Source organism: Pelmatolapia mariae, linkage group LG9, assembly GCF_036321145.2.
Source record: "Pelmatolapia mariae isolate MD_Pm_ZW linkage group LG9, Pm_UMD_F_2, whole genome shotgun sequence".
NCBI classification, from domain to species: domain Eukaryota; kingdom Metazoa; phylum Chordata; class Actinopteri; order Cichliformes; family Cichlidae; genus Pelmatolapia; species Pelmatolapia mariae.
In genome coordinates this window covers 5,243,877-5,315,965 of record NC_086235.1, presented here as the reverse complement: position 1 = coordinate 5,315,965, position 72,089 = coordinate 5,243,877, and the positions used below count along the sequence as shown (strand labels likewise).

The 72,089-nt window shown below is 38.3% G+C and overlaps 7 protein-coding genes across 7 annotated transcripts; 4 read left to right on the top strand and 3 right to left on the bottom strand.

The window, feature by feature from the left end:
• Nucleotides 1-16,991: 16,991 nt before the first annotated feature.
• Nucleotides 16,992-18,494, top strand: LOC134635072 (NACHT, LRR and PYD domains-containing protein 1-like). Its single transcript, XM_063484586.1, has one exon. The coding sequence runs from the start codon at nt 16,992-16,994 to the stop codon at nt 18,492-18,494; it is 1,503 nt and encodes a 500-aa protein (XP_063340656.1).
• An 8,379-nt stretch (nt 18,495-26,873) lies between these two features.
• On the bottom strand, nt 26,874-29,461 carry LOC134635071 (GTPase IMAP family member 7-like). Its single transcript, XM_063484585.1, has 3 exons — nt 29,384-29,461; nt 28,998-29,019; nt 26,874-27,571 (listed from the first exon to the last, which is right to left on the bottom strand). The coding sequence occupies exons 1-3, from the start codon at nt 29,459-29,461 to the stop codon at nt 26,874-26,876; spliced, it is 798 nt and encodes a 265-aa protein (XP_063340655.1).
• Nucleotides 29,462-46,227: 16,766 nt separating this feature from the next.
• Nucleotides 46,228-47,059, bottom strand: LOC134635070 (GTPase IMAP family member 7-like). Its single transcript, XM_063484584.1, has 2 exons — nt 47,041-47,059; nt 46,228-46,925 (listed from the first exon to the last, which is right to left on the bottom strand). Exons 1-2 carry the CDS (start codon nt 47,057-47,059, stop codon nt 46,228-46,230), a joined length of 717 nt encoding a protein of 238 aa, XP_063340654.1.
• A 467-nt stretch (nt 47,060-47,526) lies between these two features.
• LOC134635069 (GTPase IMAP family member 7-like) lies at nt 47,527-48,700 on the top strand. The gene is made up of 3 exons (XM_063484582.1): nt 47,527-47,594; nt 47,833-47,882; nt 48,108-48,700. The coding sequence occupies exons 1-3, from the start codon at nt 47,527-47,529 to the stop codon at nt 48,698-48,700; spliced, it is 711 nt and encodes a 236-aa protein (XP_063340652.1).
• Nucleotides 48,701-58,127: 9,427 nt separating this feature from the next.
• Nucleotides 58,128-58,929, bottom strand: LOC134635068 (GTPase IMAP family member 9-like). Its single transcript, XM_063484581.1, has 2 exons — nt 58,911-58,929; nt 58,128-58,825 (listed from the first exon to the last, which is right to left on the bottom strand). The coding sequence occupies exons 1-2, from the start codon at nt 58,927-58,929 to the stop codon at nt 58,128-58,130; spliced, it is 717 nt and encodes a 238-aa protein (XP_063340651.1).
• A 194-nt stretch (nt 58,930-59,123) lies between these two features.
• Nucleotides 59,124-61,020, top strand: LOC134635067 (uncharacterized). Its single transcript, XM_063484580.1, has 2 exons — nt 59,124-59,133; nt 60,437-61,020. The coding sequence occupies exons 1-2, from the start codon at nt 59,124-59,126 to the stop codon at nt 61,018-61,020; spliced, it is 594 nt and encodes a 197-aa protein (XP_063340650.1).
• A 4,422-nt stretch (nt 61,021-65,442) lies between these two features.
• LOC134635065 (GTPase IMAP family member 8-like) lies at nt 65,443-67,233 on the top strand. Its single transcript, XM_063484579.1, has 2 exons — nt 65,443-65,452; nt 66,662-67,233. The coding sequence occupies exons 1-2, from the start codon at nt 65,443-65,445 to the stop codon at nt 67,231-67,233; spliced, it is 582 nt and encodes a 193-aa protein (XP_063340649.1).
• Nucleotides 67,234-72,089: the final 4,856 nt, after the last annotated feature.

Below are 72,089 nucleotides of genomic sequence, written 5' to 3'. Positions count from 1 at the left end.
ATAAAAAGCACCCAGCTTGGAGTGGAAGAGCCTCGGGGAGGGGGAGGACAGAGAAAGCAACATTGTTCCTGCCCTGGAGAGCCTGCTGCCTCATCAGAAAACTACTGATCAGTGGGGTCCAATGTTTCCAGATTTAACACAGCTGTGCTGTTTTCATAAACTAATTTATAGATTTGAAATTTCATGGATTCCCGTGTCGGCGGCGGCATGCTCTCCAGGGCAGGAGCAAGGCTGAGGAGGAAATGTTCTGTTGGAGACTGGCGTGGCCTCTTTAGGGACTCCAGGATAGCCAGCTCCACCGCCGATGGACCATCCTGGGACCGGTCCGTCGAGCGCCTTCGAGCTGTCCTCCTCTGTGGGCCTGTACAACATAGCACAAAACAACACAAAGGAATGAGAGGGCTGCTACTCGTTTCCATTTCCACATTTGAAGAAGGAGATAACAGGATATAGACAGATTGGTTGTACATATTTGGTAAAGGTGATCACAGGGGCATCCAAGCGAGTGGAATGCTATCAGTGCTTGATGTACATACCTGTGGGTGCAGCAGCAGGGGTGGAGGGACCAGGGACTGGGGAGCCAGAGGGAGCAACAGGTGTTTGCTCTGCTGCATCATCAGTTGTCTCTATCAGGACAATATTACACGTTACCAGGTTGAAACCAATAGTCAGAGAGGGATTATTTGCAGTGGTTTCTCATTTATTGCAGCACATGGACAGTAGTCGCAGTTCACACAAGTTGATTCTCAAAGTGCAAACCGATTTTACACGTGAACGTATTGTTATGGCGTGCTTTTCCTCCGTCTGTGCGCCATGTTCGTGCGCCTTTTCCCCTCATGGTGCAGGTGTGCATTTCCGAATGAGGGTCATAGTTTATGCTTGTTTTTGTGCTCATTTTCCTGTTGGACGTGATGATTATCACAACCAAACATGCTAGGTTTGGCAAACGCAGGGGACACGACACGGAGGGGATTTGTCAATTGGGCTGCAGAATGCAATGCGCATTGTTGATAGCTGTCCGGTGCAATGGCGAGAAATCTGCGGAAAGGCGAGGCAGCGACGGATGGACAGCTGGACAGCTGGACCACTGTGTGCTGTTTATTAGTAAACAAAACTGTATTCCTATATGACGACACGCGTAAATTTACTGCCTACATTAATTCATTGTTAACATACCTTCTGCCTGACACTCCCCTGCTGCCTCTCCGGGCTGTCCCTGGTCCTCGGGGGGGGAGTTCTCCACGGTCCGCACCATATTACCGCTGGTCTCCCGCGGGGTGAGGAAAGGGTCCAGGAACCCCATGACCGTGAAGAACTTCCATCTCCTCCCCGATCCTGCTGCAGACCCGCTCCTCTTCTCCTTCTCCGTCCTCTTCTCCTTATTATAGGTGTCCCTGAGGCTCTTCCACTTTTTCCTGCACATGTCCTCTGCATAAACACATTATCTTGTTAATGGAAAGGTATTTGTACATTAGTGGGGAAATAGCGGGATGTCGGCGGGCTTGCTAGGTTTTGCGCGGCTTCATTGGGTCAGTATGACAATTACAAAGGAGAATGAATGAACTTACCAGGTTGCCCGATCTCCTCACTTATGTGCCTCCAAGCTAGGTCCTTTTTATTCCTGTCTCGATAAAAGTAGCTGCTGGCATCATATAGCTCGGGATGGTTGGCCACGGCATTGATAAGCTTTTCCTCCATATTGATTGGCGTATGACGGGCTCTGGCTGGGTCTGCCCTTTTGACCTAGGTCAGGGCCACGTCACCGGCCTCCTGATTGGTTGTTGGGGCGTGATTTGACACCGGAGTTCATATTTTCCAACTCGAGCGTGTGCACAAAATGCAACACACAATCTGACGCGCGTGGTTTTCTTTCGCGAGTCACACGCGCCCCACGCGGTACACTGACGCGCGTTTCACGGGTTTTGGTGTTTTCCCGACGCAAATCTGCCTCCGCATTTTCGCCGGATGCGCAATCGCATGTCATCGTGCTCTTTCCATTGACTTTACATGTGAACCTGATGCTCTGGCCGCCTCTTTCGCGTTCGGTGTGTGCGCACCGTTTCCTTTTGCTTTAGCAAAAAGGAAAGTTTTAAGCCTAATCTTGAAAGTAGAGATAGTGTCTGTCTCCCAAATCCAAACTGGAAGCTGGTTCCACAGAAGAGGGGCCTGAAAACTGAAGGCTCTCCCTCCCATTCTACTTTTAAATACTCTAGGAACAACAAGTAGGCCTGCAGAGCGAGAGCGAAGTGCTCTAATAGGGTGATATGGTACTACAAGGTCATTAAGATAAGATGGGGCCTGATTATTTAAGACCTTGTATGTGAGGAGCAGGATTTTGAATTCAATTCTGGATTTAACAGGAAGCCAATGAAGGGAAGCCAAAACAGGAGAAATATGCTCTCTCTTTCTAGTCCCTGTCAGGACTCTTGCTGCAGCATTTTGGATTAACTGAAGACTTTTCAGTGAGTTTTCTGGACATCCTGATAATAATGAATTACAGTGGTCCAGCCTGGAAGTAATAAATGCATGAACTAGTTTTTCAGCGTCACTCTGAGACAGGATATTTCTAATTTTAGAGATGTTGCGCAAATGGAAGAAAGCAGTCTTACATATTTGTTTAATATGTGCGTTGAAGGACATGTCCTGGCAGGGCTGGACTGGGACAAAAAATCGGCCCGGGCATTTTGACTAGAGACCGGCCCACCAGGATAGAGATTGAAAATGTGACGTCATTCAGGGGTAAAACCGCAAAGGATTCTGGGAACTTGAGGCAAGAGGTACTAGCGCACGCAGGCTTTCAATTGAACTCAGTTACACAGCGATAAAAAGAAACGCAAAAAATGGCAAGAAGCTGTTGTATTATTAACTGCAATAGCCAGTTGCATGACAGCCACGGGAAGCCGACGGGTAAAGAGATCATTTTTTTTATTGGATTACGTCGTTGAAGAGAAAATTTTTAAGCCATGTTTCCAAAGTAAGAGCCGACGGATGGTCTGGAAATACCAAATATAACGTCTCAGAACACTCCAGTTCACATGTTAGTCTGCTCCAAGCATTCCCACAAAGGTCAGTGTTTTGTAGGAGTTAATACCTCATTTTTCTTAACATAATTGGTGATATAGGTTACAAGCAAGTCTGGCGCTGAACAGAAATTGTCGCGCTATGCTCCTTTGTTTATTGTGCATAAATAGTGAATTGTCCTGACAGAATATTGCGTTTCGCTTCTGTTATTACCACGGTACATTGACAAAAACATATACTTTTATTCACAGGGTAAAACAGTTGTTTTGTATCACTAATTGTCCAGTGCGATTACAACATACAATATTATTGTCACTGCTACATTTCTGTAATGCGTACCAGAAATTATTTCCACTACTAATTAATTACCGTTGAGCTCAAAGGTCCTATTAATAAACGGTTAACGAATGTGTATTTATGAAGACAATATGTGAGACTGGTAAACTTACCCTTGTTTGTACGATGGTCTTTCGTTCTACACGGTGCATTTCAAGGTCCTGTACCCATCCGTCGGTAAACTGTACCCGGGCTTGTTGCAGTGACCTGAAGTTACTAAAAACTTCATGAGTGTATGCACTCACTCCAAGAACGTATAATTATATATCTGAGCGTGGTGAAAGTTGGGCAGCACGCTGACGTCTTTTGTCCACTCTGTGTGCTCGTAAGGGTCTGACCCTTTCACTCCTTTGATTTTTTCCTTGTATCTTTTCTTTGCCTTTTCGTCGAGTCTGTCTTTGTACGGTCCGGCATTGTTCTCCTTCGTTTTGTACATTCCTTTTTTGTGCGGCAAAGAAAAACCAAGAAGGTATTGGAACCGGAGAATGAACGTTTTGCGGTGCTGCAAATGCTTGCATTTGATGCTGTACTTGGATTGTTTTGCCACCAGTTCCCGGCATGCAATGCGCGAAAGTCACGTGATCTGTCAATCGCTATAGGAAAAACCATAAAGCCTTTGCATGAAAACAACTGCTTTGATGTACACTGCCTTGTTGGTATATATGTATCAGTCTAATAAACTTAAACCTACACCATCCTCCCTATTCTGGATTTTAAACAGTACATAGCGGAAACAAAAAGACTGCTTGGTCGAGTTAACCTCCTGAACTATCTACAACACATGGTAGAAACCTTAAATTAAGACCAAGAACACTAGAGGTGAGACATGATCATTAATTAATATTAAAATTAATAAATGACAGATTTAGTGATATTTTCATAAACACCTCCTTTCCTTTTTTTGTTCTCCATTTTCTTTAGTTAGTCTATAAGATTGCTAAGCAAGGGGGAGGGTGCATCCGGCCTCCTCAGCTGTAATTGGTCCAGCCCAGAGTCGATCATGGCCAATTGGCCAATCCAACACCTTTCATTATATATACCGTTCCTAAAAAAAAAAAAAAAATCCATCGGCCCATAAAAACAAAAAATCGCCAGCGGCCCACCGGGCAAATGCCCGGTATGCCCGATGGCCAGTCCAGCTATGTCTCCTGGTCAAAAATGACTCCAAGGTTCCTCACAGTGTTACTGGAGGCCAAGGTAATGCCATCCAGAGTAAGAATCTGGTTAGATACCATATTTCTAAGATTTTCAGGGCCGAGTACAATAACCTCAGTTTTATCTGAATTAAGAAGCAGAAAGTTAGCGGCCATCCAGGTCTTTATGTCTTTAAGACATTCCTGCAGTTTAACTAATTGGTGTGTGTTACCTGGCTTCATGGACAGATAGAGCTGCGTGTCATCTGCATAGCAGTGAAAATGTATGCTATGTCTTCTAATGATGCTGCCTAGGGGAAGCATGTATAATGTAAACAGAATTGGTCCTAGCACTGAACCCTGTGGAACACCATAATTGACCTTAGTGGGTGAAGAGGACTCTCCATTTACATGTACAAATTGGAGTCTATTAGATAGATATGATACAAACCACTGCAGTGCAGCACCTGTAATACCTACAGCGTGCTCTAATCGCTCTAATAGGATATTATGATCAACAGTAATGAACGCTGCACTGAGGTCTAGCAGGACAAGCACAGAGATGAGTCCACTGTCAGAGGCCATAAGAAGATCATTTGTAACCTTCACTAAAGCTGTTTCTGTGCTGTGATGAGCTCTGAAACCTGACTGAAACTCTTCAAATAAGCCATTCCTCTGCAGATGATCTGTTAGCTGTTTGACAAATACTCTTTCAAGGATTTTTGATATGAAAGGAAGGTTGGAGATTGGCCTATAATTAGCTAAGACAGCTGGGTCTAGAGATGCTTTTTAAGTAAAGGTTTAACTACAGCCAGCTTGAAGGCCTGTGGTACATAGCTGATTATTAGAGATAGGTTGATCATATTTAAGATTGAAGCATTAATTAATGGCAGGACTTCTTTGAGCAGTTTTGTAGGAATGGGGTCTAAAAGACACGTTGATGGTTTGGAGGAACTAATTATTGAAGTTAACTCAGAAAGATCAATTGGAGAAAAAGAGTCTAACTTAACATCAATGGTACTAAGAGTAGCTGTAGATAATATTACATCTGTGGGATGATTATTGGTAATTTTTTCTCTAATGATAAAAATTTTATTTGTGAAGAAGTTCATGAAGTCATTACTAGTTAACGTTAAAGGGATGGTTGGCTCAGTAGAGCTCTGACTGTTTGTCAGCCTGGCTACAGTGCTGAAGAGAAACCTGGGGTTGTTCTTGTTTTCTTCAATCAGTGACGAATAGTAAGATGTTCTGGCTTTGCGGAGGGCTTTCTTATAAAGCAACAAACTATTTCTCCAGGCTAAATGATGATCCTCTAAATCTGTGACACGCCATTTCCTCTCCAGCTTACGAGTCATCTGCTTTAGGCTACGTGTTTGAGAATTATACCACGGAGTCAGGTACTTCTGATTTGAGGCCTTAGTTTTCACAGGAGCTACAGTATCCAGAGTCGTACGTAGTGAGGAGGTAAAATTTTTAACAAGATAATCGACCTCTGTTGGAGTAGCGTTCAGATAGCTGCTCTGCTCTATGTTGGTACAGGGCATTGAAGATGATAACAGTGGGTGGATTATATTCTTAAACTTAGTCACAGCACTTTCATCATCTACTGTGATGAAGTCTACTCTCCACTGCTGTGTAATCAATTATTGTAAATGTAAATGTTATCAGGAAAGGATCAGACAGCAGAGGGTTTTCAGGAAACACTGTTAAATGTTCAGTTTCTATGCCATATGTTAAAACAAGATCTAGAGTGTGATTAAAGTGGTGGGTGGGTTCTTTTACATTTTGAGAGAAGCCAATTGAGTCTAATAACAGATTAAATGCCATGTTGAGGCTGTCATTTTTAGCATCTACATGGATGTTAAAATCACCCACAATAATTATTTTATCTGAGCTGAGCACTAAATCAGATAAAAAGTCTGAGAAATCAGAGAGAAACTCTGTGTAAGGCCCAGGTGGACGATAGATGATAACAAGTAAGACTGGTTTCTGAGTTTTACAGCTGGGGTGGACAAGGCTAAGCATCAGGCTTTCAAATGAATTAAAAGTCTGTCTTGGTCTTTCGTTAATTAATAGACTGGTGTGAAAAATTGCTGCCACACCGCCCCCTCGTCCTGTGCTTCGAGGTTTCTGGTAGTTAGAATGACTCGGGGGTGTTGATTCATTTAAACTAACATAATCATCCGGCTGAAACAAGGTTTCTGTAAGGCAGAGTAAATCGATTTGTTGATCAATTATTAAGTCATGTACTAACAGAGACTTGGAGGAGAGAGACCTAATATTTAATAATCCACATTTCACTGTTTTACTCTTTGGTTCAGATGTGGATTCTGTATTGTTCTTTCTCTGTGATTTTTTATGTTTAAGTTGTTTGTTCCTGGTTTTTAGTTTGTTTTTTGTCCGTTTGGGAGCTGACACAGTCTCAATGGAGATGGTTTTTTGGGGGGGTAGCAGGAGGAGAGAAGCTGCAGAGAGGCGTGTAAGACTGCAACTCTGCTTCCTGGTCCCAACTCTGGATAGTCATATTTTGGGGGGTTTAATAAATTTGTCCATATTTCTAGAAATGAGAGCTGCTCCATCCAAAGTGGGATGGATGCCGTCTCTCCTAACAAGACCAGGTTTCCTCCAGAAGGTTTGCCAATTATCTATGAAGCCCACATCGTTTCTGGGACACCACTCAGACAGACAGCAATTTAAGGAGAACATGCGGCTAAACATGTCACTCCTGGTCTGATGAAACTCAGTTTTGTTTCCTCTGTTTATTACAGACTGCATGGACCCACCCACACCTTTGTGACGCATCTTTAGACAGATACTGACAATATCTTAAAGAATGAGCAGGGCTGCAGTGAGTCACACTGAAGACCTACAGACACCATGGAATGAAGCCCGGCTGTGATCTGTAAGAGTCACATTGTAACTTCAGTGTCTGTAGTCTATAGGTCAGCACCTTGAATCACGTCTTAAAACCCACTTTTATTCTTTGGCGTTTAACCTCAGTGAGACTTAGTTTTACTTTGAAATGAAATTAGTTATTTAATTAATTATTTTATTTTTTCTTTCTTTTATTTGGCTTTTTTTTTATATCTTATGTAATTTTATTTTATGGTTCCAATGTACAGCACTTTGTGTCAGCTGTGGTTGTTTTAAAGTGCTTTATAAATAAAGGTGATTGATTGATTGATTGATTGATTGATTGATTGATGTTGTGTTATCTTCTGATGGCATGTGAGGTCACTGTCCTCATCATTCAAGTAAGGACTGACCTCCACCTGTGGAGATGGCCTCACAGTGTGGTAGTAGCTGATGGATACAGATACAGATGGATCTGCTTCATCTTTAAGCTTAAAATCAAAATCTAGGCTGCTTTCTGACTTTAGAAGGAAAACACTACTAAGGGGGGGTCTGGCCAACAAAGTGAAACTGGGAGCTTATTAAGTTACCTTAAGGTTTTACCCGGGTTTCAGTGAAATGCTGGTAGCTCGCTTCATACCTGGGTACAGTGTTTTGTAACTATGTTCAAGCGATTGATAAAACCAAGACCTGCTGATCAGTCAGGCTTTGGAGCACTGCTTCATCATTACTGGAAGATTACAGAGACTGTCTTGCACAGACAGTAGGAGTGTCTGAAGTTTTTAAAGAATATTTAAAATCTCCATTTTTTATTGATTAGCAAAAAATGAATAAATATCGATTCTTAAACAAAGCATTATTCCTGACCGTCTAAAATAGTTTGTTATGTACAGTTACATATAGTATTCATATAGTATTACTTGTTGACCTTCTATTTGAGAATAGCTAACTATTTAATTCATTTAATTTACAATTATTCTAATCCCACCTTTAACTTGTATTTTTCTATTTATTGTTTACTTGGATTAAGACTGTTAACATGGTCAGGGCTACAGCTCAGTAAATAACTAGTGTGTGTTCGGCATATGTAAATATGAATTTAATGGAGCAATGCATAAGAGCAATGTCAGAACTTAATTACTGAGAGGATTTTGAGCATTTTTGGCAGCCTTCCTTTTAAATAGGCCAAACATACTATGGTCCAAATACATTTGCACTTTTGTAGACTGACCAAAGAGCTTATAAAGCACGCACACACAGATTTACAGTACATTTAACACTATAATTTCACACCCCAGGCTGACTTACAATGTTGACAAAAGCTTTGAAAGACTGCTTACCCTGACTGCTGATATATGAGATTAATGGCTTCCAGTAAGTGTATTCCTGATAAGGACAAGATGTCCTTGGTATGTTGAATTTACTTCATAGATCTTTCTACAAAGGAAAAACTCCACTAGTATCTTTTTTTTTTTCATTATCTTTTTACAGTTAATTAAAATAATCAAAACGGCTGGAAAAGCTGGATAGGCTATTAGTTCAGTTAATAAACTAACTAAGTAACCAAGTTTATACTAAACTATTGGTATTTAGCTTTGATTAGTTATTAAATAAATAACTAAATTCAAAGTTATATATTAATAGTCAGTGAGGCTGAATGTGGGAGCAAGAGAATTTATTTTAAAGGCTGATAAAAACAAACGACACGTGAAACTCTAACAGAATAACTACAGTGTGTGTGTGTGTGTGTGTGTGTGTGTGTGTGTGTGTGTGTGTGAGTCTGAAGGAATGTCACTCTTTGTTCTGTAACATGTAGTTGAACGGGTCTGATACTGAGAAGAAAGCATACTCAGCAGTAGCTTGAAATTCTTCCCCATGTGCAGTGAAGTTTAAGCCAAATAATAATAAATAATTAATAATGTAATGTAAGTAGTTTGGTTCAGTTTGAAGTAAAGAAATGGGTTCACTTTTACTGTAACATAAATTCATCAGAATTCCTCAGTTCACTATGAGACAAAAGTGAAATAATCACAAAAACAGAACAACAACAACAGCACAGCCTGCCTGAATGTTTGAACCTGGAACCTTTTTCAAAGACCCTGCCATAATATGCAGGACTCCAGAATCTGAAATAATAAATAAATTTAAACAAACAAACAAACAAACAAACAAACAAAAAAACCTCATTTAAGGTGTTGCAGGCAGTCCAAACACAGTCCATAAGTTCAAACAGAAGGACAGAAAACACACCAGGGCCCTACTGCAGGAAACGTTCAACAAACTGAGCTTAAAAATAAACTCCCCTTGCTTTCCTTAATCATCCTCTTTATTCACAAAAGAAAACATGGAAATAAGAAAACCTGTAAATAAAAGTAAAAGAAAGAGTAAAGTTGGATTTTATCCAATTTTGCCTATAATGTGTTCATTGCAGTTTATGCACCGTCTGAAACACTTTGCTTAGAGCCAACTTTCTTCTCATTGGCTGCCCTTAATGAACAGATGGTTTGAATAGCAGGTTGGTGGGACTTCTAGTCTCACAGCCAGAACCTGGTGGCTCACAGGCTTTACTTGTACACACACTAATCTCATTATTTAGATCCTTGGTTCTGCTTACTATGAACATCTGCCTGATTTCTATGACTGAATACAGTCATGAAGTCCATCACACACACACACACACACACACACACACACACACACACACACACACACACACACTGCAGATCTGATAAAGCCCATGTTGACAACAAAGTTGACAACAAACTTTTTATGACTGCTGATGTCATTTATCAGGAAAATGAAATGGCTTATGTGTCTACAAAGGTGTCCTTGGTATGTTCAATTTATTTCATAGTACCGGCTTTGCATTCTATGTTTGTGTGTGTCTCCATGTGTGTGTGTCAGAGCGAGACAGAGAGAGAAAGAGCTTCTTGGATGATGACTCTTTATTCTGTAACATGTAGTTGAACGGGTCTGATACTAAAAACAAAGTATGCTTACAAGGAGCTTTGAAATTCTTCCCCATGTGCAGTGACATTTACCTAAATAACAATAAATAATTATGAATAATGGTGATTACTAAAAGTAGCTTGTATCACATTACAGTACACAAATGAGTTCATCTTAGGTCTATATAGAAGACTAAAGATCCAAGCTTATTTTTTGACACAAATTCATCATTATTCATTCGTTCAGTGTCAAAAAAATGTGAAATAATCCCAAAAAGGATCAGTCAGTGGATGTCCATGTACCTGAAGAAGAAGCTCCTCATCAGCACACCACAACTTTTCACAGAGGTCTTGACTGGAAGTAGTTGACTGCTGTGTTTTTGTTCTTTTTTTTTTTTTTACCCCTAGTTAGTTATTCGTTTCCCCAACTTTTTTTATTTGGTATTTTCAGTAAAAACAGAAAAAACCCAAACTCTGACTGGGGGCACATCAATCGGTATATCTATGATTCAGTCTACCACTTCCCTAATAGAACGAAGAATTTGAGAAAGTGCTGGAAAATACTACAACTACTACTAATAATAATAATAATGCAGTTTGTCTTGGGTTTTAAAATCTTTTGTAATCATTTAATGTGAACTTACATTCATGTTTGTCGACATTATAAACGTTGACAAACCTTCAAGTTTCTGCATTTATATGACTGAAATTCACACGAACAAATATCTGTATCAGACTCCTACAGTTACACCTCACAGCTAAAACTTGGAAAACCATATTTAAAGTCTCTGGACATTTTTTTCTCTCCATGGCTCACATCCACCTGTTTTCCCTTCAGACGTGCTGATGGGTTTCAAGATTGTGCTTTAGTAAGAATCCTAGTTTGTGGTGTGATGCACATGTAGTAATGTGTTATGTTGTAAACTGTCTGGATCTTTTTGGGAAAACAGAGACTACTTTATTGCATAAAATAGCGCTGATAAGCCGATTGTGGCACTCTCGCCAGATGAGGAAAAATCAAGGTTTCTGGCTCCAGCTTGTTGGTCCTGTGAACCACCTGTCACCTGACTCAAACGAGCTCTTCTCCACACAGTCCTCGTTTATAAAGTGTTTTACAAACCCAAACATTTACAGCTCACAGGCGGATTTTCCCATTTCAGTGCATGTAGCCAAACAATGAAGAACCATTTTCTGCTTAAAAACAGAGCGTGAAAGTGGGCAGCACATCCTTGGTTTCTGAACTTAAAACTCTTTTTTGCAGCCAGTCACAGCACCACAATTGACTGATTTTTAGTTATAGTCTCCTTGTACTCCACTGAGTTATTGGTGCTGTTACTAGTTAGCTAACAAAAAACAAAAGGCAGGGCAGCTTTCTTATCTCCAAAATTCCAACTATGACAGCTTTCCATTAGAACAAAGACAGTCATTCCACCGATTACAAGACAACAACTGATGAAGCTTTATCTATTAGATAAGCTTGATTTGAACTGTGATTGCTAAAGTCGTCTACAGTAAATGTTTGCAGTTCAAAGAAACTTGCAGTCTGGCACGTGCTTTACTGTCAACAGAGTCACAGAGATGTAGACAGATTTTAATCTGACCTGAAAATAAATCTGTAAGTGGTCTGTTTTATATTGACCACAGGATGACAGTAAAAGAGGTTAAGAACACAAAATAGCAAACTAACATCTAACTGTGATTTCATTTTTTGAATAAACATATACTTCAAGTACTACTAGGGCGATTGTGCCTCAATAGTTGGCAGTTTGTCTTGTAATCAGAAGGTTGCCGGTTCGAGTCCTGGCTCGGACAGTCTCGGTCGTTGTGTCCTTGGGCAAGACACTTCACCTGTTACCTACTGGTGGTGGTCAGAGGGCCCGGTGGCGCCAGTGTCCGGCAGCCTCGCCTCTGTCAGTGCGCCCCAGGGCAGCTGTGGCTACAATGTAGTTGCCATCACCAGTGTGTGAATGTGTGGATGACTGAATGTGTAAAGCGCTTTGGGGTCCTTAGGGACTAGTAAAGCGCTATACAAATACAGGCCATTTACCATTTACCACTTCTACAAAATAAATGACTTTGCTCTGAGCTTTGACAGCGACTTTATGAATGAGGAAATGAATCAGAGCATGGGTCAGCTGGTTCAGGTGCAGCAGGAGGGGAGGAGTCAGAGAGAAACTCAGAGTTAAGTAAAGACGTGCAAGGCCGGTGTCCCTCTGCAGATCTTCCACTCCTCTGTTTGTTACAGTCAGCTTTATAGAAGTGACCCCATCATAAAACCCCCATAGTGTGCTGCAAACTCTGTGTTTGTGTGTGTATGCGCGAGCACGTGAGTGCCTGTATGTGCGCGTACCCGTATGTCTATGTGAGTGCACGTGAGTGACTGTGTGTGCGTACCTGTATGTATGTGTGAGTGCATGTGAGTGAGTGTGCGTGTAGGTGTGGGTGCGTCGTAACAGTCAAAGCACTGTGTGTGTGTCTCTGTGTATGTGACTTCCTGCTGGTCACAAAAAGTAATCTCCTCACTCAATCTACACCAAATTCCTCTAGACAACATACAAAACAGAGTTAACATATTACAAACACTGAGACCCCCACTCTGCATCCACTGGGCCATTGGCCTCTTGTTGTCTTACATTTACAGATCAGGTGGAGAGTCTCCTGCAAACCTACTTCCAAGTTATGGCAATTATGAACTTTTATTAAAGGTACAAGTATCAGCAACCCCCAACTGTAGCTTCCCGTCTCCTTTTATGACAGCAAACCCCTATTGTCAATAAATTCCTTTCTCTCTAAACAATTACATAAACTCTCAAGCCTACAGCTAAGCCAAACTAAAACACAGACAAATCCTTCCCTATTCCTCTGATCTACTGCTGGACCCTCTTATCTAAGCAAATTTAACACATTATATTCTAATAATTGTTTTCTTGTACTCACAGTAACAACAGGCACTGACAGTGAAGATAATCAAGTTAGAAACTAGATAAAAGTAAGAGAAGACGGTAGCTGAATTTTTAGCTATGGTCTGTTTTATGGATCTCTTAGAAACTCGAAACTTGGGACTCAAGTGGAGAATGAAACATAGATTATAATACTAGCAGTACTATAAACAACAGGAGAGACAATTCAGTGACAAACAGCAAAAACAGTACAGAGTAACAAAACTTTACTGTGTAAAACCTAATAGTTTTTAGGAAGCAGATATTATGAAATTAGAAGTTGAATATGTTTAAAATACCACACTTGGTTCATTAACTTCTAACAATCGGGAAAATAATTTATTGATTATGCAAGAATAATAAAATAGAACAAAACTTCATTTTAAATTAAATGAATAGTTTAAACAGAAAATCTTCTACATTTTCTGATCAGATTGAGAAGATCCAGTATTATTCTCACTTTAGAGCCATGAATTCAGTTTCCTTTTTCATACAACTCTATGTGTCCTCCAGACTCATCTCTTAATACAGCCTGAAGGTATAATAATCTCTCTGAAAGTAAAATGATGAAACATAAACCTGCTGGAGAACATCAGAGTCTTATTGTTGTAAATGATGAGAACGAATGAGGATTTTAAAAAGTTCTGAATCCTGTCTTGATACAAGACTGCCCTCTAGAGAACATATACACTACATGCACTTAATAATGAATAAACAAATAAAAAGATATACCTCAGTGGATTGAAATAAGAAACGTCTCATTGATAATTGATATAGTTTCTCTGATAGCGTCAGGTTTCGTGAGCACACCTTAACAGAAGGCGTGTCTGAAGACACTCCGGGAGCCGATCGTCACGTACACCAATAAAAATGAAAACAGACACTGAGACTGTGTCCTGATCGGGAGCGCTGAGACTGTGTGAGGAAAGCTGAAATGCAGCCATGAGGCATGTTAGTCTGTTAAACACACTCAGTCTGTTTACAGTTTACAGCCTGTTTTAACTTCCCCAAATTTTACATCCTAATGCTTGAATATAATTATCTGAGCTGTCTTAATTAACTGACGTGTATGTGTTTGACTGAGTTTTCGCAAGTTTTTACTGATGAACCAGGAGCCAGAATGTACATTCGAATATTCAGTGTTGAAACAGTTTTTCGGTACATCAGCATTAGGTAAATATTATCTATACCAGGGCTACAAATAAAATATAATTTTAAATATGCAAAAACAAAATAACTTTTCTAGAGTTATAGTTACAGACTCTCTTCAACTCCCTACACTTATTTTATTAGTCCAGACCCACAACACTCATGAAGTCTTCTCGTGTTTGAGAACTAAGGTGGTTGTTATCGAAATAAAACGAAATGGATGCATATTTGTTTTTACTAATTAAGTTTACACTACTTTTCTTGCATAATAGTAACCAATAATCAAATTAAAATACTATTAAAATAAATACTTTAATAAAATAACCAGTAAATTAAAAAATAAAATAAAAAATAAAATAATTAAATATATTAAAATGTCTGAATTGAACAACATAGGAGGTTGATTGCAGTTGAAGCTCCAGGATTAAAACACAAGTTCAACTTAAATACATGTTCATACTTTATATTTTACAGAAAGAGCAAAAGTAAAAGAGAAAGGGAAAGAACAGGACAGAGAGAAAGATGACGGGCTCAGGTGGTATTCAGTACTAGAAACAAATAGCACAGGAGTATTTCCTGTTTGTGTTATTAGGGTACTAAATAAGACGAGAGCTAAATTTAACCACAAAGTGGTTAAGTTATTAGACTCCTGTGAATTCTTTTAACTTAACAAGTGAACTGTCTGCTCATTTCTCCAGAAGTGCTTATCATTGGCATCGCTGACACTGACAATGCAACAGGAAGTTATTGACAGCTTCCTGTTTTAATGACAATAAGGAAGTTACGGACACTTTCCGTATGCAAGACGATACTAGGATATGCAAGCAGATTACTAGGAAGTAATCTGCATTATCCATGTTGTGGTCAATCAAACTTAGTCAGTAATTCACTTTAAAAACATAATAAGTTGAAGTCTGAACGTCAGCAGAGAGATCGCACTGGACAAGGAAATAATTGAGCTTTGCATATTTTTGTTATTACTGAAGTTTTATTTTCAGTCTAGTTTCAGTTGGTGAGTTTATTTTCATTTATTATTCGTTTAATATTTATTAGTTTCAGCATTTCTGATTATTTTAATATGAGTGGTATTTATTGGGACAGATTAAGGGGGCTAAGAAATAACTCATAACTGATGGAGGCGTCTCAGTCTTGGGTAACGTCCCTCTAAAGCGTTTGCATTGTGCTGTGGTGCCTTGACTTATGAGTTTAATTCGTTCCGTGATGGAGCTCATAACTCAAATTATTCATATGTCAAATTAATTTTCCCAACTGGAGATAATTGAAATGCCACTAATCCGTTCCCTAAAAAACAGCATGTTTGTTCCATGTAGATACGTGTAGAAGTGCTACCCTCACGTGAGTGAGGCAAGATATGCTGGGCGGATGTTGCGGCCATCACTGCGGTGTTTGCTGCAACAGCTGGCTTAAACACTTCTCTGAGTCATCACCCTGAATGTTTACAACTGAATCCCACATATTTCTGATAGTCAGTTATATGTTTGTTTGAACAGAGCAGGAATTAATTCAACTTTACATGTGGTGTCAAAGTGATGCGCAAGATGAAGCCAAAAAATTTTTTGATGATCACCAGTAAAAAGAGCAGTTTGAGGAATTTAGTCAGGAGCAAGTCTGCACACAGACAGCGCAGCAACACTACAAACCACTTTCTTAAAAGTTCTTATGTATTTATGTATGTACATGTAACATCATCTATCATCTGTCAGTAAGCAGCTATTACATTATTCAATCTTAAATGAGATTAAATTTGCTAGACTAATGTCTGAGTGTTACAAGACCTAATGCTCACTTTTAGAAATACCTGCAGCACCATACGGTTGGCAGTAAAAGAGAAATGTGTGGATTTATGCCTAAAAGCACAAACAAGTAATTCACACATTGAGTATAAACTATAAAACTGAGAATAAAGAGGACAAGAGTAAAGTACGTTCTAACATACAACCTACATGTAACTGAAATTAGAAATAAGTACAAGACAACCAAAAACCAAAGCAGAAAGAAAACCTAAGTTAGGTCGTAGAAAGATACCAGCCTTCTGAGAGGAGGGAGAGATCGACTCAGGGAGCTGAGGTTAATTAAGGAACTAACAAGGGAAGAGAGTGTGTTGAGAAGACAGAGAAAAATCTGAGAAGTTTGAACATTTCCCCCCACAGTCAACCTCAGCAAAACCCAGCAGCACAACTGTGGAACGAGACAGGAAACCTTTACCCTCGTTGTGTCACCGTCTCTGCACCTCACAGGATTCTGCTTGTTCCACGAATGACAGAATTGTTCTAGATCAGCTACAGTTAGCAGAGCTAAAGACTCCAGACTCCACCTCCACTACTTTTTCATCTGTTTCTCCTGTTAGGCATCTTTACACACACTTGTTTTTTTCTTCTGCTGCAGTTAAAGGCGAACACACGTCAGACTCCACCTCCACTACTTTTTCATCTGTTTCTCCTGTTAGGCATCTTTACACACACTTGTTTTTTTCTTCTGCATCAGTTAAAGACGAACAAACGCCAGACTCCACCTCCGCTACTTTTTCGTCCCCTGATTTTCGTTGCCTTAAAAGGATTTCCTCACAATCCACCTGGATGAAACCAGGCAGCATGACGATGCAGCAATACAGTGCTACTTTACTGCTGTATCACAGCCTCTCCAGCTTACAGGACTCTGCTTTGTCCACTAGTGGCAGTAAAAGATATGATTTTTCCACATGTCCTTCTTGCTCCCAGTCCAATATCCCAGCTGTTGCTGTTTCAGCTGAATGCAGCCAAGAAGAAATACTAGAAGAAGATACAAGCAGAGTTTCCCTTTCATGGACAGAAGACAAACCAGGAAAAGCAGATCCACCTGTCATAACTGAAGACATCCTACGTACCACAACTCTGCCATATAATTCTGATCTCCAGCTCTCCTCCACAGAGTCCTACAGCGTTCCTTCACTGAACAAAATACCAAAGAACAACTCAACACAAGCAGCAAGCTCAACTGACATGAAGTTAAAGGAGTTTTCACCTGCCATCGCTGCTGATGAGTGTGATGATGAAACCTACCTGTTCCAGTGCTCCTGTGCAGGTCTGTACCAGTGCAGTGTGACCGGCCTGGTGTTTGTCATGAAGGGAGAAGGAGACGTGGTTTACAGGACTGTCCCTTGGAACAGGAAGCTGCTGGCCCAACACCACAAGAAGCCTGCAGGACCCCTGTTTGACATCAAATGTCAGCAGCAGTCTGTGTGTCAGCTTCATCTCCCACACTGTGAGGTCATCTCCACAGGTGGAGGTCAGTTCTTGCAGGTCGCTCATGTGAATGACGAGGGCATCGAGTGTATTACCCCTCACCAGATAACAGAAACTCATGTTGTTATAAACATCACAGGGTTTTCTGGTTATGGTAATGTCAGGGATGAAAACTCTCCCTATGGACCATTCCGAGCTTTGGTTCTGCTCTTCTACAAACTCCCAGTTGATCCTGATCTCACATCCTTCCTCAGTGTGCTGTTGTTGCCTAAAAATGTTGCTCTGAGGGATGTGCTGCACAGCAGGAAGAAACTAGTTGGAGATGAGAGGTACATAGAGACATCTCCTCACTGTAAACTGCATCCAAAGCAGGTTTACACTCTGTCTGTAGTTCCTGAAGATGACTCTGTTCTAGTTCAGCCAATAGAGGCTGAATTTGATGAAGAGTCCTATGACAACTACTTCCCATCCTTCCAGGTGATTTTGGAAAGAAACATGAACAATATTCAGTTATTTATTAGAGACAGCATCAGCTCCACCAGCATGTGGCAAAGACAAGTTTATCTTTTGCCTTCTAGAGTAAAATCGTTCTGTGGGCAAACACCTCCCAATGAGAGGCTGTTAAATGTACGCAGCTGTTTCATCGATGGGATATCAGCACCTGTTCTCAACAGCCTGCTGGACAAACTGCTGGAGAAAAAGGTGATAACTGATGCTGAGAGGGAGGAAGCAGACGTCATGCAAAACAGAAGCAGCAGAGCTCGTTTTGTTGTCGACACTGTGAGGAAGAAAGGTGAAGCTGCCAGTTCACAGATGATTGAGTTTCTCAGTGAGCTTGACCTCTTACTCTGTGAACATCTCGGGTTGGTCTGAAGCATCCATGTAAATGTTGCTCCATTGGAGCAGACAGTAAATCACACTTCACTTCAGATTTCATCTGGTTTTCATTGATATAACGAATGATGGAAACCAGTTTAACATAAACATGTTACATTCATCTTCACCTCACAAAACATCCACAAATGCATGAGCCAGGAAAAATAAAGAGAAAATGGAAAGAAGGGTCGAAACAACTCATTAAGTTTAGCTGTCCATAGACACAGAACTATGACGTTTTCCATAATTCCTCGTAAAATTATTGGCTTTTTTGGAGAATTGATGAATTGATGAATATGTAAAAGTTTCTATACCAAAGAACCACGCAATTTAAAAAGCATAATTACAGAGATCTCATATGGATCTCTTTAGAGCTATGGATTTCTTTTAGCTTTACATTTTCACACATATTATATTGTGTAGGTGTCCTCTTGAGTGCAGGTATGCATAATTCACTTCAATTTTATTTATATAGCACCAAATCACAAGAGTTGTCTTTAAATTGTAAGGTAAATTCCCTAAAATGATAGAGAAACCTCAATAATTAGACGATCCGTGTGAGTTAGTACTTGTTAGGAAGTAGGAAGGAAAACCTTAATTTTATCAGGGAGAAACCAACAGGTGAACCAGTCTCTGGGAGGGGCAGCCACCTGCCACGATTAGCTAGAGATGGAGGAAATGAAACAGGAGAAGGAGGAAGGAAAAAACTCCCATTTTAAAAAATATTCAGAATAAGCTTGATGCTTCTGAAGATATTTATAATTTCCTTAACACTTCAGCCATGTTCAGCGTGACTCTTTGGTAGTAACACAGTAAAACACAAACTGTTTATTTTTCAGACATAATATGAAATGATTAAATTGTTAAATGTGTATTTTGTGCTATAGTTATGTTGGTTTGCTGTGAAGTCTCGTGTTTGTTAAGAGTAACTGCCAGAGGGTTGAAGGGAGAGAACATGGTGATAAAGTCAATCTTCCAAACAATGGAAAATTTACTAATTGTGGTCCTATTAGCAAGTTCCAATAGATTTCATGCATTTTCCAGTGACATGTGTAAGTGACCAAAACTGTGAGGACAGTATGTTTGTATAGTGCAACATTTGATAGTATTATGTGGTTGCATTAATCTGGTGCTTTTGAAAGAAAGGCATCATTGTTGACTTGAATTTGGCTCTATTTCTGCTCATCATTGTCATTATCATCACAGTGTTGAATTATAACTCTGAGAAAGCTTTGGACTTCCATTATTTCCCAGGTGGCTTGCAGCTTCTTGAGACTTCAGATTTTCCCTGTGGATTATAAATATAAGTAAATGTGAGATCTATCGAGGAAGCCTGCTTTCCTGATTATTTCCATTAGCACAGAGCACAGAGGTGGAACACATCTTCAGTGCTGTAAGTGTTTATGTCACCACCAACCTCTCTCCACCCAAAGATAAGAACACAATCAGCATTAGGTTAGGATGGGTTCATTAAATGAGTAGAATTGATGTGATTGTTCTTATTTTACTTTTTGCTTTGTTCCTGACAAACTGCTTTAGCAAAATCTGATAATAAAGTGTAAACTGTGGACATTCACTTGTTAACCCTTTGTGAAACAATAAAGGTATAAATCTGAGTATTAATCTTTATTAGTCCAAATTTCTCTAATTGGTTTCTCTAGCCTTTCCAAGCAGTTTCTTCCATTGGAGTCTGCACTCCTGGCTTATAAAACCATCCCTGCTTAACAAGTGACACGATCAAGAGTGGAGCTGAAATGACAGATGTGACTGATAAGATTTGACCTGCAAGACTAGTCAGGTTTCATCACATCAGAGCAGTCAGGCTGGGTGAGTCGCCTCACCTACATCGGCTCCAGATCCCTGCATTATCTACTGGATAAAACTCATAGGATCAGTGGTTAGGATGCTTCTACAAAGAGCCGAACCAGACTTCCTGTGTAGAGGTTTTGTGGCCTTCAGTGTCAGACATAACATCACTAGCTAGATAAAGTGTACAGGACGTCATATGGGCATTATGCAATTGATACATCATTACATTTACATATGCATTGGTATGGAGCTCATGTATATAATCACAGCAGGGCTGCTACACATCAAATGACCAGCAGTTGTCAATACTTCCAAATGAGCTGTTAAACGGAGCATCATGTGATCTGCCTTTTGGCGAAGCAATAGGCTGGAAAGATTCACTCACACACACACACACACACACACACACACACACACACACACACACACACACACACACACACACAGCAAGAAGAACTTTGAGAAGACAGCAAGACAGAAATGTGAGGTCAGACCAGGGAGAACGGAGGGACCATGACACTTTTTCTGATGAACTGGGACACAAATAATCTCACACCACATCCTGTTCACAATGTTGACACCTGCCAACTTTCTCATATTTATTTAAAGCACCCAAATCATCTGAGTGATTAAAAGAATAAACAAAACAGTTAATCGTCTGGTCCTATTCCCTTTTGCTTTGCAGTTATCCTCACTGGTTTATAACATTCCTTATAACATCTTATTAGACACATTAACAGAATGTTAAATATTTAAAGTTTTCCTTTGAATAAATGTTTGGTTTGCAGGTCCCTCTTGAGTTTGTTTAATGCAACATCAGTTCCTACCAATACACTATTCTGACATCACCTGATCCAGCTGTTCCCAAATGACTAACGGGCCCAAATGTGGTCCACATCTGCAGCTTTCATTTGGCCACATTTGACCTGCGATAACAACAATCCCCCGGGGCGAGTATAAATGACACAACTCAAACAAAGGTCAACTAATTATGGATGACATGTCAGGTGGATAAAATGGAGAACAGCTGGTTACCCTCTTACTTAACTGTCAGCTAACAAACTTGGTTTTCTTTTGAAGGAGGTTAATTGATTTGTGCAGAGTCTATAGTAAATAACATTTTTATTAATTCACTTTATTCCATTATTAATGTGCAACTGACTGGTTGACATAAAGTCTGTAGTTACACCTGGACTTGCTGTAGAGGGCAGTCATAAGGAAGAGCTCACTTTGTTATGATCCAGATGCAGTGTGATGTTGTTGGGAATCTTTTTAATTTTCCTAACCTTTGACTTTTAGGTATTTTCATATTTTTAGTTCCAAAACTTTAATTTCATTCACATTTCTCAGTTATTGGGAAACTGTAGAAAATACTCTATTCTGAAAATGGCTACTGAAGGGATTCAAAAATTCATCAAATAAATAAACTGGGAACACATACTCTGCCCATGTCTGAGTTAAAAAGTAAGGAAACCAAATTCAGCTTTACTGTTTACTGACCAACATTATTTGTCTGCATTCTGATAAATACAACCTCAGTACTATACTCACTGTACATACATTACATGATGATATTAGTAAGTAATGTAATAACTGAGTAACTGACATATGTCAGTTGTTTTTAAATTACGACTGCTTCAGGTTTAGTCTAAAAAGAGACTAAACCAAGAATTTAACACTCTTGTGCCCAAACCTTAAAAACAGGTTTCAGTTAGCAAACATAACCAAGTGAAATAAACTGTTGCTCAAACCACAGTTTTGCTAATCTCTGAACCCAAAAACATCATTTAGCACACTTTGTTCACCTAAAAATACTGGTCCTCAAAATGCAACACACTAATTATCAGTTAGTCTCACCCATGTTGCACATGTGAAAAATCAGGTGGAAAAAAGAGGCTTTGAGCTTCTACAGGTGTTCAGTCCAGAAGAATGAACAGCAACAATACAATAAAATCTGCTCAGCTGAGCATGTTGTGTTGTTGTAACAAATCAACATCTGTTCCCTCATCTTATTTTGTACATATAACATAATACACAACATAGGGAATATGTATATTACGTATACATGTACTATACATGCTTTTTTGTAAGTAAAAAAAAACAACACATTGCATGAAACAGGAAGAAGGCAGCTTATTTCCATATATTTGTATACATATGCATAAAATAGCCTCATTAAGAAAAAACATACATGGGCAATTTTGATGGCCATGTTTTGAATTTATCACATCTGTGTTTATTCTTGATGATCTGTGAAACGTAAGCATACATCTGTGTTAACTGGTGGAAAGAATTATTTTTGAGAGAATGTAGTTTATAGCACTAACTAGGCATTGTTTCAAAATAACTAGTTATTGCTTTATGACTTTGGGTTTCACTTTCAAGACTGTCCTCACAAGAGTGGGTAAAGCATATTTAAAGTATATAAAAATAATATTTAGACAATCCTGAAGTAAAACAGTAAATTAAAAACACAGAATATCAGTGGTGCAAAGAACAACATAAACATGAGCAAAAACCAAACAATGATGTGGATTAAAATGTTTACACACAATGACAACTATAAAAGACACATGTGACTGATTTGATTTTTATGGGCTATAAGTTAGAGTGAACAAAAGTGAAGTTAAAAAAAAGTTATAAAAAAAAAAGTTTATCTTTTTGAATTAAACAACAAAAGCGGTAGTTTAATTCAATTTATGATATTAAGACCGCTTCATGTTTTATTCTAAATTGTTACTATTTCATTAATTCAGCTGTAGACAATAAGAGTTTATTGATTTAACACTCTGTTGGCAGTTTTCACAGATTTAGCCACAATTTTCAAAACTAATCACAGTCTTTCACTGCACTGTGATTCTTTGTGATTCATAAAACATGCCACAGGGAGGCAGGCATTAAACACAACTTCAGCACAAAAGAGTTTTTAAAAGAGAAAACGTGATTTTGAGTCTTATTTTGCAAGAAATGTGTGAGGTTTTGACAAAATGGGTAACTCCTTTCACTTTGTGTTTAGAATTTTGAGAAATTTAGACACAGTTTCCATATATGTGTTTAAATATTTCAGAAATACTGTAATCACTGTTCATCACTCAGTTTAATATCCATGTGCATCAGTTATGTCCAGTGATGGGAATAACGGCGTTACAAGTAACAGCGTTACTAACGGTGTTACTATTTTCAGTAACGAGTAATCTAACTAATTACTATTTCTATCGTTACAACGCCGTTACCGTTACTAACAATAAAATGCTGTTGCGTTACTATTTTTCAGCAAACAGACGGTTCAAGCTGTGTTCAGCTTACTGCATTTTATATCAGTTTTATGGAAGTAGCCGCCTACGTAAGTAATCTGGGCGCTACAGCTTTAAGCAGCTGCGCGCTCCCACAGACAGCAATCACTTTCTAGCAGACGATCACTTTTTGGCACAACACCTGGAGCTAAGGGGGCAAAACAATCACATGAGTGCTGCTGTTTGACTGAGGAAGAATAAAGTAGTCGTGGTAAGCCAATCACATGACCACTTCAAGATGACAAGGCAACAAGGTGATATATACCAGATTTTAAATTGTGTTGATAGGCCACGTAAAACCAGAGTCATGATAAACATGATATACGCGTGTTTTTACCTGAATAGTTTCGTCACGTTTACTGTTTAAGGACAGCGCTAGCAAGCACTCTCTGCTTATGACCAAAAAATGAAAAAACAAAACAAAAAAACAGCCCGTTCGTGTTGGCGGAAAAATGCACCATGTCGACCAATCAAAAAATGATATGGCAACATGGCATCTGGTTGTTTAGGAAGAGGGGGAAGTTTTAGGAGTGACGGCGAGAGAGAAAGAGAGAGAGAGAGAGAGAGAGAGAGCAGAAAAAGAGAGAGAGCGAGTTTTGAGATGTGAGAGATTTGTGACGTTTAGCGTGTTTGGAGTGTGTAGTTAATGTGTTGTCTTGTGTAGTTAGTGTGTAGTGTTGTGGATAGATGTGTTGTGTGTCAGAACAATGAGGCGACTGCTGTCTCCAGGTAGAAACAGGAGTGATACACCTGCTGCTGTCAGACCTGCAGGTATCAGGCTGTGATGTTCTCCTTTATAGTGGACAGAAATTATTTTTTTGGAGTGGCACAAATAATTTGTGTGGCATCTTATTGAAGAACAGCTGATTGTTCTGTAAATAGTTTGAAATGGTTATTTAAAAAAGGGTAAAAGGTAAATGGCTGCAAATAACTTTGTTGTTTGCAAAACTTGTGCATAGGATTTTAAAATTCAGACACGTGAGTTTGTGCTGAAAAGAATGATACCAAACAAGGCAAAGTAAATCGTTTTTAAAGGTGAAATGTGGAGGGAAAATCAAAAGTAGTTAAAAATGGCCAATTATACCCTGGACCCCAGAGGGTTAAACAATTTTTATTAAAAGTAACGCAATAGTTACTTTTCAAGTAATTAATTACTTTTTGAATCTTGTAACTCAGTTACTAACTCAGTTACTTTTTTGAAGAATTAACTAGTAACTATAATTAATTATTTTTTCAAATAACTTGCCCAACACTGGTTACGTCTGTGAATGTTCTAACTAGGCGCAGTGTTCATAGAGAAACTTCATTACTTTGGGTTTTACTTGAGGTTTCAAAGATTGTATGTACCTTTAAATTATTTAAGGTACATAAACACAGTGTACTATAAATGATGCTGAAGTAAAACTAACTTAGACACATAACTGTCTGAGAGAACAACATAAACACCAGCTGAAACAATGGCCATTTTGCTGATTAAAAGGTCTACAAGGAACTTCCTGTTTTTGTCCTCATGGCATTTCTTTAAGAAAATTACTTCCTCACAACAAACCTTCCTGAATGTTTGTGCTTCTCAAGTGTAAGTGAAAACATTTTGGGTGGAATCCAGCAGGTGTTACAGGTTTTTCCACATCAGTTTACAACTTTCTGTCATATTTGTTCAGGTCCCACAACAACATTGTTTATAAAAAGCTGTGAACTCTAATGATGAATTTTATTACTAGAAGATAGTAGTGCTCTGTCAGGTGTTAGAAGATCACCATAGGTCTTACTGAGGAGAGTTCGCTGTTAAACTTTCATCAGTCATTTTTACTTAATTTGATTGATTGATATACCTTTATTAGTCCCACAAGGGGAAATTTCATAAGGCTGCCGACCTATTGCACGCAATGGCGGCGCCATCTTACCCTCCGACCATACATACATTACACAAAAACATCACATGGGTAAGACAGGTCAGAGAGGTATAACAATGGAAAAAGCACAACATGAGGAAAGATAAGGAGAAAAAAATAACTCCCCCCAGACTGAGCTCCAACAGGGAGATCAGTTTGAGAACAGAAAAAAAAAACCTCTGCACATAGCACATGAAAAAAACTCTTAATACACCAAAGAAACACATGACAAGCAACAGGGGTGGGTAAAGGGTGAAAGACAGCCAATGTAGACAGTACATCCGGGCCCGCAGCCTATGCGCTGGTCTCCTTGATCCACCGTCAGCATCGGAGGGGAATAAGCGTCGAAGGTGTTTGGAGGGGTTGGATGTTCAATACCTGGCCTTTCCAGTCTACATGCACATTTTTGCTTGAGCAATATACTGGACTTTGATGAACTCCTGATGTGGTCTTCGGAATGTGAATGTTAGCTAAAAGTGCTAAGATGTACAAAAAAAATGCTCGTGTGAATGATCAAATGAGGCATGTTGTGTAAACACTACTCTACTATATTCATGTCCTCTAAGCCCTGGCATATTGTTGTGAAGGTTCAAGATGATCCATTAAAAAACTGTTTAGGTAATATGCAACCTAAATTGAACAGTTACATAAATAAGTAACTAATATGATGTCAACCCGCTGAATCAGAATGATTAAGCAGGATATGAAGAGAGTGATCATTATGGAGACTGATGTATAACTACAAACCTGTCAATATCAGTTATTTCATATTCTCTCAGTTACACATGGGAGAATCTCAGCTTTAATTAAAATGAAGCATTTGAGCTGGAGAGTTGGTTGTAGAAAGCAGTGTTTTAGAATTAGAAAGAAATGATGACAGCGATGCATTGAAATTATTTATTGAGATATAACATTTAAAAGAATTACACTGAAGCAACAATAAACAATCATTGACAAAATTAAATGCTTTTCACAATATTTTCAGACAAAAATGGCAAAGAAAAGAAAATACATTTCAAACTTCATGCCGTCATTTAAAAACAAGTCATTGACTGAAAATATGCATAAAAAACACTATTTAAAATAAATTTAGCACTACATTAAAACAGCATACAATAGCATACAATTCAGTTCAGATACCATGACAAACCATCATGGTTGTAAACTCACTACAAATTGGAGCAGATCTAGTAGAGAAAAGCTCGTACTATGATTATTATTTCACTTTATAATGCTTTCCTATTGAATACCAAAAGATAAAGTTAAATAATGTAGACAGCTGTCTACACTGTAAGTCTGTGTCAGACTAGACTTCATTATTTACAAATGGGTACAGAAACTGTCCTGTTTAGACTAGATTCATCACTATTTATTACAATAATTTAATCTCCATGAAGAACAGTACGAAACATTTTGATACGCTGAAGCAGCGACTCAGTGAATTTACACTCATCCACGGCCAATCCCTTACTGTGTGCTTCCTCCACCTGTCTATACATGGTGTCTGTGTAGTGTATGCCTCCATTTGCTGCCACCATGTCATCAATCTTCTTGACCAGCTGCTCCACCTGCTTTCTGTCTTTGCTGGTGTTGTCAAAGACGTGGAACCTGTTTCCACAGCTTTCAATGATGTGCTGAAGTCCAAGATCAGCTTCATTTACATACTCCTCTATGGTCATGTCTTCAAGATCACCGCCACGGGTGAACAGCACAATCATGTGCTGGTTTACCTCTGGGCCAAACAGCTCCTGCAGGGCTTTCACTGAGTTTTTCTCCTCCTTAGCGAATCGACCGACTTGGAAGACCAACAGGAACACATGAGGACCGGGAGAGGAGTCTTCAACACATTTCTTGATTTCTTTTTTGATGAACTCATCAGAATTTCCAACGTCCATGATCCCTGGTGTGTCTACAACACTAACTGACCTGTTACCCAACTGTGCCACACCTTTTTGACAGACCTCGGTGACTGACCCCACTAAGGGACAAGAGCTGAAATGTGTTTTTCCCAGGATGGTGTTTCCAACAGCACTCTTACCCACACCAGTTTTCCCAATCATCACAATCCTCAAATCAGGACCTGAAACACAATTCACAATTCACTTCACAGGACCTCAAACACAATTCACTACTTTTATTTGATGAAAATTAACTATAAATCTTACATAGTGGAAATGAAGCCATCTTAACTTCACTGTTGTTCCTGCGCAGGTGAGAGAGATGAATGTTAAAGCCTCTGTTCAACACAGTGCTTTTATAGCTTTACAGCTGGCATGCCTCTGGCATTTGACATTGACAGAGCTGTGGATTCAAACTGGTTCCTCCAGTTTTGGATTTCTGTTTTACCTCTTGGACATTGTTTGAGGGTAAAAGGAAATAATAACTCGTCTTTCCATGGGTAAAGTGATACAGAAGAAGAGTTTATTTATGTGTGCTTTTGCTATCCATCCATCCATTCATTGCCGCTTATCCGCTTTTGCTAATACTAAATAATTTTTAATTCTTCATTAAAAATATAAATATTTATCAAAACATATTTTTGATCAACACATTCCTACATTATGTAACTGAGTGAAAAAAAATCATGTTGAAATCAATATTTGTGTGATGGAGCTGCTGATAAATCATGTTAAAGTAAAACATAGAAAAAAGAAGAAAGTGCAGCTTATCTCTTCTGCATGAAACTTTTGTACCTGGCCACCATTTCTCCCCCCTCTTTTTCTTCAACATTACATCTGAGGTGATGTATAGTCCTACCCATTGTAACATATAATGGGAAATGCCTACAATACCTCACCCAGGAGGCATCCTTGTCAGATGCCGGAACCACCCCAACTGGTTCCTTACAATGTGAAGGAGTAGCGGCTCGACTCTGAGCCATTCATGGACGGCCGAACTCTTCAACCTATCTCTAAGTTAGAGACCTGCCACCCTTTGGAGAAAGTTCATTTCTGCCACTTGTATTTGCAATCTTGTTCTTTCAGTTACTACCCAAAGCTCATGACCATAGATGAGGGTAAATTGACTGGTAAGCTGAGAGCTTTGCTTTTTTGCTCAGCTCTCTCTTCAATACGACTGACCAATAAGCCATCAGCATTACTGCAGCCACAGTCACTGCTCATCTCTCTCTTCTCTCATGAACAAGGCTCCAAGATACTTAAACTCCTCCACTTGGGGAAGCAACTTGTCTGTGACCGAGAACCTTTCCATTAAAGGACCATGGCCTCAGACTTGGAGATGCTGATTCCCATTCCCTTCGCGTCACACTTGGCTGCAAATGGCCACCACCTGATGAGGCCAACAGAACCACATTATCTGCAAAAAGCAGAGATGAGATTCTGAGAGCCTAGAAGTGTTGTCCATAAAAATTATAAACATAATCTGTGGCAAAAGGCAGTAGAACACACACTGGAATTAGTTACTGCTGGCAATGCGGACCAGGTTCTTACAATGGTTGTATAAGGATTGAATGGCTTGTAGCAATTGAGCCAGTACCGCACACTTACCAAGCACCTCCCACAGAGCACTCTGAGGGACACAGTCAAATGCCCACAAAACACAAATTCCTATACACCTTCAAGTATCCTCAAGAGGAGAAAGAGCTGGTCTAGTGTTCTGTGTCTCGGGCAAAAACCGCATTATTCCTCCTGAATCTGAGGTTTGACTAATGGATGGACTCTCCTTTACAGCACCATGGTTTTGACTTTTCTGGGAAGGCTGAGCCACCCTTTAGTTGGAGCATATCATCCGGTCCACCTTCTTGAAGACAGGAACCACCTCTCTGGTGTGCTGATCCAAAGGTGCCACCCCTGAGCTCCATACAACATTGTATAGGTGTGCCAACCAAGACAGACCTAGAACATCCAGAGCCTTTAGGAACTAAGGGGTTAACCTCATCCACCCCAGTGATCTCCCACGAGTCTGAGGGACAATTCGTCTCCTCAGACTCTGCTTCCTCTACAGAAGACATGTCATTGGAATTAGGGAGGTCCTCGAAGTACTTCTTCCACTGCCTGACAATATCCTAAGTCACAGTCAGCAGCGCTCCACCCACACTATATACAGTCTAGTTAGAGCACCGCTTAACGGTCGCCTAACGGTTTGCCAGAATCTCCTTGAGGGAGTCTGAAAGTCTTTCTACTTAGCTTCTCAGTACCTATCGGCTGCCTCTAAAGTCCCACAGGCTAACCAAACCCGACAGGACTCCTTCTATAGCCTGATGGTTCCCTTTAACTCTGGTGTCCAGCATCTGATTTCAGGGTTACCATCATGACAAGCACCAACCACTTGATGCTTGTCACTACAGTTGCACTGAGCTTACAACTCAGTGTAGCAGCTTCAGCAATGGTGGTGCTAAACATTTGGACTCAATGTTCCCAGCCTCCCTCAGAATGCTGTCAAATCTCTGTCAGAGGTGGGAGTTGAAGATCTTGCGGATGAGGCCTCAGCAGGTGTTCCCAGGATGAGTTCACTATACGTTTGTCCAGCATCTTCCCCTGCCACCATGTCCAACTCACCACCAGGTGATGATCAGTTGGCAATTCAGCACTTCTCTTCACATGAGTGTCCAGCACATACAGCCCCAGATCTGAGGATATGATTACAAAATCGACCTGCGACTAGGGTGTCCTGGTGCCATGTGTACTTATGGAGACCTTTATGTTCAAACATGGTGTTTGTTATTGAAATGATCAATCATGCTCATATCTTTATATCCCACCTTTCTCAGCAGACAATATTTACATGCCTATTCTCTCCTCAACCTCTCTCCTCTCAAAATTACTCTTAGCTCAGAGTAGGTTATTTAGATAAGAATAATTCAAGTTTGTTTATTTTGTGATTATTATCATTTGAGTTGGCTTTTGCTTTGCTCCTGCTAAATTTCTTTACTAACATTTCTGGAATTCAGAAAGTCTAAATCGACATTCCCTTTTTTTTCTTTTAACTCTTTGTAACTGTGAAGATGAAACCTTTGTATTATCATAATATCACTCAAAGGCTTGGATTTCAAGGCTACTAAATTCTAACCCAGTTATTTATCAAGTGCATTCATTGCTGGTGAATTTAAAGCACAGTGTGTGGTTGAAGAATTTGTCACTTCTAAAATATTCTTTTTGCATTTCACCTTTTGATTTCATCTCAGGCTGTGAAAGACAGAATGATCCCAGCATAATGAATCATATCTGGAATGCATCCCAACAAACTAGTCCATTGTAAATCACTATTTATCAAACTTTTTTGTATGGATAACATCAAGCCAAAACGTGAAACCTAAATTCCAGAAAAATTGCGTCGTTCTTAAAGTTTGAGCAACTAAAATACTTGAAAATCACATTATGAATCACATGAATGTTAAAACTAAGAAATTTTTATGCACAAAAATTAAATAAAATTGTATAAAAAAAGTAAAATTTCATGGTTTAAACATTTGTTGTGTCATTTACATTCTGTTATAGAGAAAATATTGGCTCATGTGATTTCAAAGTCTTTTAGTTTACATTTTGTTAAAATTCAAATGTCCCAACTTTTCTGGAATTCGTGTTTCACATGATCACATTTGATAGTCATGTTTTGAATTCATCACAGTGTTTTATTCTGTGTTTATATAATGGTCTGTAAGACACACATCTGTAGTAATCTGAATGTACATTGTATCACTAATGAGAGTTTCACAACTACAACTGTAAGAGCCAGATAAGAATTATTTGATTGTCTTTAGCTATAAGCCAAAAGCACAAAAAATAAAAACAGAAAGTAATCAAAACAGAATATATCAAAAGTTACCTTTTTTAATTAAACTACAAAAAAGTGATTTTTCATGGTAGTTTTTTATGATAGTTTCACAGACTGCCTATCTTTTATTAAGTTAAATGAAGACATTAACACATATTATATTTCAAAACAATACATCGTCTTTCTTGCAAACACACATTGCACCGTGATTCTCTTGTGAGTCATAAAGTTTTGCCACAGGGGGGCAGAAGTTCAACACAACCAGAGCACGAATGTCGGTTTTTAGAAAAGAGAACATGATTTTGAATTTTATTTGATGTAAAATTTTAACAAAAAAGTTTTAACGTTTTTTACTTTGTGTCAAGTTTTTAGAAATTTAGACACAGTTTTTGGGAATGTATTTAAATATTTCAGAAATACCCATACATTCAAAAATATATCACTCTGAAGCTGGTTCCAGTTGTAGATTGTTTAATATTCATAGGTCATGTTAATCAGTTATTTCTGTGAACGTTCAAATTGGGTGGTGTATCACATTTACTAGTTAGTAGACACGCTTCAACACATTGGATTTTTCTTCAGGTTTCTAAGATTGTCTTCATCTGAATGAGTAAAGAATATTTAGGGTACATAAAAACAGTCTACACTGCAAAAACTTAAAATCTTAACACATATATTTTTCTTATTTCTAGTCAAAATAATCTCATTACACTTAAAATAAGACGCATTCAGCTACAGAGTAACATTTTAGTGAGATATAAGCTGTGTCCAAATTCAGAGGCTGCATCCTCCTGAGGACCCGGCCTTCGCAGTCTATGTGGGCCGAGTCCTCCGAAGGCCGGGTAGGCCGGAAGTGAGCAGCTGTGAAACTGGACGGTCTAGCCTTCAGATTTGCGTCACCAGCTGTCTCGGTGGAGTTTAATAAACTTAGCCGTCTTCGCCTCGCTATCTAAAATGTAACAACACACTGGCGTGAAAATACTATAAATGATCCTGAAGTGAAACAGTAACTCAAACACAGTTTGGCTTTGATGGAGGCGGTCGCATCTTGTCTCCCTCTCCCTCATCTTATCTTTTCTGCTTTCATGTCCTTGTCTAGTCTTGTCTGACCTTAACCCTCAGAGACTCTCTCAGTCTTGTTCTCTAAAACCTAAAGAATATTGATTGATCAACTGGTCTCTCAACCCAATTGCCCCCCTTTCTTAACAAGAAGCCTGTGTTCTGGAGAGCCAGAGTGTCCTGGAGGGCACAATGGATGGATTTCGTTGTTTTTCTTTACGCAACATCTTCTGACCATTCTCCCTGATGTGATGTTTGTGTAATGTATGTATGGTCAGAAGAGGTTCAATTTCGCTGCAGGCAACTGCAAGTGACAAATAAAAGCTTCATCATCATCATAACTGCCTGAGAGAACAAGATAAACATCAGCTGAAACCAGGCAATGACAGTTTTGCTGATTAATATGTCTACAAGGAACATCCTGCTTTTCTTCCTCATGGCATTACTTTAAAGAAGTGATTTCCTCACAGCAAACCTTCCTGAATGTTTGTGTTTCATTATGAGCTTCTTCAGGTGTCAGTGAAAACACTCTGGGTGGAATCCAGCAGGTGTTACAGGTTTTTCCACATCATTATCAAACGTTCTGTCACATTTGTTCAGGTCCTGCAACAACATCCCTGTTTTTTTTTCTAAGAAGCCTTGAACTCTTACAACAATTTATTACTTGTAGATAGGCGAGTAGTTTCTTAATGAAAAGTGTAACAGCTGTGGTTTCCACTGTACTTCCTACATAGTAATCTAGCCACATTACAGATTTTATCTGAATTTCTATAAAACTAAATCCCTTTCTAAACGTAATTCTAAGTAAATAACAGTAATCATAATCAGGAGAAAAACATATATGACAAAAGGATTCATTTCATAGTTTTTTTTTTCCATTTTTCTTATTTGAAAATAACTAGACAGTTCTCTTTTTTTCCTTGTTAGATTTGTTTTGAGAAAACAAATAAAGCACATAGACATATATTTTAAGTACAGAAAGCAACTGGCCAGTCTCTGTGACTAGCATAAAGTCAGATTACATGTTAGCTAGAAAGCACTAAGATGTAGGAAAAAAAAGTGCTTATATGAATTATTGAATGAGGAATTTTTTTAAGCACTACTCAAATAGAGTACAAAAGTGCATTAAGGCAACCAGTTAATTTATCAGCACATTGGATGCAAGATGGTAGAGAGCAATAGTAATCATCTGAAGATTTAGTTCTGTCTCCTTATAAAGATGACTTGGCTGAGCACAAACCACATTTTTGTGATTACTAATGATTCTCTGTTAGAAAATCAGAAAATGTCGTCATAGTGGCTTCAACTGTAACTACTTTAAAAGACACAAATCTTTCTTCCAGCTCCTGGAGACAATAGAATAATTGCTTATTTGTTTTCTGAGTGCTGATGATTGCATTGTTTTCTTTTTGGTGCCGTTTTTATTACGTTATCTTTTGTATTCAAATAGACTAGAATGGCTAAATAATGTCTAATGTCTCTTAACAGTCATAACCAACTGTAACAAGCTGTGATTAAGCTGATTCAAGCTGTAAATAGTTAAATATTAGTCATTAATATAAGTCTGAGATTTTTCTAATGCATCACACTGAGAAGTTAGTAGAGACAGGATTTAAGAGGAAATCATAAAGTGATACCGTGACTGAGAAACACTGAACTGTCCATGAAGCAACATAAACATCAGTCGAAACCAAACGGGGAAAGTTTTGCAGATTGAAATTTACATTTTACAAGGAACTTCCTGGTTTTCTCTCTGACAACATTTCTTTAAGAAAAGTATTTCCTCACAAAAACCTTCCTGAATCTTTCTGTACGATTATGAGATTGTCTGTGGGTTTGCACCTACAGTTTACAAGTTTTTTTCACATCACCAACTTCTGTGACAATTTCCTGTCAAATTTGTTCCATCCTCTCACCAAAATCCTTGTTCCTTTTCAAGAGGCTATGAACGCTCATTAATGATTTTAATCATAGGAAAGTAGTGTTGGACCAAATGTTAAAAGATCACAGCACAACTTCGTGTTGGCTCATTGTGACCAACAAAAACATCCAGAACACCTCGGATAGATTATTCTCTGAATGAAAAGTATGACAGCGATACTTTCGACTTCAAAAAAACACTGTTCATAATAGATGATGTTCTTAAGAATCTCAGAATGGTGGCTGTAAAGAAGCCATTCTTAATGAAGGGACACTGGGAGAAAAGGCTGAGGGACAACAAGAAATTAAGGTCTTAAAGAGTAATTAACCTGAATTTGAAAATTTTGGTTCAAATCATCAACATGTACCGAGGAGCTCTGGAGAGAGGTACTATAGAGAGGACTCCTTCTATAGCCTGATGGTTCCCTTTAACTCTGGTGTCCAGCATCTGATTTCAGGGTTACCGTCATGACAAGCACCAACCACTTGATGCTTGTCACTACAGTTGCACTGAGCTTACAACTCAGTGTAGCAGCTTCAGCAATGGTGGTGCTAAACATTTGGACTCAATGTTCCCAGCCTCCCTCAGAATGCTGTCAAATCTCTGTCAGAGGTGGGAGTTGAAGATCTTGCGGATGAGGCCTCAGCAGGTGTTCCCAGGATGAGTTCACTATACGTTTGTCCAGCATCTTCCCCTGCCACCATGTCCAACTCACCACCAGGTGATGATCAGTTGGCAATTCAGCACTTCTCTTCACATGAGTGTCCAGCACATACAGCCCCAGATCTGAGGATATGATTACAAAATCGACCTGCGACTAGGGTGTCCTGGTGCCATGTGTACTTATGGAGACCTTTATGTTCAAACATGGTGTTTGTTATTGAAATGATCAATCATGCTCATATCTTTATATCCCACCTTTCTCAGCAGACAATATTTACATACCTATTCTCTCCTCAACCTCTCTCCTCTCAAAATTACTCTTAGCTCAGAGTAGGTTATTTAGATAAGAATAATTCAAGTTTGTTTATTTTGTGATTATTATCATTTGAGTTGGCTTTTGCTTTGCTCCTGCTAAATTTCTTTACCAACATTTCTGGAATTCAGAAAGTCTAAATCGACATTCCCTTTTTTTCTTTTAACTCTTTGTAACTGTGAAGATGAAACCTTTGTATTATCATAATATCACTCAAAGGCTTGGATTTCAAGGCTACTAAATTCTAACCCAGTTATTTATCAAGTGCATTCATTGCTGGTGAATTTAAAGCACAGTGTGTGGTTGAAGAATTTGTCACTTCTAAAATATTCTTTTTGCATTTCACCTTTTGATTTCATCTCAGGCTGTGAAAGACAGAATGATCCCAGCATAATGAATCATATCTGGAATGCATCCCAACAAACTAGTCCATTGTAAATCACTATTAATCAAACTTTTTTGTATGGATAACATCAAGCCAAAACGTGAAACCTAAATTCCAGAAAAATTGCGTCGTTCTTAAAGTTTGAGCAACTAAAATACTTGAAAATCACATTATGAATCACATGAATGTTTAAACTAAGAAATTTTTATGCACAAAATTAAATAAAATTGTATAAAAAAGTAAAATTTCATGGTTTAAACATTTGTTGTGTCATTTACATTCTGTTCTAGAGAAAATATTAGCTCATGTGATTTGAAAGTCTTAGTTTACATTTTGTTAAAATTCAAATGTCCCAACTTTTCTGGAATTCGTGTTTCACATGATCACATTTGATAGTCATGTTTTGAATTTATCACAGTGTTTTGTTCTGTGTTTATATAATGGTCTGTAAGACACACATCTGTAGTAATCTGAATGTACATTGTATCACTAATGAGAGTTTCACAACTACAACTGTAAGAGCCAGATAAGAATTATTTGATTGTCTTTAGCTATAAGCCAAAAGCACAAAAAATAAAAACAGAAAGTAATCAAAACAGAATATATCAAAAGTTACCTTTTTTAATTAAACTACAAAAAAGTGATTTTTCATGGTAGTTTTTTATGATAGTTTCACAGACTGCCTATCTTTTATTAAGTTAAATGAAGACATTAACACACATATTTCAAAACAATACATCGTCTTTCTTGCAAACACACATTGCACCGTGATTCTCTTGTGAGTCATAAAGTTTTGCCACAGGGGGGCAGAAGTTCAACACAACCAGAGCACGAATGTCGGTTTTTAGAAAAGAGAACATGATTTTGAATTTTATTTGATGTAAAATTTTAACAAAAAAGTTTTAACGTTTTTTACTTTGTGTCAAGTTTTTAGAAATTTAGACACAGTTTTTGGGAATGTATTTAAATATTTCAGAAATACCCATACATTCAAAAATATATCACTCTGAAGCTGGTTCCAGTTGTAGATTGTTTAATATTCATGTTAATCAGTTATTTCTGTGAACGTTCAAATTGGGTGGTGTATCACATTTACTAGTTAGTAGACACGCTTCAACACATTGGATTTTTCTTCAGGTTTCTAAGATTGTCTTCATCTGAATGAGTAAAGAATATTTAGGGTACATAAAAACAGTCTACACTGCAAAAACTTAAAATCTTAACACATATATTTTTCTTATTTCTAGTCAAAATAATCTCATTACACTTAAAATAAGACGCATTCAGCTACAGAGTAACATTTTAGTGAGATATAAGCTGTGTCCAAATTCAGAGGCTGCATCCTCCTGAGGACCCGGCCTTCGCAGTCTATGTGGGCCGAGTCCTCCGAAGGCCGGGTAGGCCGGAAGTGAGCAGCTGTGAAACTGGACGGTCTAGCCTTCAGATTTGCGTCACCAGCTGTCTCGGTGGAGTTTAATAAACTTAGCCGTCTTCGCCTCGCTATCTAAAATGTAACAACACACTGGCGTGAAAATACTATAAATGATCCTGAAGTGAAACAGTAACTCAAACACAGTTTGGCTTTGATGGAGGCGGTCGCATCTTGTCTCCCTCTCCCTCATCTTATCTTTTCTGCTTTCATGTCCTTGTCTAGTCTTGTCTGACCTTAACCCTCAGAGACTCTCTCAGTCTTGTTCTCTAAAACCTAAAGAATATTGATTGATCAACTGGTCTCTCAACCCAATTGCCCCCCTTTCTTAACAAGAAGCCTGTGTTCTGGAGAGCCAGAGTGTCCTGGAGGGCACAATGGATGGATTTCGTTGTTTTTCTTTACGCAACATCTTCTGACCATTCTCCCTGATGTGATGTTTGTGTAATGTATGTATGGTCAGAAGAGGTTCAATTTCGCTGCAGGCAACTGCAAGTGACAAATAAAAGCTTCATCATCATCATAACTGCCTGAGAGAACAAGATAAACATCAGCTGAAACCAGGCAATGACAGTTTTGCTGATTAATATGTCTACAAGGAACATCCTGCTTTTCTTCCTCATGGCATTACTTTAAAGAAGTGATTTCCTCACAGCAAACCTTCCTGAATGTTTGTGTTTCATTATGAGCTTCTTCAGGTGTCAGTGAAAACACTCTGGGTGGAATCCAGCAGGTGTTACAGGTTTTTCCACATCATTATCAAACGTTCTGTCACATTTGTTCAGGTCCTGCAACAACATCCCTGTTTTTTTTTCTAAGAAGCCTTGAACTCTTACAACAATTTATTACTTGTAGATAGGCGAGTAGTTTCTTAATGAAAAGTGTAACAGCTGTGGTTTCCACTGTACTTCCTACATAGTAATCTAGCCACATTACAGATTTTATCTGAATTTCTATAAAACTAAATCCCTTTCTAAACGTAATTCTAAGTAAATAACAGTAATCATAATCAGGAGAAAAACATATATGACAAAAGGATTCATTTCATAGTTTTTTTTTTCCATTTTTCTTATTTGAAAATAACTAGACAGTTCTCTTTTTTTCCTTGTTAGATTTGTTTTGAGAAAACAAATAAAGCACATAGACATATATTTTAAGTACAGAAAGCAACTGGCCAGTCTCTGTGACTAGCATAAAGTCAGATTACATGTTAGCTAGAAAGCACTAAGATGTAGGAAAAAAAAGTGCTTATATGAATTATTGAATGAGGAATTTTTTTAAGCACTACTCAAATAGAGTACAAAAGTGCATTAAGGCAACCAGTTAATTTATCAGCACATTGGATGCAAGATGGTAGAGAGCAATAGTAATCATCTGAAGATTTAGTTCTGTCTCCTTATAAAGATGACTTGGCTGAGCACAAACCACATTTTTGTGATTACTAATGATTCTCTGTTAGAAAATCAGAAAATGTCGTCATAGTGGCTTCAACTGTAACTACTTTAAAAGACACAAATCTTTCTTCCAGCTCCTGGAGACAATAGAATAATTGCTTATTTGTTTTCTGAGTGCTGATGATTGCATTGTTTTCTTTTTGGTGCCGTTTTTATTACGTTATCTTTTGTATTCAAATAGACTAGAATGGCTAAATAATGTCTAATGTCTCTTAACAGTCATAACCAACTGTAACAAGCTGTGATTAAGCTGATTCAAGCTGTAAATAGTTAAATATTAGTCATTAATATAAGTCTGAGATTTTTCTAATGCATCACACTGAGAAGTTAGTAGAGACAGGATTTAAGAGGAAATCATAAAGTGATACCGTGACTGAGAAACACTGAACTGTCCATGAAGCAACATAAACATCAGTCGAAACCAAACGGGGAAAGTTTTGCAGATTGAAATTTACATTTTACAAGGAACTTCCTGGTTTTCTCTCTGACAACATTTCTTTAAGAAAAGTATTTCCTCACAAAAACCTTCCTGAATCTTTCTGTACGATTATGAGATTGTCTGTGGGTTTGCACCTACAGTTTACAAGTTTTTTTCACATCACCAACTTCTGTGACAATTTCCTGTCAAATTTGTTCCATCCTCTCACCAAAATCCTTGTTCCTTTTCAAGAGGCTATGAACGCTCATTAATGATTTTAATCATAGGAAAGTAGTGTTGGACCAAATGTTAAAAGATCACAGCACAACTTCGTGTTGGCTCATTGTGACCAACAAAAACATCCAGAACACCTCGGATAGATTATTCTCTGAATGAAAAGTATGACAGCGATACTTTCGACTTCAAAAAAACACTGTTCATAATAGATGATGTTCTTAAGAATCTCAGAATGGTGGCTGTAAAGAAGCCATTCTTAATGAAGGGACACTGGGAGAAAAGGCTGAGGGACAACAAGAAATTAAGGTCTTAAAGAGTAATTAACCTGAATTTGAAAATTTTGGTTCAAATCATCAACATGTACCGAGGAGCTCTGGAGAGAGGTACTATAGAGAGGACTCCTTCTATAGCCTGATGGTTCCCTTTAACTCTGGTGTCCAGCATCTGATTTCAGGGTTACCGTCATGACAAGCACCAACCACTTGATGCTTGTCACTACAGTTGCACTGAGCTTACAACTCAGTGTAGCAGCTTCAGCAATGGTGGTGCTAAACATTTGGACTCAATGTTCCCAGCCTCCCTCAGAATGCTGTCAAATCTCTGTCAGAGGTGGGAGTTGAAGATCTTGCGGATGAGGCCTCAGCAGGTGTTCCCAGGATGAGTTCACTATACGTTTGTCCAGCATCTTCCCCTGCCACCATGTCCAACTCACCACCAGGTGATGATCAGTTGGCAATTCAGCACTTCTCTTCACATGAGTGTCCAGCACATACAGCCCCAGATCTGAGGATATGATTACAAAATCGACCTGCGACTAGGGTGTCCTGGTGCCATGTGTACTTATGGAGACCTTTATGTTCAAACATGGTGTTTGTTATTGAAATGATCAATCATGCTCATATCTTTATATCCCACCTTTCTCAGCAGACAATATTTACATACCTATTCTCTCCTCAACCTCTCTCCTCTCAAAATTACTCTTAGCTCAGAGTAGGTTATTTAGATAAGAATAATTCAAGTTTGTTTATTTTGTGATTATTATCATTTGAGTTGGCTTTTGCTTTGCTCCTGCTAAATTTCTTTACCAACATTTCTGGAATTCAGAAAGTCTAAATCGACATTCCCTTTTTTTCTTTTAACTCTTTGTAACTGTGAAGATGAAACCTTTGTATTATCATAATATCACTCAAAGGCTTGGATTTCAAGGCTACTAAATTCTAACCCAGTTATTTATCAAGTGCATTCATTGCTGGTGAATTTAAAGCACAGTGTGTGGTTGAAGAATTTGTCACTTCTAAAATATTCTTTTTGCATTTCACCTTTTGATTTCATCTCAGGCTGTGAAAGACAGAATGATCCCAGCATAATGAATCATATCTGGAATGCATCCCAACAAACTAGTCCATTGTAAATCACTATTAATCAAACTTTTTTGTATGGATAACATCAAGCCAAAACGTGAAACCTAAATTCCAGAAAAATTGCGTCGTTCTTAAAGTTTGAGCAACTAAAATACTTGAAAATCACATTATGAATCACATGAATGTTTAAACTAAGAAATTTTTATGCACAAAATTAAATAAAATTGTATAAAAAAGTAAAATTTCATGGTTTAAACATTTGTTGTGTCATTTACATTCTGTTCTAGAGAAAATATTAGCTCATGTGATTTGAAAGTCTTAGTTTACATTTTGTTAAAATTCAAATGTCCCAACTTTTCTGGAATTCGTGTTTCACATGATCACATTTGATAGTCATGTTTTGAATTTATCACAGTGTTTTGTTCTGTGTTTATATAATGGTCTGTAAGACACACATCTGTAGTAATCTGAATGTACATTGTATCACTAATGAGAGTTTCACAACTACAACTGTAAGAGCCAGATAAGAATTATTTGATTGTCTTTAGCTATAAGCCAAAAGCACAAAAAATAAAAACAGAAAGTAATCAAAACAGAATATATCAAAAGTTACCTTTTTTAATTAAACTACAAAAAAGTGATTTTTCATGGTAGTTTTTTATGATAGTTTCACAGACTGCCTATCTTTTATTAAGTTAAATGAAGACATTAACACACATATTTCAAAACAATACATCGTCTTTCTTGCAAACACACATTGCACCGTGATTCTCTTGTGAGTCATAAAGTTTTGCCACAGGGGGGCAGAAGTTCAACACAACCAGAGCACGAATGTCGGTTTTTAGAAAAGAGAACATGATTTTGAATTTTATTTGATGTAAAATTTTAACAAAAAAGTTTTAACGTTTTTTACTTTGTGTCAAGTTTTTAGAAATTTAGACACAGTTTTTGGGAATGTATTTAAATATTTCAGAAATACCCATACATTCAAAAATATATCACTCTGAAGCTGGTTCCAGTTGTAGATTGTTTAATATTCATGTTAATCAGTTATTTCTGTGAACGTTCAAATTGGGTGGTGTATCACATTTACTAGTTAGTAGACACGCTTCAACACATTGGATTTTTCTTCAGGTTTCTAAGATTGTCTTCATCTGAATGAGTAAAGAATATTTAGGGTACATAAAAACAGTCTACACTGCAAAAACTTAAAATCTTAACACATATATTTTTCTTATTTCTAGTCAAAATAATCTCATTACACTTAAAATAAGACGCATTCAGCTACAGAGTAACATTTTAGTGAGACATAAGCTGTGTCCAAATTCAGAGGCTGCATCCTCCTGAGGACCCGGCCTTCGCAGTCTATGTGGGCCGAGTCCTCCGAAGGCCGGGTAGGCCGGAAGTGAGCAGCTGTGAAACTGGACGGTCTAGCCTTCAGATTTGCGTCACCAGCTGTCTCGGTGGAGTTTAATAAACTTAGCCGTCTTCGCCTCGCTATCTAAAATATAACAACACACTGGCGTGAAAATACTATAAATGATCCTGAAGTGAAACAGTAACTCAAACACAGTTTGGCTTTGATGGAGGCGGTCGCATCTTGTCTCCCTCTCCCTCATCTTATCTTTTCTGCTTTCATGTCCTTGTCTAGTCTTGTCTGACCTTAACCCTCAGAGACTCTCTCAGTCTTGTTCTCTAAAACCTAAAGAATATTGATTGATCAACTGGTCTCTCAACCCAATTGCCCCCCTTTCTTAACAAGAAGCCTGTGTTCTGGAGAGCCAGAGTGTCCTGGAGGGCACAATGGATGGATTTCGTTGTTTTTCTTTACGCAACCTCTTCTGACCATTCTCCCTGATGTGATGTTTGTGTAATGTATGTATGGTCAGAAGAGGTTCAATTTCGCTGCAGGCAACTGCAAGTGACAAATAAAAGCTTCATCATCATCATAACTGCCTGAGAGAACAAGATAAACATCAGCTGAAACCAGGCAATGACAGTTTTGCTGATTAATATGTCTACAAGGAACATCCTGCTTTTCTTCCTCATGGCATTACTTTAAAGAAGTGATTTCCTCACAGCAAACCTTCCTGAATGTTTGTGTTTCATTATGAGCTTCTGCAGGTGTCAGTGAAAACACTCTGGGTGGAATCCAGCAGGTGTTACAGGTTTTTCCACATCATTATCAAACGTTCTGTCACATTTGTTCAGGTCCTGCAACAACATCCCTGTTTTTTTTTCTAAGAAGCCTTGAACTCTTACAACAATTTATTACTTGTAGATAGGCGAGTAGTTTCTTAATGAAAAGTGTAATAGCTGTGGTTTCCACTGTACTTCCTACATAGTAATCTAGCCACATTACAGATTTTATCTGAATTTCTATAAAACTAAGTCCCTTTCTAAACGTAATTCCAAGTAAATAACAGTAATCATACTCAGGAGAAAAACATATATGACAAAAGGATTCATTTCATAGTTTTTTTTACCATTTTTCTTATTTGAAAATAACTAGACAGTTCTCTTTTTTTCCTTGTTAGATTTGTTTTGAGAAAACAAATAAAGCACATAGACATATATTTTAAGTACAGAAAGCAACTGGCCAGTCTCTGTGACTAGCATAAAGTCAGATTACATGTTAGCTAGAAAGCACTAAGATGTAGGAAAAAAAAGTGCTTATATGAATTATTGAATGAGGAATTTTTTTAAGCACTACTCAAATAGAGTACAAAAGTGCATTAAGGCAACCAGTTAATTTATCAGCACATTGGATGCAAGATGGTAGAGAGCAATAGTAATCATCTGAAGATTTAGTTCTGTCTCCTTATAAAGATGACTTGGCTGAGCACAAACCACATTTTTGTGATTACTAATGATTCTCTGTTAGAAAATCAGAAAATGTCGTCATAGTGGCTTCAACTGTAACTACTTTAAAAGACACAAATCTTTCTTCCAGCTCCTGGAGACAATAGAATAATTGCTTATTTGTTTTCTGAGTGCTGATGATTGCATTGTTTTCTTTTTGGTGCCTTTTTATTACGTTATCTTTTGTATTCAAATAGACTAGAATGGCTAAATAATGTCTAATGTCTCTTAACAGTCATAACCAACTGTAACAAACTGTGATTAAGCTGATTCAAGCTGTAAATAGTTAAATATTAGTCATTAATATAAGTCTGAGATTTTTCTAATGCATCACACTGAGAAGTTAGTAGAGACAGGATTTAAGAGGAATTCATAAAGTGATACCGTGACTGAGAAACACTGAACTGTCCATGAAGCAACATAAACAGTCGAACGAGGAAAGTTTTGCAGATTGAAATTTACATTTTACAAGGAACTTCCTGGTTTTCTCTCTGACAACATTTCTTTAAGAAAAGTATTTCCTGACAAAAACCTTCCTGAATCTTTCTGTACGATTATGAGATTGTCTGTGGGTTTGCACCTACAGTTTACAAGTTTTTTTCACATCACCAACTTCTGTGACAATTTCCTGTCAAATTTGTTCCATCCTCTCACCAAAATCCTTGTTCCTTTTCAAGAGGCTATGAACGCTCATTAATGATTTTAATCATAGGAAAGTAGTGTTGGACCAAATGTTAAAAGATCACAGCACAACTTCGTGTTGGCTCATTGTGACCAACAAAAACATCCAGAACACCTCGGATAGATTATTCTCTGAATGAAAAGTATGACAGCGATACTTTCGACTTCAAAAAAACACTGTTCATAATAGATGATGTTCTTAAGAATCTCAGAATGGTGGCTGTAAAGAAGCCATTCTTAATGAAGGGACACTGGGAGAAAAGGCTGAGGGACAACAAGAAATTAAGGTCTTAAAGAGTAATTAACCTGAATTTGAAAATTTTGGTTCAAATCATCAACATGTACAGAGGAGCTCTGGAGAGAGGTACTATAGAGAGTTTTTACAGCCATCTGTAGAACAGGGTGTAGGCTCTGTCATGGTTTGGTGTTGGAGATCTTGTCAAAACTGATATAAAATTTGAAAACAAGAAAAGTAAGTATCTTGATGCATGCTCATTCATCCAAGGGCATCCTAAAATTCACTTCATCCGGAGGTAACGAAACGTTTCTCCTGCTGAAAACGTTACGTCCAGATATACTGAATCAGCTTTTGAGGCAGAAAAGTAAGGTTAGATTTCGATCCACAATGTGATATCATCTGGAAAGAATGTGATTGGCAGTGGCTTAATTCTCTTCATGAGAATGATCTCAAACACACTGACACTGCAATAAAATCATACCTGGCTGGAAAAACACCATGAGTCAAGGTTTGGCCTTCCCAGAGTTTTCTAAATAAAAACATGACATGCTTAGCTTCTAGATTTAATCTGTGGTAAACACAATGACGCTAATCATTAATAAGCAGAGGAAATATAATAACACCCACATACAAAAGTTACTGACGTACATTGATCCAAAGACTCACAGTCTTCCCAAAAAAAAGAAGATAACTGGGTCAATGCTGGTCAAATACGTAATTGGACAGATAAATATTATCTGTAAGAGACTTTATTCCAGACACAAGTGGATATCCCAGTATAGGTTTCAAATATTTTTTATTGATCTTATACAGTGTATGTTCTGTTTAGAGAGAAGAGGACGATACAACTTACCCACATATGTCTTCTATATATTTCTGGCATCTTCATGCAACAACTGGAAAATTATACGTTGTGAATGCAATTAAATATAATTTAACTTCTACATGACCATTACTCACAGTGAGAAAGCTTTGTGGATTTGTTAAAAGTACAATCATCAAAATCAGCATACATTCTTGTGTTGTGTTGTTCTTGTGAAAGGTGAAACTGTTTAAACATAAATGGAGTGAACTCACTTCAGTGGATATTTCATTTAAACCATTTTTTTGGTTCATACTCACATTTACTTAAAGAAATTAACACTCAAAAAAAAAAAAAAGCATTTGGACAGTATTACCGTTGGTTAGAGTAGTCTAAGGTCAGATTACATCAGTAGGATTTCCTTGAGACTATGCCAGTGCAACTTAGTTAACCAGGATCCTTTCCAACACAAAGCTACACTATCATGCCATCTGTGCGCTGTCATGAGACAAACAAAGATGACAGAAAGTTGGATATGCAATGTGACGTGGAAATACCTGGATGTTAAAACATATATTTAGCAAATAAAGCTGATTCTGATTCAGATTGTGAAAGTGGGGTTTTATACTTAGACATGACTGATGACAGTGGTGTATTTAAATTATTTATTTAGGTAAAACATCAAAATGGACAATGTTGAAGCAACAATTAACAATCATGAACCCAAAGGAAATTTTTCTTCACAATAATTTCATTTAAACAACCAACAGAAAACAGACAAAAAACAAATAAAATTCAAACTTCTCCTCTTAGAAGTCATAATTCATCATTTCAAAATCACACAAAAAATACAAAATACAGTTCAGTTCAGATATCACAAACCACCCTGATTACAAACTCACTACAAACTGGAGCAGATGAAGCAGAGACAAGAAACACTTTGAAAGCACAGCTTGTATTATGATTAGTATTTCACTTTAAAATGTTTTCCTCTATAACACCCAAATACAATGTCAGACAATCAGCAACCAATATCTTCATTATTTTTTGTGATAACTCAAATAAAATTATCCTAAACAGCTTTCTTCACTGTGTCATTCTAAACCGATTTCATGCTTTCATGTGTATGTACAAAAGCTGTCCAGTTCAGACTAGATCGTGTACTATTTATCACAATAGTTTAATCTCTCCCAAGAAGAATGCGAAAAAGTCTGACACGCTTAAGCAGCGGCTCAGTGAACCTGTACTGCTGCAGTGTCAATCCCAGTCTGTGTGCTTCCTCCACCTCCTTGTACATGGCGTCTGTGTAGTGTGTGCCCCCATTTGCTGCCATCATGTTATCAATCTTCTTGACCAGCTCCACCACCTGCTTTTTGTCTTTGCTGATGTTGTCAAAGACGTGGAACCTGTTTCCACAGCTTTCGATGATGCGCTTTAGCCCTTCCTCAGCGTCACGTACATACTGCTCTATGGTCATGCTTCCAAGATCACCACCTCGGGTGAAGAGCACAATCATGTACTTGTTTGCCTCGGGGCCAAACAGCTCCTGCAGGGCTTCCACTGAGTTTTTCTCTTCTTTGGTGAATCGACCCACTTGGATGACCAACAGGAACACATGAGGACCGGGACAGGAGACTTCAACACATTTGACGATTTCTCTTTTGATGAGCTCATCTGATTTTGCAGTGTCCAGGATCCCTGGTGTGTCTACAACACTAACTACTCTATTACCCCACTGAGTCACACCTTTTTTACAGACCTCAGTCACCGACCCAGATAAAGGGCAAGATTTGAATTCTCTGTTTCCCAGGATGGTGTTTCCAACAGCGCTCTTGCCCACACCAGTTTTTCCAATCATCACAATCCTCAAATCAGGACCTGAAACACAATTGACTAATTTGATTTAACTCATATACACAAGGGTGTAATAAGAACCTCAGTGAAAACTTTCCAAGGTAACAAACCATACCTAAAGATTAACTTTAGGTCTTACCTGCTGGAAATAAAGCCATCTTAATGTCACTGTTGTCACTGCACAGGTGAGAGAGATGAATGTTAAAGCTTCTGTTCAACACATACTTTATTTATAGCTCCACAGAGGACACACCTCCTCCTGTAGCTGACAGGCATAGAGGGCAGCACAGTCTGCACTCACTGCACAGACTGTGCTGCACCTGATTGAAGAGCCACCACTCACAGTGAGTTTTGCTTGTAAACTTTTCTTTGCTTTGTAGCAATAAAATAAAAAGACAGTTATTAAAGGTATTGCAGATAAAGTAAAGAAAGAAAAATTTTCTGATTTCATATCAGAGAATTTTTTTTAATTTTTTATTTTCACAATCTCTCAAGTCCTGCAATCTATGATTTATAATTTAAAATGTAAAATACTTAATGAATGTACTTCAGCAAAAACGAAGAGTTCATAGTTTTGCTGCTTCTGACTTATGAACCCACAGATCACTCATTCAATTTCTGCATTATGGGTTGCCGGCAGAGCAGTAATTCAAGGAGATGTGAACCGGAACAACTTGTAACAACCAATGCCAGGTAAAGTTGAAAGTGGAGAACTGTTAAGCTAGCATTAGGGCTTACCTTATTTAAATAAAAATGAAAACCATTCTCTTTAACCATGTGCACATATGCTATGAAAAACTCTGGTAATGTATTTTACAATGGGCTCTGATTTTTTATATATTGTTAAAAACAACAAATAAGTGTTTATAAAACAAAAAAAAGAGTTTTTGAGCTGAGGTGGGTTTATTTTTTCTCTGTTATTAAATTGTAGGCCTGACTATGGATCACAAACTGGACCGTACACTACTGAGCCACAAGCAGGTGAACCCCAATGCTTCTAAGCAGCATTTTAGTAGTTCATATTAAAAAATGGGGGGTTATTAAATGGGGATTATGCAGACGGATGTTATAAGCAAAGAGTGTTAAATAAGCTCTTTTGTGTATTTTAGTGCAACTGTGGGAGTTTACTTTTTCATTATTTATAGATTTTGAATGTAATGCAATGAGGGATTTCGCTGACATTATCATCATTATAAACTTATTCAGGAAGACGCACTCCAGCCATATGGAACATTGTCCTTTTGGGAATGTCTGGGAGTGGAAAGAGTGCGAGTGGGAACACCATCCTCAGAGAGAAACGCTTCATATCTAGACCCAGCTCCAAGCCGATCACCTCAGAGTGCCAAGTGGCAGAAACTAAAGTGAATGATTTCCATGTATGTGTGATCGATACTCCTGACATCTTTGATGATGACATTCCACCGTCAGTTAGGGACAAACATGTAAAAAAGTGCAAACAGCTTTGTGAGTCAGGTCCCTGTGTGTATGTACTTGTATTACATGTGAGCAGATTTACAAATGGTGAGAGAGATATCTTTAAAAAGTTGGAAAAAACGTTTGGGAGCAAAGTTAAAGAACAAACAATCATCCTGTTCACCAGAGGAGACGACCTGTCGCAGGCAGAAATGAAGTTTGAGGATTTCTTACATACCTGTCAACCTGAGCTGAAAGCAATAATTCAGAAATGTGACAACAGGTGTGTTCTGTTTGAGAACAGCAGGCAAAATCACAGTCAGGTACAAAAGTTAATGGAGACAGTGATGAGCCTAATCCAAAAGCAGCAGAACTTCATGTATTAGGTCAGGAAATAAAGTAATTGGAAGTAATTGGAAGTGGGGGTTTTTTTGTTTGGTTTTTTTTTTGGTGTGTGCAAAGACACACATAACAGCATGAACACAGTTATAAACTGCATTTTTTTGTGTGTTTTCTTCTTGATTTCATATTAATCAGCATTCAAACAAGGAAACAAGGAATTATTTCTGAACTATGATTTAAACGGTTTTATACACTTTTATCTAACAAATCAGTGAAAGTTTGTCATCTTTTGTAAACTGCAAAATAATAATCCTAAATTCAATGAAAATAAACTTGTCAGTACATAAAGTGTCTCTGTTTTCCACCACACTGATCAGACCAACACAGAGAAAAGACAAAGCAGGTAGATGTTCAAAAAAATCTCGAAGATAACAACACAACAGCTGAATACATATTTCTGTGATGTTCTGAAAATGAATTTGTGTTCTGTCGTATAACAATATAAAGTGCAATGTGGTCTGGAGTTGCATCCAGAGGGAGGGCATGAGCTGTTCACTAAACTCTAATTTTAAATAACTTTACATAATATACATAAAAGCCAGTTCAGAGTGAAGAGCCAGTGACAGCAATTTGTTACCAAGAACTCATAGAAACAATCTGTGTAGCAGAAGTGGAAGACCAACATCAGGTAAATTCAGATGGAATTTGAGTGTGATAGACCTTGTTTTTGTACTTGAATAAAATCCCATATGTGAAAAGAAATATAAAATATATATAGTTTGGAAAAATAAAAATAATATGTCTAATGATGATTTACTAATGAAAGAGTAACATTTTGCTACATGTTTCCCTGATTCCTACATATAACATGTGTGTTGGATGACAAAAATGTTCAACTAACTAATTTCAAAAGTAAACATGAGACACATATTATAACATAAACATAATTAAAAATGTGCTACATTTTTTTTTGTTATAAAGTAAGACAAAGTAAACTGTCTTATTATCTTTAATTACTGCTGTATGCTCATGTTTCTAATGTGTTCAGATGTGTTCACTGGTATGTTTACTTTTTATTTTATTCTCTATCGAGAGAATGAGCTGGAAAGGGTGTGGAGCAGGTTAGAATGATTAAAGATGGAGACTGAAATGTACTAAAGTGAGAGTGTGTTGAGAAGATGGAAGGGCTACTTTGAGGAAATGATGAATGTATAAAAGGAGATGAGAGAAGGACAGATTAGGAAAGTTAGTTTACCAGTAAGTGCGGAGGATCAGTAAAGAGGAAGTGAACAGAATGGCAATTGGAAAGGCAGCTGGTTCAGATACCTGGAAGGGGGGCAGTAGACTGTTAAGCAGATTGTTTAATACAGCCACTTCCAGAAATGGAAGTGTAGTGATACTAATTTTCAAGAATAAGGGTGATCTGAGAAGATGTAGTAACTATAGAGGGATATAGTTGACAAGTCATATCATTAAGCTATAATGAAGGTAATGGGAAAGAGTTGTTGAAGTGGACGATCAGTGAGCAGCATTATTGTTTCATGCCAAGAAAGAGCAACTGAGATGTGATACACTGACTATTTGTTCTTCAGTCACTTTTCTCACTCATTGTGTGTCCATGGACCTCTCTGCTTTGAATCATACTTGTGATTAATCTCTGGATCGCTCCACAGCGTGTCTTTTATCTTGTCTTCCTTCTCTAACCAGTGGTGGCAGATGGCCGTTCCTCCCTGAATTGAAATTGAAAATTAAATATTTACTTTGAGGGTGTTGATGGAGAAGTATAGAGGCCAGAAGGACCTGCACTGTGCCTTTGTGGATCTAAAAACACATATGATAAGGTACCAGGAAAGGGACTGTGGTATGTATGAGGAAGTCAATAGTGACAGAGAAGTATGTGAGGGTGGAGCAGGACGTGTATGAGAACAACGCAGCAATGGTGAGGTTTAGGAATGACAGATGGGTTCAAGGTGGGGTAGGATTACATCAGAGATATGTTTTGAGCCCCATCATGTTTACAGTGGTGATACGTTGACAGATGAGGTCAGGCAGAAATCTCCAAGGACTGTGTTTGCAGATGCCCTAGTCTGGGATCAACCCTGTTCATTGGCTCCTTCACTACATCCATGACTTTTCTATGTGGTCTTCCATTTTCCTCCTGCCTGGGAGATTCACATTAAGCTCCACAGTTACCATCCTTGTCCAGAATAAACCCAATCCCTCCTCTGCACATGTCCAGTCCATCTGAGCCCTGCCTCTTCAACTTTGTCTCCAAACTGTTTAACCTGAGCTGTCCCTCTGATGTCCTCATTTCTAATCCTGTACATTCTGTTCCTCCCAATGAGAATATTAACATCTTCAGCCCTATCACCTCTAGCTTGTCCTACAGCCTATTATCAGAAACTAAAAGTCATGCCCTTAAGACACAATAACCACACGGAGAATGTCAGAGATGCATCTGACCCTTGAGTTGATTAATCTACTGGTTTGTGATGCCTCATCAGAAGTGGAAGGATTGCTTTCAAGAAACTATTCTTAAGTGAGAGAAACAGGGAGAAAGGCTGAGGTAAAACAAAGTAAACAAAAACTGAACTGAAAATCTGTGAATCAGAAAATCTCTGATTCCAGTCATCAGTATGTCAGGGGTCAGGAGCGAGGTACAACAGTGAGTATCTGCAAACAATTTGTGAAACATGATAGAGAATCATCATGTTTCAGAGCTTTATTTCAGCCAGTGGTGTTGGAGATCTTGTGGGATCATTTTGACAATGAATTGAACAAATGTCAGCAAAACAATCAGTTTTTGCATTTTACAATTATGTTCTATTTGTGTTTGCACATTTCATTACTTCCCATTTTCCCATCAAAATACAAAAATGAGGCTGGATCTGTACTCTTGCACAGTACTGTATGTGTTTTCATGCCTCTCATGGAAAAAGTACAGACATACTGCACTTAAGTAGAAGTAAAAATACTATTGTTAAAAAATAGTCCAGTAAAAGTTGAAGTACTGATTCAAATTGTGATTCCTGACTGTAGTAAAAATAAAAAAGTAAAGGCTTCATAAATGTTCTCAGAGTAAGAAAGTAAAAAGTAGGTCTTTGGAGGACTTTTCTATTTTTGTGCAAAGCTAACTGAACCTCGTACTATATTGACATAATGATAAAATAATATCAGTACATGGGAATACAAACGTTAGTTTTTACGTTACTTTTCTATTGTAATTATACTATATAAATTAGAAAAATACAAAAACAGCTGTATTTTCTGTTGCCTACACTGTAGAGGGTGACTTTGCCTCTAAACAGGAAGATGAGCAGGGAAGAGGTTAAAGTGGGATTGAGCAGCTGGGAACCCTAAAATCAGCTGTAGTGGCTCAGCGTGGGGAAAAGAATCACAGCTCACTATAATTTCTATTGAGAGCTCCAGTAGATTTTCTTAAAGTACAGGCTGTGATCAGCTGACCTGCTGCTCTCTGTGGATGTACACAACTGAATTCAACCAGATGTCAGCAGATGTTTCATGAGCTGTCCTGGCTGATTTCCATCCTCTACACTGACAGTACACTGTCTTTATATTAGACACTATACTGTTGGTATGAAGGTGGGACTCAGTGAATGAATGTCAGCATCATGAGCTTCAGTTTAAATGAATCTCTGCTACACTTGATGTAATCTAACTCTGACATGAGCACCACAGTCACTGTGCACCAGTCACACACTGTTCTTTACTTTAAATCCATCACAGTTCAGCAAACTAACCTGTTTATCCTGCACTAACCTGCAGAGGATCTTCATGCAGTCTTTAAATAACACAGTTAATCTGCCTCAGATTATTTTGCAGCATGTTTCACATTCTGAAAAAAACATGTTGTGTCCCCAAATGCACTAAAGCAAAAGTAAGGAGCCTGTTTTACAAAAGTAAGAAGTAGAACGTGCAGATGTTTGTTTAAAAATGTAGCAAAGTAAAAAGTAATCAGAAAAAAATACTCAAGTAAATTACAGATACCTACAATACAGGGGGAATTCTGTTGTATTCTACCTTTGGTTTTTATTTGACTGAGTCATGTCCTGTTGTTTTTGTTGCTTGTTTTTTCGATTGTCTTCAACTGTGTTAGTTTCATCAGCTTTTTCTCCAATCAATATTAAGTCTATTCATAGTCTTGTCTCCTCTTTACTGAGAAATCTGTTTATTTTCTCTCATGTTCTTCCCTGAGTTACTCTTTTTGAGTTCCTCAAGAAAATGAAAACACGCGTTTCCTGGAGCTTTACATTTCTGTTCCTCATGCTCTGGATTTCTCTTTTGCACTTTGTTTGGTTTTGGACCTACATCAGCAGTAAAATATTCCTTTTCATCAAGTCCTTTCCTTCTGAGAGGCCTACATTTACATCTTTGCCAGCAAACCCTGGCATCTAAAACATTCCTTTTATATTTCTGGTTTCAAGGGTGTGAGAGACAGAAAAAATTCCCCTTAAAAAGGCACATTTGGAATGCATCCAATTAAACTAGACACGGAAGATAGAGAGAATTTTGTTTTGATCTTATCAGATCCTAAAAATGCATACATCCTGTTCTCTGTTGGAACTGACAGGACTACACTTCCTTGTCATTATTTTACATATCTAATTCATGTAAAAACCGGAACCTCTTACAGAACCTGATAGAGATCTCAGAAATCTCTGGAAACTTTGGTTTCCTTGTTTACAGAAATGTGTTCAAGTGTGAAAAACCTGTTGTTTGGTTTAAAATGTGTCCCTACTTCCTTCTTGTGTGAAGGAAGTAAATACTTTTTATATAAAAGATCTCAGATTTGTCTCCTTTAAAATATATTTTAAAAAGTTTTACTGTTGGTGCTCCGTCTCCGGCTGGGGCCCTGGCTGGGCCTTGGGGTCTTGGGTCCTGGTTGGTGTGTTGCAGGGGTCGTGGGCGGGTGGGTGTATGGGGGCTCAGCCCTGGCGCAGGGTTCCGCCAGTGCATCGAGCCACCTGGGGGGCTCTTCAACTGGTGGGGGAGGCTGTTACATCTTGCAGGAGGTCTCCTCTCTCCAGGAACTCACTCTGCAGGTGGGGGAGATATAGGAGAGGTGGAGGAAGAACTCAGCCTGGGCGTCTATTGTCTTGTGTAGTCTGGAAGATGAGTGGATGATAGAGTGGGTGCAGTTTTCTCTGTGGTGGGGTCAGGTGGGCTGTCCCGGGCTCTGTGGGGCCGGGCGGCACTGCTGAACTGGGCCCGGTCCGGATGGGCCTGGGTCCCCTTTGTCTGGTGGGTTGCAGAGTATGGGGGTGCCTACTGGGGTCAGCGGGGGAGCTGGCCACATGCCCCTCCCTTCCTTCCCTCCCCATCTCCAGCTGCCTCCCTCTTCCCGCTCCACCACAATCACCCACACATGCAGGGCCTTGGGGTAGGGGTGTGTCACCAGGGTGCAGGGGAGGCATCCCCCCCCTCTGTCCCCTTCTGGCTGCCTGTGCCTCAATTTTATCCCACAACTTAGACATTCACATTACTCACACTCTCATAACACACACATATAGGACCTTGGGGGTGGGCACACTACACGGCATCCAGAAGACCATCAGGGTGTACTACCTCACCCCTGGCGTCGTTGCCCACCTCTCAATTTTAAATACACGTAGACATTGAGGGCTATCAGGAGGGTCTATGCGCTTACCTGCTGCTCTCTGGCAGGTAGCTCCATGCCTCCCTGGGTTTTAAATGCACCTTAGAACACACATGCATCAACACTACATATGAGCGGGTGGAGGGAGGTTTGGAGTCTTCACACCCCTCCGTTCTCTGTTGCCTGTTGGGGCGGGGGGCTAGGAGGATGAGTTGGAATGTGGGGCCTCCCTGCTGCTGCCGAGTCGGGGCGGTCTGCTTCTCTCCACCCCAGGGAAGAGGGTAACACCACCTGGGTCTGGGTGCAGTTTTTCCCTCTAGGGGCAGGGGTACCTAGACCTGGGGTATAGAGTACGCTTGGGGAGTGTGATTGTGTGTACAGTGTCTCTTTATGTCTGTCTCCACGTTGGGTGAGTGTTGAGTAATTGCATATGAGAGCATGAGGGTGGGAATGGATGTTTGTATCTGTGTGTGCCTGTATGTCTGTGTCTATGTGTCAGGTTGGGTATCAGACTCCACCTCTCTGGGGACATCTCAGGCCCTCCAAGGTACGGAGGCCTATCTCCCCCCACCACTCCCCCTGCCAGTGGCAGACGCCCTTAGACATCGGTGCATTGGTAGTTCTTGGTGTCCGGGGATGGGCGTCCAGGTACACACCGGCTCACTCCTGGTGGCTGCTTGTTGGGCCTGGAGCCTGGGGCTCACTCGGGCCCCTTCGGGGGTGGGGTGCCCTCGGCCTCTCGGCCTGGGGCTCGGTCACTCTGGCACTGCTGGCTGCCGGCGGAGCTCACTGCAACCCCCCCTGACTTCTGCTCCACGGCTGCAGAGTGACCCCTCATCTGGGGCTCTCCTCAGCTTTTTCCGGGAGAGTGGCGCGGCTGCCCCTCTGTTGGTCTTCCTTGGTCTCTTGTGCTCTGAGGGCCTCTGGATGTCTGGAGCCTGGATCTCCTCCATACCTGCTTCATGCTCTGAAGGACGGGGCTGTGGCTCCCCACACCCTCTAGCAGATCATTAAATGAAGGAACTTGTTAAATACAAGCGCGCTCATGCTCACAGGTGTACACACAGGTGCTCACAGACAAACTACACCCTCCTACCTCAAAGCACACTGTGCGCTGTCGATCCTACGTGCTGCACAAAAATATTCAATATTTAGCATTTACTGTTATATTCACATAGATCATCGTGATGATGTTGTTTATTATATTGCTCTTTTTTGTTGCTTGTTTTCTTTTTTTTCTTTCTCAGGAGGTGATCGATATTTGTATTTTTTTGTCTGTTTGTTTTGTTGGTTTTTGTTTTTTGCCCTTTATCACCTTTCCTCTTCCCCGCTGTTTTTCTTTCCCTCTTTCTTTCTCCCCTTTCTTTTCCTCAGTCAAGTCTGTCCCATATTTAGCAAGTGAAATAAAATAAAATAAACAATAAAAGGTGAATCAAATAGACCATTACGGCAAGGCTGGGATGGTCTATTTGGTAAAGTAAATCCATTGGACATCTTTCTTTGGGGGGAGTTTTACTGTTGGCAACGAAGGGATGAATTGTTTTTGGTAAGTTTGGAGTGATCTTTGATTTCAATCCCAAACTATACCCCTGACAAACACACACCAGGGGGTCAGTGACTAAAACATGATTGCCTGGTTGGGGTATATAATACACCATCTAAATTATTGTCAAAGTGAAACTATATCAGTACAAGCTGAATAAGCTGAGCTTCAGTGTTTGATATTTAATTCATTTATTTTTTTTAATTTTAACCCAGTAAGTAAAACAAATGTTCATTTTAGATCTTCTTTTTCCACACTGAGTAAGCTCAAGATTGACAAATGTGATCAGTCAACAAACCTCAACTGACCTTTTCAGGTCCAACACTAAAATACAGAACAAAATCGCATTTCTTCAAATAAAAATAAGCCCTCAAAAAGTGAAAACTTTGCACTGACATCATTATACTGCTAGTGCCAGCTGTTTGGTCAAGTAAGACTAGGTTTTGTATTCTTTTACACAGATCATGTTAACATATACTTAAGTAACCAAAATCCAGCTGTGCTTTTTACATTAAGCTTATTTACTGACTTTAGAATAGCTGACCTATTTTAACAGTAATATTAATTTTTGCACATCAGGTTATCTCACATATCAAACCAGCATATTAAGCTCATAACTCTTTTGCAAATGAATCTATTTAACACTTCAATTTCTTTTTTTTTGTTCCCACTTATTTATTAATCCTATTTGTATTTTATCCATTTGTACATATTAACGGGCATCTGCATGTGGACAGCAGAAAAATAATGTCATTGTACAGAGAAATGCTTTTTCTTTGCACACATGGCAATAAACGCTTTGAATCTTGAATCTTATTTCTAAACTTTTGTGTGAATGAGGAAAACGGTCCCTATTCAGTTCAATTCAATTCATTTTTATTTATACAGCACCAAATCATAACTGCACTTACCTCAAGGAGCTTTATATTTTAAGGTAGAGACTCTACAATACAAAGAAGACTGAGAAGACAGAAAAAAACTCAACAAATGACCCCAATGAACAACCACTTTGGCAACAGTGGGAATGAAGGGAAGCCAGTATAATCACTCTTCCTGAAGACTTTTCAGTGAATTTTTAGGACATCCTGATAATAAAGAATTACAGTGGTCCAGTCTAGAAATAATAAATACATGAACTAGTTTTTCAGTGTCATCAGAGCCAGGATGTTCCTAAAATTAAAAACGATGTAAGGAAATTATTTCTTAGGAGAGAAATTTTAAATGATTAAGATTCAAACACTAAATGACCAAACCATTAAATTATAAATGTCTCCTCTCTTTTATTTACATAAAATATTGAGTCATTTTGTCAGTTCAAAATAGATCAACTAAATACTGAATAATAGAAAAACATAATTCTGAACTACACTTTGAGAAATCCACATTTGACTTTTACAGTCAGTAATATCTTCTCTTTGAGTTCATTAGTTTTTTCTCCTTTTTATTAACACAGTGGTATTATCTTTTTGGCATTTAAAATATGTACATAGTCCAATGAATAATTTAAATTAAACTCTAAATAACTAAATATATAAATGTAGTAAAATAAAGAATTTTTGAGGAAAAACTCACTCATAAGTTGCACCTTATCTCTCATGGAAAATGAAATGTTGATTCTGAGCTGTTCAATTCAACATTGTTTAACTAACAGAGCTCCAGTTAAAGGAACTAAATGAATATAATTTGCAAGTATTTGTACATGTGTATATTTTCAAAAATGTGTTTGTCCATGTTGTAATGTGAAAAATAGAAAAATAGAAAAAATTATTAAGAGAAAAAGATATAAATTTGATCAATTTTGTTATTGACATAATCATGATGATGTTGTCCAAAACCTAACCCTTAACCCTATAATATTTTCATAACATTTATAAATGGTTAATTGTATAACTTAATGAAAAGTTAACATTAAATATATGCACTACATTTATAATGAAGTTTACAGTGATAATGAATACACACAATTCACATTTAATGCATAATACATTAATTAATGGATTTACATAGTGCAAAGTTTCAAATTTCAGACACAATAAACTGTCATGATCACACATCCACTACAAATTGGACCAGATGCACCTAAGACAAAATATACTTTAGAAGCAGAGCTCATATTGTGATTATTATTTTATTTTAAAATGCTTTTGTCTGTACCAAAACACCAAGAATCAAAACAAAATCATCAAAATATTCTTTTACATTTTTTTCATACATCCAAGTTTGTTGATGCTACACAGCGATGTACACAGTAAGTCTGTGTCAGAGACTCCTAATCGATACATGCTGAGCCTAGATTCTTCATTACAATAGTTTAATCTCTGTCAAGAATGAGAAAAAAATTTTTAATACGCTTCAGTAGAGCCTCAAGGAACTCATACTGAACAGCCTTAAGTCCCATGTTACCTGTAGCCTCCACCTCCTTGTACATGGCATCTGTGTAGTGTGTGCCCCCATTTGCTGCCACCATGTCATCAATCTTCGTGACCAGCTCCACCACCTGCGTTCTGTCTTTGCTGTTGTTTTCAAAGATGTGGAACCTGTTTCCACAGCTTTGGATGATGCGGCGAAGTCCTTCCTCAGCTTCACGTACGTACTGCTGTATGGTCATGTCACCAAGATCACCACCACGTGTGAACAGCACGATCATGTACTGATTTGCTGCCTGGCCAAACAGCTCCTGCAGGGCTTCTACTGAGTTTTTCTCTTCTTTGGTGAATCGACCCACTTGGATGACCAACAGGAACACATGAGGACCGGGACAGGAGACTTCAACACATTTCACAATTTCTCTTTTGATGAACTCAAATGATTTTGCAGTGTCCAGGATCCCTGGTGTGTCTACAACACTAACTACCCTGTTACCCCACTGAGTCACACCTTTCTGACAGACGTCAGTCACCGACCGTGATAAAGGAGAAGATCTGAAATATCTGTCTCCCAGGATGGTGTTTCCAACAGCACTCTTACCCACACCAGTCTTTCCAAGCATCACAATCCTCAAATCAGGACCTGAAACACAAATTACAACCTTGATTTAACTTGTATACACAACAAAAAACAATCATACAGACAGAAGATTAACTCTGAGTCTTACCTGCTGGAAATTTAGCCATCTTAATGTCACTGTTTTCACTGCACAGGTGAGCGAGATGAATGTTAAAGCTTTTGTTCAGCACATGGTTTATTTATAGCTCCACAGCTGACACGCCTCCAGCATTTGCATAACAGGTACATATAATACAGAGAGAGCGCAGCACAGCCTGCAGAAGACACCGAGCAGAGTTTTGACACACCAGACTAATGAAATATGTCTGAAGGTAAGTTTATTTGAAAAGGTTTCTTTGCTTTATAGCTGTTTTTTAACAGTTTTAATGATTGCATTTTGTAGCAGTAGAGAGAAAATGTTGTTGTTCTTAAACAGTGTCAGAGAAAAAGGATTTTGTGTTTGTTCACAGACAAAATTTCAGTCCTCATCCTGGGAAATGGGAAGTTTTTGAAGAAAGCGTTAATAACCAACATCCTGGAAGATGACATATCTGTGCTATCCACAAGAAAGAGTCTAACAAAAACCAAGATATATGAAAACGAGACATATGTTTTCACATGCATGCCAGATTTGGAGGTGCAATGTGATGACATAAAACAACAATTTGCTATGAATCCAGACCCTGACATGTGTTTGTTGGTGGTAAAACGTGACTTTTCAGTAGAAAATGTGTGGAGTCAGATAGAATATCTGAGCAAGAAAAGTGGAAAACCTACAGAAACATTCACAGTTGTGCTGCCTTTGAGTTCTAAACCTACAGAGTACCCATTCAAGAATATGACCATGGAGCAGCTTTACAGAGAACTGCCTTACAAACAGCGGGGGTTAAGTTGTAAGAGGTAAACCTAAAAAATCAGTAACATATAATGAATATTTATGATATCACATAAGTTTGCATAAGAAGAACAGTGTTTTATTTAATCTGAGTAATCATATTAATTCATTAGTTAGTATGTTTTTTATTATTATATATATATTGTAATGTTTCAAACATAATAATTCTTTTGCCCCCAAAACAAAGTTTCCTGGTGAGTTAATTTAGTTCTGTTACATTACAGGTCTGCTGCTGATCCCCAATCTATGACAGCAAATTCATGTTTAAGAAGCAAACATGAATGGATGGAAGGCAAGACTCAGTTTTATCAGCAGTATCTCACAATATTGTCATGTTCTGTGTGTGGGTGTGTGTGTCAAAAACATTTATTTAGCCTTTTTATAAAAGTGGCAGATGTAACAAAGAGCCCTACACTATCCCCGTAAATAGTTTCAAATGTGGGACATTTTTTGAAATCTTTATCTCTATTATTAACTTCTTTTTTTTTTTACTTTTTATCTAATCAGGAAGTTAAAATATTGAGATAAAGAGTCTCTTGTGCAGGAACAGATGGTGTAATTATGCATGCAGATATAATTATGTATATAGTTAAATGTGTATTTAACTGTTCATCTAAAAGTCTTGTAAGTGTTTTAGTTGTAGATGATTATTCTTCAGATCTGGAAAGATTTATTTATTTATTTCTATTTATTTTTATTTCTATTTCACTGTCACTTATTTTTGTTCTTCATTGACACAGAAAATCACTTTGACACCAAAGTGAACCTTGTTCTTCTGGGAATGACCGGTACGGGAAAGAGTGCCAGTGGAAACACCATCCTCGGAAAGAAATTCTTCAAGTGTAAACCAAGTTCAAAGCCAGTCACCACAGAGTGCCAAGTGACAGAATCAAAGATAAATGGCATACATGTACGTGTCATTGATAACCCAGACATCTTTGATGATGACATCAACCCACGAGTTTGGGATACACATGTAAAAAAGTGCAAAGAGCTTTGTGAGTCAGAACCATGTGTGTATTTACTTGTGATGCAAGCAAGCAGATTTACAGATGGTGAGAGAGACATAATAGAAAAGCTAGAAAAAGCTTTTGCAAGCAAAGTTAGAAAACAAACAATCATCCTGTTCACCAGAGGAGATGACCTGCACTGTGCAAATATTAAGCTGGAGGATTTTCTTCAATCCTGCCAACCCGGTCTGAAAGAAATCATTCAGAAGTGTGACTACAGGTGTGTTCTTTTTGAGAACAGCAGGGCAACATCACATCAAGTGGCAACTTTAATGGAGAAAGTGGTCAGGATGATCCAAGAACAGCAGCAATGATAACACTATGAAGTGCTTGGATATGATAAGTTGTTAAACAGAAAGATATAAAAAGAGCATGAAATAGCCTGAACTATTCAGTTAGAAATTTTTTCTTTTGTTTCCCTTTTTATTTGCCTTCGTCAAAATCAGCATTTAATCAGGGACTGATTATGAATTATTGAAACTGGTGCATGGAGTTTGTCTCTTATTGTGTTTCTGTTTATAGCCTGTTGATGTAAATCATTCATGTTAAATTCACCAATAAAATGAAGTTTGGTAAATATTCATTGTTGACCAAAGGTTTTTCAAGTAACAGAGACCCTTTGATGATTCAAACATACCTTTTAAAAAACCTATATCTAACAATAATAGTACTAGTAATAAGAATACATACAGTAATCATAGCAAAAAAAAAAAGAGAGCATTTGATGTTTGTGGATTCAACACTTGCAAAGACTCGGTGAAAATTTAAATAATTAAAATATGCAGATGTTAAACAAATATGTAGGACTTCTTTCTACTATTTGCAAAATATCTCTAAAATATGAGATATCCTGACTCAGAGTGACACCCAAAAAACTAGTTCATGCACTTCTTGCTTCTAGGTTGGACTACTGTAATTCATTATTATCAGCATGCTCTAAAAACTCCCTAAAAGCCTTCAGTTAATCCAAAATGCTGCAGCAAGAATATTCACAGGGACTAGAAAGAGAGAGCATGTTTCTCCTATATTGGCTTCCCTTCATTGGCTCCCTGTTAAAACCAGCATATCCAGCTAGCATGGGCTAAAATTTGTAATAAAAATCAGCTGGAAAACCATCCGGACCTGGGGCTTTATTGTCTGGGTGATGCTGTATGGCTTCATGGAAGGCAGACATTGACACAGGTGGATCCAGAGCCACAATCTGTTCATCATTTAAATTCTGTTGATTTATATTGTTAAGAAATTCTTCAAAAGCAATGTTGGAGGGAATAATCTGTGATGCTGTGAAGCTTCATAAAACTCTGTAAAAGATGTATTTATTTGTTGTGGATCATGGGTAATGTTCCCAGTTGACTCTTAAATAGAATAAACAGTTGTGGTTTTATTTATTGATCATTACCCATTAGCAAGGAATTTCCTAAATTTATTACCACGTTCAAAGTTCTCCAGTTGCAGATTTGCAACAGTAACCATGCTCTTCTCTTAATTATTTCATTTCATTTAATTCTAGTTTTAGTTTTCTCATGGTGTTAATTATATGTTCTTGTGGCGAGGAAGCAGAAGCAGATTCTAAAGATTACATTTTTGTTTTTAGTTGTTCTTTTTATTATGAGAAGAGTAAGGTATTATTTTGATTCTTTTCTGTCTCAGAGAGTTCGACTCAGTGAATGATTGCTGATAGTGATAGTGTCTCTAATATCTCTTGTAATCCATCTGTTAACTAAAAAGTAGTCTATACAAGAATGTGTAATCCCTGAGAGGCGACATGAACACCCAGCATCACAAAGACCTAAATCACTCACATGTTGTTTAAGAATGTCTGCAGTCTGGCACTTCTTTTGACTCACTGAGCCTGTCAATTTCTAGATTCAATACCAGATTGAAGTCTCCTCCTATTATAAGTGTGGTTTCAGAGTGATCCAAAAGTGAAGAAAAGAAGTGATGAAAAAAGCAGGAGTCGTCAATTTGGTCCATACAGTTAGTTCCATATGTATTTGGAAATACATATTTATTTATTTATTTTTGTCTTTTTTACCTGTCTACTTAAACCTACTTAAACCTATTCCATTTGTAGTTATATAATGGACATGGATATAATGTGTAGAGTCTCAGCTTTCATATAGAAAATTATATGTATAGAAAACTATTCCGCGCATATATAAAAAGGTGCGCGGCTCCGAACCGTAGTAAAGAGACCTCTGGCTATTACGTCGGGTTCCGTGTCGGGCTCGTAACCAAAAACTAGCTTTACTTTGTTCTCTGGGTCAACTTTGCTAGCGAGAGACAGAGAGAGGCGTTGAAAGGCTCCAACTGAACTTATTGTTTCGGAGGAAAACACAAACACAGTGTACGGTCGAGTCTCAACTGGGCTACACTGCCCATGAGGCTACATTCTTTGGGCCTATGCCTGTAACACTCTGCCTATTGCCTTTATATTAAATAATGTTTTGAACAATAATTTTTAAAAATATTTCTTTACGTCATTAGGCGGGTCGCAAGTAGAGGTCGCGAGATTGAGACCCAGGCTTTAGAGCCTCTTAATGTGTGTTTTGTTTGGGTTTCCACCAGTGTGGAATTACCAAAAATAGATAGCAGACAACCTAGGGTGACCAACCGTCGTCTTTTCCCCGGACATGCCCTCTTTTCACGTTTTGATAAAAATGCCCAGGTTTTCCTATATTCCGACAGAGGACCCATATGTGTGACGTCATCCCCGAGTTGATGCTTTGTAAGCGCTTGTTCTGCGCTCACAGACGGGACAGACAGCATGCAGCAACACGGCTAATGATGTTTAAGTCATTTGTAAGTCATTTAATCAATAAGTCTTTTCCTGGAACCAACTCCATGTATTCCATGTAACAAACCTCAGGGTAATGAAAATAGACACGTCAAATAAAGCAGTGCAGCCACCAAAGAACCATTCCAAAGTAACCTAAAATCAATTCAGGATTAATGCAGGCATACCGTGGTGTTCTTGTTGCACTCAAGCTGCCTGTTGATGTACAGCTTACCACATTATCTTCTTGGGAGTCTCCTTGTCTGAACTTTTTGCGTATCGGGAACAGGACCTGGAGTCTCTCTTGGATCTCTCTGGTAAAAGAGCTCTTCGCCACCTCTTTCTGTTTTATGTGTATGAATTTGGATGCACTTGGTCTGGTTCTGCGTGCATCAGCTCATTGACCTTTCAAACAATGACCACAATGGAAAATGTCCTCTGGGAGATTCAGGTGGGTCTCAAACTCTCTCACCATTGTTTCCAGGGCCTTTTATGCCTTCTTTGGGATGCCTGGAAACACTACTCCATGAACTCACTAAGAACTTTAAAGTCTTTGTGTAGAATTTGTGCAGAACCTCTGTGCAGAAGTCTCGACCGGCTCTCTGTTTAAAGGATCTGAGTCTTTGATCTATGGGTTTTACCACGACTGATTAACAGAAACTGATAGTAGCTCCACCCTAATGATCTATGGCACTTGGAAATGTTTTGAAGGATTATTTTTTTTGGCCTGGGAAATAAGCCCAAAGGACCTGAATTTTTAGAAGCTATAATAACCTATAAGAACCTCAATAAGGTGGTTGCGAATAGTCATACCAAAAACAGGAAATGTCCACAAAATAAACTTTTAATTGTGACTTTAATTGAAGATAGGACACTTTATTAAGTAAATTTTAAATATTTAAATCTAAACTGTTGCTAAATACCTACAGATGGTTTCTATTAGGTTTTAGTGAGACAGAGAGAGAACCACAGTGGGTTGGAAAAAGAAGACCAAATCCACTGTTTCTTGCTGCAAACATGCACTGTGTGAACCAGAGTCCTTGACTCGTCTGCGATGCCCCGATGAAACTAATTTTTATCTGCAGAGGGTCTTTGTTCATCCTCTGACACAACCAACATCCAGTGTTACCAGTATCCAATCATCTATTGTGACATCATTTGATTTGAGCTTATCTTACTTTTCTCTCCCCCTCCTCCCTTCATCGCTGTAGCAAAAGTTTTTTTTTTTTTATTACAACAGTCACATTTATACAACATAATTCACTTCACTTTTCATAATTTCAACTTTGACTTCTTTTTATCACGTTGAACAGAATTACACTCTTTTTCCCTGTTACAAACAAGTTTTTACTTCCATTGTCACAGTGTTCTGTCCTCACTAGATGTGGGCGTGATTTAGCTTATCCAGTTTGACAGACAGTGAACAGAATGAGAAGAAGAGAATGCTTTGAACTCAGATTCTTCTTTACTTCGAACTGCATCTCCAGTTTACATGCCATGTTACTAAGGCTTCTTATACATGGTATCCCTTATCCATTTTCATTGTCTCTCCTTTCTCTTTTCTTTTTGTAAAAAGGCATGTGTGGGCAAAGGTTTCACCTCCACTGAGCACTTGTAGCAAACTAGCTGGGCATAACAACTTCCCAAGTACCAACTGTGGCCACAAGGGGGTGCCAAATCATACAAACAAAAGCATATTACCACATTAAAGTTATACCAACACACACAGAGTGCTTGCTCATAGGGCGTCATGTAACTGGGGTTTTCTCCCCACAATATTACAGATGTTGTCATCTCAAGGCTGTGTTAATGTTTTTTTCAGTCTTGTTGCTGCACCGCTAAGAAAGTATTTGCAGACTTTGACACACCTCCAGCATTTGCATAACTGGTTCATATAAAACAAACAGAGTGTCACAGCGTGCAGACATCCACACAGCCTCTGCCTGCAGCAGACAGAACCATGTCTCATAGTAAGTTTACTGTCACTGTTTCTGTAATGTTATATTTTTAAAAAGCATAATCCAAGTGAAAGCAACACTTTTATATCTACTAAATATTTATTCAAATCACATGTTTAAATTTTATAAATAGTGTTGTTACTATCAAAAAATTAAACTGTGATTCATTATTTTTACAGACAAGATTTCAGTTGTTGTCTTTGGAAAAACAGAGTCTTTGAAGAAAGCCCTAATAACCAACATCCTGGGGAAAGATTTGTCTGTGCTACCTACAAGAAAGATTCTCAAAAACATTGAGATATATGAGAATTATACATATGAGATCACATGTACACCTGACTTGTACTTATTCTGTGATGACATACAGGAACTATTTTCTGAGAATTCCCACAGTGAGATGTGTTTGTTGGTGGTAGAGGATGGGTTTTCACCAAAAGATGTGGGGAAGCAAATAGAAGATTTGAGTAAGAAAACTGGAAAACCAAGAGAAGAGTTCACAGTCGTGCTGCCACTGACATATGAGCCCTCAGATTACTGTTTCACATCCTGCACCATCCAGCAGCTTTTCAGTGAACTGGACAAACTGGCTAAACACAGACTATTGGTGCCAGGCTCTAAGAGGTAAAGGTGAAATTTGAGACTTGTTGAACTGTGACTGTTAACTTCATGGAAACCAAATTTGAAGTGTTTTCTTTATTTTAGCTGTGTACACAGATACTATAAAATGTATGTTTGTATTTTATAGAGAAGGTTTGCATTTTTATTATTGTTATAAAAATAATTAAGTTTTTATAAAACAGTAAACAGCTGCCTGCTGAGTTTATAATTGCTCTGTAACAAAATTACAGGTTTGACTATGAATCACAAACAATGTCCAGATCACACACTGACATAACAAAGCCAGGTAAACTCACATCTCTCTCAGGAGCGTCTTACCAACAAATACAAAAAGTTGTGCTGTTCAGTGAATGAGAATATTTCACATGATCCCAGATGTTTTATTAAAAACTGACAAAATTCTTTTATGCCCTTTTAATTCAGTTGGCAGTTTTAGCAAAGAATTATTTACAGACACCAAGAAGAGTTTAAAAAGTAAGATGCATGTTTTTACAATGTAGCTCAATTTAAACAAACCATAGATGTTTACTTTGTCATTTACTCATTCTTGAGGTAGGATATCAACTGATTTCTTTCCATTATTATTTGTACATATCAATACAGGAAAGCGTGCTATCACCACAGTGAACCTTGTTCTACTGGGAATGGCTGGAACTGGAAAGAGTGCAAGTGGAAACACCATCCTCGGAAAGAAGAGCTTCATGTCTAAACCCAGTTCAAAGCCGGTCACCACAGAATTCCAGGTGGCAGAAACTGAGATGAATGACTTACATGTACGTGTGATTGATAGCCCAGACATCTTTGATGATGACATTGAAGCATCAGTCACGGACAAACATGTAAAACAGTGTAAACAGCTCTGTGGGTCAGAACCCTGTGTGTATGTACTTGTGATGCATGTGAGCAGATTTACAGATGGTGAGAGAGACATCATGGAAAAGTTAGAAAAAGATTTTGGGAGTAAAGTTAAAGAAAAAACAATCATCCTGTTCACACGAGGAGGTGACCTGCAGCAGGCAGAAATCACCTTGAAGGATTTCCTTCACTCCTGCCAACCTGGTCTGATGGAAATAGTTGAAAAGTGTGGAAACAGGTGTGTTCTCTTTGAAAACAGCAGGTCAAGTTCACAGCAAGTGGAAAAGCTGATTGACACGGTGATCAGGCTGTTAGAATAACAGGCAATATAGATAAAATCATGTGCTTAGACATTTGGCCTTTTTTCTGTAAAGCTATGAATAATTTAGAGGGTGAAAGTTATTCTGCAAATTGAAGTGACAGATTATAACAAAACAATTGCCTTCTATATTTTATTTACTACAGTAGCATTTAAACAAGAAGAGTTTGATTTTTAAAATATGGTTATTTGAAATAGTTTTACAACTTTTTGTTAAACTACTGACTTCCTCACATAGTTATGCTCATTAGAGTGTAATAGAATCAAATAAATGCTGAATTCATTAAACTCAAGTTATTTCATGCACCTAGTGTTTCTTTGGTTTCTGATATTTTTACCAGGCAGATCTATCACACACTAAGATATTGAAATATTACACAAAACTCAGTGCTTTGACACACAATAGATATTCATGTAAAGAGAGGTAACCAAATATTAAGCGAAAATGTTGTCCTTATTGTTAATACTTAATACTTGGAATAGTTTTCCCAGGATGTTTACCATGGCCGCCCAGGACAGAGAGATTATACATTTTGAAAGCTCAGTTCCTGGTTAAATTTAAATAAATAAATCATTTAATTAATAATAATAATAATAATAATATTCACAAATAATTTGGTATATGTAAAGTTAGTACCATAAGTTTTGTTTTTCACCTATTTATCGAAACATTTTCCAATTATAGTTATATAATGGACATGGACTAAGTGTGTCCATGTCAGCTTTCATTTGAGGGTATCCACATTCAAATTGGGTTTAGGATTTTCAGCTAATTAACATGTGTCACCCACTTTTTAAAGGGACAAAAGTAATTGGAAAATTGGCAATTGACAAAGGCTATTTCATGGGCAGGTGTTTGAAATTCCTTCCTTATTTCATTATCAATTGAGCAGACAAAAGGTCGGGAGTTGATCTGAGGCGCTTCCATTCGGATGATTTTGCTGTGAATAGACAACATACAGTCAAGAAGCTCTCCATGCAGGTGAAACAAGCCATCCTTAAGCAGAAAAAAAACATCAGCGAAATTGCTACAATATTAGGAGTGGCAAAATCTACAGTGTGGAACATCCTGAGAAAGACACACGGCACTGGTGAACTCAGACCTGCACGTCCACGGAAGACAACAGTGGTGGATGATCCCAGAATCATTACCATGTTGAAAAGAAACCCCTTCACAACAGCCAAACAAGTGAACAACACTCTCCAAGAGGTAGGCGTATGGATATGAAAGTCTACCATAAAGAGGACAGTGCATGAAAGTAAATAAGACGGTTCACTGAATGGTGAAAGCCACTCATAAAACTCAAGAATAGACAGGCTAGATTGGACTTTGCTAAAAACAAAAAAATCTAAAAAAGCCAGTACAGTTTTGGAAAAACATTCTTATGATAGATAAAACCAAGATCAACCTCTACCAGAAATGTGGCAAGAAAAAAGTACTGAGAAGGTGTGAAACAGCTCTGGTATGCTTGATTTGGTACAAGCATACCAAATCAACTGTAAAACACAGCACAGGCAGTGTGATGGCTTGGGCGTGCATGGCTGCCAGTTGCACTGGGACACTAAAGTTTATTCGTGATGTGACACATGACAGAAGCAACACAATGAACTCCTGAGGTGTTCAGAGACATACTGTCTGCTCAAATCCAGCTAAATGCAATCAAATTGATTGGCTGGTATTTCATAAAGCAGATGGAAAACGACCCAAAACATATGGCCAAAGCAACCCAGGAGTTTATTAAAGTAAAGAATGACCAACTCAGTCACCTGATCTTAACCCAGCTGAACATTTCACTTGTCAGAGACTAAACTTCAGACATGTACACATACTGGTTTTTTGAGTGGAGGTTCAAGAAGGCCATTTATGTGAAAAAGGAAGGACCATTTTTGAATAGAGGAGGGGGCCTAAAGATGCATCTTTCACTATCTTACAATGCTGTGATTGCAGCCATTCCCCAACTCTCTGTGAATGATACTCATGGCCATTGATTGATGGTCATTGATCAGTGATCAATCGTCTTTTATTAGTGGTTGTTGGTCAATGGTCATGGCATTTTGCATATTAATGATGAAGAAACGGACCTCACAGCCCACTGTTCCTTCAGTGGTGCTAGCTTCAGTCATTATGCAAATGTACTGTTTATAAAGTTGGAGAAAACTGCAGTCAGCTGAGACTGAAAAAGTCACTTGTATGAGTTAGAGATGGGATTTCCGGCTCTTTTTAAAGAACCGGCTCTTTCGGCTCGGCGCACTAAAAAGAGCCGGCTCTTTTGGCTCCCAACCGGCCCTTCAGGTTGTTTTGTTGCTTTAATTGATTTATTATTAACAACAATATAAAATGATGCACAAAAGGAATTACTAATGTAAAAAAGGGGTTTTATTTATATATGTTTATATATAAATATATACGGTGGCCCCTATAGACAAAGCACATACAAACTACAAAGCACGTACAAACTCGAAAACACATTTCTAGCGTTAACTGAACTTCCAAAACAGAGCTACCTAGATCACTTAAATTACACAGTTGAAAGCATATGTGTACTGTTTGTGTATTTATACACAAACACCAGAAACCCTGAAGACCTACCGCTATTGACGTAGCCTGACATATTTTCGTACCTTGTCTGTGGAGTCAGCGCGTACAAGTCGTCATTCAAACAAAGGTAAGTCAGCTTGAGTACTGCGAGTGAAATGCGTTTGATTTCCCTCCAAACATTCAGATTAGTGCAGCATAAATTCATTCATGAGGGGAAATTACAGTGAGAACATGTGGAGGCGCTGTTAGAGGGATAACAGTGAGTTCAGTGCATTGATGTGACATTGTCCTGAAGGATTTAGTTATTCTTTATGGTTAAAGAAATGGCAATGATTTATTCATATTTATCATAAATAATTCTAATTATACATCTTGCTTCCATATTTGTATCTTGTGTCACTAAAAATACATTTTATTTTAGTTTTATACATTGATTAATGACCTGCAGAATCTCCTTATCATATTAAGTGATTCATAATTGTCACTTTATGCTTTCTCCATCTCTAAAGTGATTACATCCTTGCATTACATAGTTTAGGTTCATTTTCTGCAGGCAGGTTTCTGAGAGAGAACAGGCAGATTTGGAATATAACATGCAGCGTTCTATAGATGGATACACAAAAAAATGAAAAATTACATGTATGTGCTAACTTTCTAAACACTTTGTTACATTTATGATAAAGTAGATAAAACACATTTGTGTCGGCCTTGGCTCATAGTTCTTGTCTTTAAATGAACTTTGTCTGTGTATGTTTCAGGTACTGCACTCTCAAAGACTGAATGAACCAGCATTGCAGCTCTAGGTCAATGTGAGCATCACAAGGAAGGTTGAAGCCGCCCACTGCAGCTGTATGGCCGGAGTCGTGGAGACCTGCACCCATGTCGCTGCTCTTCTGTTTAATGTAGAAGCAACAGTGCAGATCTGTGGCACAACGACTGTTACAGATGAACCTGCATACTGGGTTTTGCTGAGTAATGTGACCAAGATACAGCCAGAGGTTGGCCATAAGATGGACTTCTCCTCTTCAGCTGCCCAAAAAAAGGCTCTTGATCAAAACATAAACAGACCATCCGTATTGAAAGGTAAAAGGAGCCGTCCTCAAAAAAGAAAAATCCCACCTGCTACTGTGGAGGAGTTGTCACTGCTATTGGATACTTTGCTGGAACACAGTAAAGCTATGGGAATGACCCATAATGCTTTATCTAGGGGTCTAGATTTATGCCTGAAGTGCACTGCCATGTAAGTAATTTGCATTTACTGAATATGTACAGACTGAGTACCACTGTTCAAAAGTTGAATAAAGAAACAAACTAATTTTTGCCTCTTTTTTTTTTTATTAAAACCACTTTATAAAACATCACATCAGTTACAATGTAGAATCCATGTCATTTATAGTTTACAAATGACAAAATGTTTACACAAAATCATGACAGTGTTTACATGATATCACCCACTACTAACATTACTTTATTTACTGTATCTTTTGAAAAAAATAGCGCTATTTATACAGCAAAAGACTTAAGAATATTTAACAGGAGCAAGTTTCATGTTTCCCTGGTTTTACTACCACACTGTTCACCAAACTCAGCAAACCTTCACCATCTTATCCAGAAGGGTCACCTCTTCACCCTCACATGGGAGAAGTAATCTGATTGGCATGGTGGTATGTTTGAAGCAGGTCCCTTGTGTAGCGCTGGAACCCAGTCACGATGTGTTTCATCATGGGCTGGGTTGCTGCAATAATGCCAAATATTTAGCAACTCTATAAAGAGAAGGTAGTTCTGCAAAATCACTCAGAAGGATGTTTGTTCTAATTTGCTATGACCTCAGGGTGCATCGAAAAAAAACTAATAGGCTATAAAGAGTGCTATGAACATATTTAGAACTTACCGGAATGAAAATGTCTGGAGCACACCAAAAGATATTTGGAGCTGGAAGAGAACTGGATATCAGCTCGTCTCACAGCTGCTATCCAGGCTAGACACCTTCGTTTGGTAACATCGATACACGAGCTGCCTCATGTTGCTTCCAGGTTAGGAAAGAATGAAAAGACAAACCCTTTTCAAGCTTATTCTCTTGCCGGTCGTGCGATCAAACATTGCAGCCGACCACACAGAAAGAACGAACCATGGCTGTTGGTTGTGCCTTCGCTCCTTTTTCGCTTGTGCTTTGTTTTGACCCTGAAAATGGCGCATCAGGCCAAAATCCTTTCCACGCCCACCCCTGTGACATCACGCTCCAAAGCCTTATAAGGAGCCGGCTCGCGTCGTTCACGTCAAAGAGTCGCCTCTAAGAGCCGTTTCGTTCGCGACCGACA

What these genes read in the sequence shown, in the direction of transcription:
- LOC134635072 (XM_063484586.1), top strand. Translation starts at nt 16,992, where the DNA reads ATGACGATGCAGCAATACAGTGCTACTTTACTGCTGTATCACAGCCTC.
- LOC134635071 (XM_063484585.1), bottom strand. Translation starts at nt 29,461, where the DNA reads ATGTCTTCTGTAGAGGAAGCAGAGTCTGAGGAGACGAATTGTCCCTCA. An exon ending in AGATCACTGGGGTGGATGAG is followed by an intron (nt 29,020 to 29,383) that starts GTTAACCCCTTA and finishes TGTGTCCCTCAG; the next exon opens with AGTGCTCTGTGGGAGGTGCT. An exon ending in TGCTCTGTGGGAGGTGCTTG is followed by an intron (nt 27,572 to 28,997) that starts GTAAGTGTGCGG and finishes ATTGTGTTTCAG; the next exon opens with GTCCTGATTTGAGGATTGTG.
- LOC134635069 (XM_063484582.1), top strand. Translation starts at nt 47,527, where the DNA reads ATGGGTTGCCGGCAGAGCAGTAATTCAAGGAGATGTGAACCGGAACAA. An exon ending in CTTGTAACAACCAATGCCAG is followed by an intron (nt 47,595 to 47,832) that starts GTAAAGTTGAAA and finishes ATTAAATTGTAG; the next exon opens with GCCTGACTATGGATCACAAA. An exon ending in CACTACTGAGCCACAAGCAG is followed by an intron (nt 47,883 to 48,107) that starts GTGAACCCCAAT and finishes AAACTTATTCAG; the next exon opens with GAAGACGCACTCCAGCCATA.